Source organism: Cygnus atratus, chromosome 34, assembly GCF_013377495.2.
Source record: "Cygnus atratus isolate AKBS03 ecotype Queensland, Australia chromosome 34, CAtr_DNAZoo_HiC_assembly, whole genome shotgun sequence".
Lineage (NCBI taxonomy): Eukaryota > Metazoa > Chordata > Aves > Anseriformes > Anatidae > Cygnus > Cygnus atratus.
Window position 1 is genome coordinate 324,581 of NC_066395.1, and position 70,301 is coordinate 394,881.

General features: G+C 51.8%; 4 protein-coding genes and 2 pseudogenes across 4 annotated transcripts; 2 read left to right on the top strand and 4 right to left on the bottom strand.

Annotated features, from left to right (window-relative positions):
• Positions 1 to 8,077: 8,077 nt before the first annotated feature.
• LOC118261195 (olfactory receptor 14C36-like) lies at positions 8,078 to 9,037 on the top strand. Its single transcript, XM_035571922.1, has one exon. The coding sequence runs from the start codon at positions 8,078 to 8,080 to the stop codon at positions 9,035 to 9,037; it is 960 nt and encodes a 319-aa protein (XP_035427815.1).
• Positions 9,038 to 19,954: 10,917 nt separating this feature from the next.
• Positions 19,955 to 32,787, bottom strand: LOC118261197 (olfactory receptor 14I1-like; annotated as a pseudogene).
• A 2,368-nt stretch (positions 32,788 to 35,155) lies between these two features.
• On the top strand, positions 35,156 to 36,124 carry LOC126913630 (olfactory receptor 14A16-like). Its single transcript, XM_050716115.1, has one exon. It carries the CDS (start codon positions 35,165 to 35,167, stop codon positions 36,122 to 36,124), a length of 960 nt encoding a protein of 319 aa, XP_050572072.1. The 5' UTR covers positions 35,156 to 35,164.
• A 4,398-nt stretch (positions 36,125 to 40,522) lies between these two features.
• Positions 40,523 to 45,098, bottom strand: LOC126913631 (olfactory receptor 14C36-like). The gene is made up of 2 exons (XM_050716116.1): positions 45,081 to 45,098; positions 40,523 to 41,509 (listed from the first exon to the last, which is right to left on the bottom strand). Exons 1-2 carry the CDS (start codon positions 45,096 to 45,098, stop codon positions 40,523 to 40,525), a joined length of 1,005 nt encoding a protein of 334 aa, XP_050572073.1.
• Positions 45,099 to 47,179: 2,081 nt separating this feature from the next.
• Positions 47,180 to 48,103, bottom strand: LOC126913115 (olfactory receptor 14C36-like). Its single transcript, XM_050716117.1, has one exon. It carries the CDS (start codon positions 48,101 to 48,103, stop codon positions 47,180 to 47,182), a length of 924 nt encoding a protein of 307 aa, XP_050572074.1.
• Positions 48,104 to 55,220: 7,117 nt separating this feature from the next.
• Positions 55,221 to 56,134, bottom strand: LOC118261198 (olfactory receptor 14C36-like; annotated as a pseudogene).
• Positions 56,135 to 70,301: the final 14,167 nt, after the last annotated feature.

A 70,301-nucleotide genomic window follows, 5' to 3' on the forward strand; every position in this document is an offset into this window, starting at 1 on the left:
GTGCCTTGCTAGAGCTCTGGTAAGTGCTGCCAGAGAGTGCTACCAAGAGCAAGGGACTCCGGAAACCCATGGCATTTCTGCTGCACTGCAAATGATAGATAACTTGTATGTACTGAGGGGGAAGCACTCTGTCCCTTAGGGCAGAGTGAGGGCAGACATCCTGTCCCTCAGTCCTGGTCACAGCTGTCCTGGGTTGGCACCGCTTTGAGCTCGAAGATATCACATTCAAGTGTTCCCCTGAGAAGAGGCTGGATGCTGCTGAGAGCAAAGGAATCAAGGTTCAAAGTGAAAATCTCCAACATCCTCACCTTTGGTGGAGGATCTGAGGTATTCCCTCCAAGCCAAGGACATAGAGGGATCATTGCAGCTGTCTGCATAGATTTGTCCAGCAGCATTTCCAAGGTGTTAGCCCTCAGGTGTCTTCTCCACGGATAGCACAGAGCTGCTATGGTAGAGCAGTAACCTAGTGGAGGCCGGCCTGAAGCCTAGCAGAAAATCTGCAGGAAAAGAGTGGAATGCCCTAAACATGGGGTGACCTGTAGGCAGAGTCAGCCCATTCACAGTCCCAAAGAATTTTGAGAGCCCTCCATGTCAGGAGGGGACATGGATGCTTTTCCTCCATTAACGTATCTGCATGATATCTGCATCACTGTCTCAGCTGCACCTGAATTCTCATCTACTACACTATTGACTCAAAAGGCAACTCATGACCAAGTTCCAGTGACATGCTTGGAGGTCTATGCTATGGAGGAGAGGAGATCTAGAGCATTCTTCTGTGAAGGTGTCAGCAGTACAGGGATGGCAGGAAGGTGCCCAAATCCCCCCTCCCATGCTGCTTCTGGGAGCAGCTCCCTCTCACTCCCTGCCCATGGCTGTGCTGTCTGCAGCTGTCCCTGCCTGCAGCTGGGTCTCTGTCCCCACGCCTCCTGCCTGCAGGTCACAGCCCCCATCCCACCCGCTGGGTGCTCAGCTCTGCCCTGCAGACACCTCCTGGCAGCAGGGCTCTGCCCAGGGGCAGCTCGCTGGGGGCACGTCCTAGAGACCAGGTCACACAGACCCTGCTGACACTGCATGTGTGGTGGTGGAGCTTTCTAGGGGCTGAGGGGAAGGAAAGGGACTTTCTGGGGTCCTTGTAATGCTCCTTCTGAAGGCTTAGCAGTCAAAGCCACTACTCGGAAATAACAGCCTCTATTCCTATTTCCACTGAGCCAAAGATGAGAAAACGGAAACGATCTCTATAGAAAGTAGGTGCTCAGGAAAGCTGAGACTGAAGCATTAATTCCCTGCCTTGTCTCTGCTCTTGCAAAGTCCACTTGAATACAATCTGAGCATGCTGTGGAGCTGAGAGCAGGCTGCCCCAGGCAGCAGCCTCCCACCAGCAGCAGGATCCTACCCTGGCCTGCCGGGGGGGTGCTCCTTCCACCCGCAGCTTCTCCCCGCAGCGCCCTGGGCAGCTCCCCGGGAAGGCTGAGCGCTGAGCCTGGCAGGCGGCAGAGGCCCTGCCCCGGCACACAGCCCCTGGGGCACAGCAGGGACCCTGCTCTGCACCACAGCCCTGGGCACCCCTGCCTGCACCCCCGGCTTCTCCTTCCTCCAGGAGCTGCGGCTGCATTGCCCTCCAGCCAGACACTTACCGGGCTCAGGGCTGGCAAGTGTTCTCCCCCAGCGAGCTCTGTGCATCCTGCCACTTCTGCCTGCCTTTACCCACTCTGTCTGTGCAGGCAGTGCCCCCAGCCCTGCTGCGCTGGGCAGAGGAGCTGCTCCTGGGCAGAGCTGGCTCTCTGCAGCGCTGCCCGCTTGCCACGAGCTCCCCTTGGGCCCAGGAGCCCGGCTCAGCTCAGCAGCAGAGGCCCAGCCCAAGGCCTCCCTTGCTCTGCCCCCCACCAGGCTCCCTGTCCATGGCCCTGGGGCTGCAGGGGAACCTGCTGGGAAACAGCCTGAAGGAATCCCTGGGGCTCCCTCCCTCCTCTGGGCACACACACTTCTCACCAGCAGTGTATTTTCTCCTGTTGGAAACAAGTGTTCAGTATGGGAATCACCTCTCCTTGTCCCATCAGTATGCAGGACACCAAGAGATGGAAAGTGAGGGAATCTCCTCTATCCCTGCAGAGGGAAGGGATGCAGATGAGTCAATTGAAGCATCTCATCCTGCATTTCTAGTCTTGAGGTAGCTGGGTGCTCAGATCCCTCCTGCCATTTCGCATACCCACAGATGCTGGATTCCTCTTGTCTCCATTGAGGTGTCCATGATCGGGACTTGCAATCAGGAAAAATAAGGACAGGGATGTAGTGTATGGTGCTGCTTTTTTGATCTCTGAAGAATATAATATTGATAACACACACAGATCTTTAGGAAGGCAGATATGAACTACACCGTTGTGGCCCAATCAATGTGCATTAAAAGTTCTTCTGCACTGCATTGTGTCTTAATACTCCTCTTCCCAAATGCATGTTGTAGTCCAGCAGCTTTTCAGCACATGGAAAGAGATGAGATTTCAGAGACAGACCTATACCCAGCGCTGTACAGGCTCATTCTTGTCTTTCCCTGCAGCACACTTGACATGGTCCAGCTGACACAGGACCACGTGCATCTGTGTGCAGTACAATCAGGGGCATTAGTCCTGCCTTCAGCAGTTCACAAGTCTCCTGAAATGAGAGACTTTAGATCCTTAATCAAGATGGGTTCCTCCTTCATTGTGGACACAAAGACACAAGTGGTCTCCTGCAGGCAGATGTGGCAGCCCGGCTGCAAGGGGCAGGATGCCCCTCCACCTCAGCCTCTTCCATGGGCTCCACCTCCTCTGAAGGCCCAAAGCCATGGGCCACGGGAAGGCTGTGGCAGCCTAGAGGAGAGCACGGCATCCATCCTAGACCATTCTCCCCACACTCCTTTTGTCTGCAGTGCTGCCCTACTCCTCTCCCTCACCATGACGTGCTGAGGGTATGTTTGCTTTTCCCTCATGTACCACCTCTGCCTCCTGCATGGCAGACAGGGGGATGGTGCTGAGGCCCTGGCATGTACTCCAATTTACTCCATATAAAACATCCTTCTTTCACAAGTGAGTGACATGCAGTGAAGAGGAGTTCAGGCACACCGAGGGGCTGTTGTATCCCAGGTGTCTTCACTCCCGTCCTTTGAAAAATCCCAGCCCCAGGACAAGCCTCAAACCCCACCTTCCCAGGAGGGCCCCCAACAGCAGAAGAATGTTGGTAAAGGGGGGCAGCGGTGACTTCTCCAGCGCTCCACTTCCTATATTCCATGGCCTTTGCCACCATTTGGAGATGTCCTTGATCTGTTCCTGATCCTGAAAAGAACTGGGCAGAAGGGAGGTGACTGTTTCTCAGGACAAGAAGGGAAATCTCTCTTCACTCTCCCGAGCTGTGCCGTCTCCATGCTGCTGACCTCATAAGCCTTCAAATGACACGTGCTGATGTCACAGGGGGATGCACTGCATCACCAGGATATCTTCACTGGAGCAGCGGCAGTGCCGGCACTTCCCTGCAAGGCCTGGTCCCTGCTGGGCGCTGCTTGGGTGCTCCCCACCGCTGTCCTTCTGTGGCCAGGAGTGGGGTCAGCAGGCAGCAAGGTTGCACTGGGCGGCCCTCGCTGACGGGCGGAGGAGCAGGGGCACCTTGCAGAGGAGCTGTGGTTGAGGAGCCAGGGCGCGCATCCCTTGTCCTGAGCTGAGGGCCAGCAGCAAGCGAGTTGGAGGGCTGCTGGAGGGTGACCATCACCTCTGACCTGGCTTCCGCGTTCCCAGTGCTCCTGTAGCTCTCCCCCAAAGGTAAGCATATCAGGAGCCCCTTCCCAAGGGGTGTCCCAGGGGCTGTCAGCTGTCCAAAGCTGCAGGTCCTGGGCTTTGGGGCGAAGATGACCATGGCTGGTATCTGCTGTGAGAGCTCAGCCTGTGTCCCTCTGGGCTCAGGGGACAATGCGGCACTCAGGATTCCTGGGTCCTGGCTGTCCTGAGCCCCAGGAATCCTCTGGGCATGGCTCAGACTTCTCGTGATGGGGACAATCCAGGGCCAGGTTTCCCTGGGAGCTGGTGCCTCTTTGGGATCTGGCTCTGGCAGGAAAGACAATCATAGAATCATAGAATCATAGAATCATAGAATCATAGAATCATAGAATCATAGAATGGCCTGGGTTGAAAAGGACCTTAAAGGCCATCTAGTTTCAACACCCCTGCTCTGAGCAGGTTTGCCAAAAAGTAGAGCAGGCTGCTCAGAGCTGCATCCAGCCTGGCCTTGAATGCCTCCATGGATGGGGCATCCACAACCTCTCTGGGCAACCTGTTCCAGTGCCTCACCACCTTCTGAGTGAAAAACGTTCTCCTAATTTCTAATCTAAATCTCCCGTCTTAGTTTAAAACCATTCCCCCTTGTCCCATCACTTCCAACACATATTGTAAGGAATGGTCCAGCAATTCGTGTCACTAAGGGATTTGAAGGATTAACATTGAGGCCTGGGTTTAGGCGATAAGAGAACAAAGGGATTTTTTAGAGAAAAACTGCTGACTCTGCACGGGACGTGCAGTAGCTTCTGACATCCCGCCAAGAGACTACCAAATAAGGAGGAAGACCATGAGCCTTCAGCCCAAGCGACCCCCGAGAGACCACCAGAGACTGATGCGCAGGCGCCCCTGAGAGGACTTCAGATTTGGGAAACCAATTATAATAACCCTGCCTCTTCTAGAAGTAGTAATGAATATGTATTAGCCTAGGAGCATAAAAATCAGCCATCTTATGTAACGGGCGTGCGTCTTGGTGGAGCAGAGACTCCCAGCACTGTTTGCTTGCCTCTATTCATTTAATAAATTGTAAACTTTGATTGCAGTCCTATCTGGGACTCAGTCGTTTATAACACATATAAACTGGCATTCCCCCTCCTGTTTCTATGCTCCCTTCAAGTACTGGAAGGCCGCAATGAGGTCTCGTCAGAGCCTTCTCTTCTCCAAGCTAAACAAGCCAAGTTCCCTCAACCTTCCTGCATAGGAGAGGTGCTCCAGCCCTCTGATCAACTTAGTGGCCCTCCTCTGGACCCGTTCCAAGAGCTCCACATCATTCTTGTGCTGGGGGCCCCAGGCCTGCACGCAGTATTCCAGGTGGGGTCTCAAAGGAGCAGAGTAGAGGGGGACAATCACCTCCCTCTCCCTGCTAGCCACTTTTCTAACCCAGTCCGGTTTCTCATGCATTTGACATCACAAAGAAAATTTGGTGTCTTCTTCCTAGGGAGGAATAACACCAAGCACCTGTACAGGCTGAGTAGAGGGGCAGGATCACCTCCCTTGGCCTGCTGGCAACAACACTCTTCCGAATGCACCCCAGGATCCCGTCGGCCTTCTTGGCCACAAGGGCACACTGCTGACTCATGCTCAGCCTGCTGTCCACCAGGACACCCAGGTCTCTCTCTGCAGAGCTGCTCTCCAGCAAGTCATTCCCAGCCTGTACTGGTACTGGGGGTTATTCCGCCCTAGGAAGGAGACAGGACCCTGCACTTGCCCTTGCTGAACTTCATGGGGTTCCTCTCAGCCTATCTCTCCAGCCTGTTGAGGTCCCTCTGACTGGCAGCACAGCCCTCTGGGGTATCAGCCACTAATCCCAGCTATGTGTCATCAGTAAAGTTGCTGAGGGTGCACTCTGTTACATCATCCATTTCATTGATGAATAAGTCGAACAACAGAGAAAAACCTTGGCACATCCCGTAGCCCTGCACACCCTGGCAGGGCAATTCCTGCTGCAGGAATCAGTCAGCACGGTGCTTAGAGAGGGCCAGTGAGTGTTTGCTTTGTCTGCTTCCAAGTGTGTTCCCCAGGAGGGACCCTGCTGCCTTCCAGGAGCTGTGAGCCCTGGCACCCAAGGGCCATGTGCAGGGAGCCTGTTGGGGGGCAGAGCAAGGGAGGCCTTGGGCTGGGCCTCTGCTGCTGAGCTGGGCCGGGCTCCTGGGCCCCAGGGGAGCTCGTGGCAAGCGGGCAGCGCTGCAGAGAGCCAGCTCTGCCCAGGAGCAGCTCCTCTGCCCAGCGCAGCAGGGCTGGGGGCACTGCCTGCACAGACAGAGTGGGTAAAGGCAGGCAGAAGTGGCAGGATGCACAGAGCTCGCTGGGGGAGAACACTTGCCAGCCCTGAGCCCGGTAAGTGTCTGGCTGGAGGGCAATGCAGCCGCAGCTCCTGGAGGAAGGAGAAGCCGGGGGTGCAGGCAGGGGTGCCCAGGGCTGTGGTGCAGAGCAGGGTCCCTGCTGTGCCCCAGGGGCTGTGTGCCGGGGCAGGGCCTCTGCCGCCTGCCAGGCTCAGCACTCAGCCTGCCCGGGGAGCTGCCCAGGGCACTGCGGGGAGAAGCTGCGGGTGGAAGGAGCACCCCCCCAGCAGGGCAGGGTCCTGCTGCTGGCGGGAGGCTGCTACCTGGGGCAGTCTGCTCACAGATCTACAGCACACCCAAGATGTTTCCGAGGGGACTTTGCAAGAGGAGAGTCAGGGCAGAGGTTAGCTGCGTCAGGCTCATTTTTCCTGAGTTTCTGCTTTCAATTTTTTCTTCTTTGGCTCAGTGGGAATGGAAATAGATGTTGTTATTTCAAAGAGTATGCTGACACTCCTAAGCCTTCACAAGGAGCATTATAAGGACTATACCAAGTCCCTTTCCTTCCCCTCAGCCCCTAGAAAGCTCCACCACCACACATGCAGTGTCAGCAGGGTCTGTGTGACCTGGTCTCTAGGACATGCCCCCAGCGAGCTGCCCCTGGGCAGAGCCCTGCTGCCAGGAGGTGTCTGCAGGGCAGAGCTGAGCACCTAGCGGGTGGGATGGGGGCTGTGACCTGCAGGCAGGAGGTGTGGGGACAGAGACCCAGCTGCAGGCAGGGACAGCTGCAGGCAGCACAGCCATGGTCAGGGAGTGAGAGGGAGCTGCTCCAAGAAACACCATGGCAGGGGGAATTTGGGCACCTCTCTACCATCCCTGCACAGTCCGTGCCTTCCCCTGGGCAACCCCCTGGTCTCCTTTCTCATCCAGCATAGATCTCCAGCCATAAAGTCGTGGAAATTTTCTAAGCTTCTTTGTACTCACTGGAGTTTTGGGGATGAGAATTCAGGTGCAGCTCAAACACTGATGATGTTGTTCCTGTTGCTCAGATATGTCCATGAAGAAAAAATATCCATGTTTCTTCCTAAGTTTTGGGCCTCTGGGAAATGTTCGTGGGGCTTGGAATGAGCTGGCTCTCTGTTCAGGACACCACATCTAAGGACATTTGACTTTTACATGGGGCTTCTCCTTGGGTGTAGGCTGCCATGTACAAGGGCACAGCTCTTCCCTAGCAGCTCTGTGTTATCTAGCAGCCCCATGGAGAAGACGTCAGTCCTAAAGCCATGGAAATGCTGCTGGATGGCTGTATGTGGGCAGCTGCTCTGGTCCCTCTGTGTCCGTGGTGAAGAGCAGAGAGTTGAGATCCTCCTCAGGTACAATGAGATGGGTGAGGGGTTTGGAGATCTGCCCTTTGAACCTGGATTCCTCTGCTCTCAGCAGCGTCCATGTTCTTTTCAGGGGAACACTTGAGTGTGACCATCCTCCAGAGGTGCCTGCACAGGGCAGCTGAGACCAGGAGTGATGGACACACCAGCTGTCCTCACTCTGCCCTGAGGGATGGGTCTCTTTGCCTTGCAGGATCCCCAAGATTTCACTTGGAGGGCAGTACACCAAGGATTTCTACTTTCAAGGACTTCTCAGGTGTGTAGGACAAGTACAAAAAGAATACATAAAAATTAACCACCAAGCCCTGTTCTGCAGTTGGGTGAATTTCTAGCAACAATGATGAAAGACTCCTTGATATATCATGTGTAGTTTACCTAAGATCACCCCATGTTCCAATTTACCTCTTGTTGCAGGGCAGGACTGTCTCCTACTCCCAGTGGCACCCTCAGCTAGCACCAACCTGAGGTTAATCTGAGGACCTGGACGGGTCTTCCTGAAAGCGAAGATGCAGTTTGTAAGCATTATACAAGAAACGGACTAGTTTTTGTCTTATAGAGGTCTACACAAATGTTGTTTTTTTCTTCCTTATACACTGGCCTCAAGGCCAAGAGGCAGCACATGCCCAACAGCAGCTCCATCAGCGAGTTCCTCCTGCTGGCATTCGCAGACACACGGGAGCTGCAGCTCCTGCACTTCGCGCTCTTCCTGGGCATCTACCTGGCTGCCCTCCTGGGCAACGGCCTCATCCTCACCGCCGTAGCCTGTGACCACCGCCTCCACACCCCCATGTACTTCTTCCTCTTCAACCTCGCCCTCCTCGACATGGGCTGCATCTCCACCACTCTCCCCAAAGCCATGGCCAATTCCCTCTGGGACACCAGGGCTATTTCCTACTCGGGATGTGTTGCCCAGGTCTTTCTTCTCCTACTCTTCCTTGCAGCAGAGTATTCTCTTCTCACTGTCATGGCCTATGACCGCTATGTAGCCATCTGCAAGCCCCTGCACTACGGGAGCCTCGTGGGCAGCAGAGCTTGTGCCCAGATGGCAGCAGCTGCCTGGGGCAGTGGGGTTCTCAATGCTCTGCTGCACACTACCAATACATTTTCACTGCCCCTATGTAGAGGAAATACCCTGGACCAGTTCTTCTGTGAAATTCCCCAGATCCTCAAGCTCTCTTGCTCTGACTCCTACTTAAGGGAAATCGGGCTCCTCGCATTTAGTGTTTTTGTTTTTTTGGTGTGTTTTATACTAATCATGCTGTCCTATGTGCAGATCTTCAGGGTCGTGCTGAGGATGCCCTCTAAGCATGGCCAGCACAAAGCCTTTTCCATGTGCCTCCCTCACCTGGCCGTGGTGTCTCTGGTTATTAGCACGGGCATGTTTGCCTACCTGAAGCCCCCCTCCACCACTCTCTCATCCCTGGATCTTGTGGTAGCAGTTCTGTATTCTGTGGTGCCCCCAGCAGTGAACCCCCTTATCTACAGCATGAGGAACCAGGAGCTCAAGGGTGCTCTTAGGAAAGTGATTTCAAGGATATTTCTGAATAGTGATAAATTTCCCTTCATTCTCCACAAATGACTTCCCTTGCAGGCCTGCTCTGTGCTTCATTATCCTTATTGTTGTTATTATCTTCAGTATCAATTGCATATATCATGTTATTAAAAATATGGCTTATATTCATTGCTGCTCTCCCTTCAGGCTGTCTTTATAGTAAAAGTTCCTCCAGACCTTTGTTCATCGTTGTGGCCTTCCTCTGGACTCGTTCTAATATGTCCATACCCTTTTTGTGTTTTGGGGCCCGGAGCTGAATGCAGTACCCTAGGTGGGGTTTCCAAAAAGCAGAGTGGAGGAAGAGAGTCACCTCCCTTACCCTGATAGGCACACTTCTTTTCCTGCAGCCCAGGATAAAGGTGGCTTTCTGGGCTGAAATGTTCCCTAGGCATTCCAGGTATGTGCCACAGCCACTGACCCTAGTGAGGGGCATTAGCTGCAGGGATCCCAACCCAGCTGGGTTTGCTTCCCACCCTGTGCAGCACAGCCAGTGTGCAGTCACCTCTAGGGCACCACAGCCTGCTTGATCTGCTCATAGCACCACCAGCTCAGGGCCCTGTGGGCAGCACTGGGAGGTGGTCAGAAACATCTGGAGAGGTGAGAGGAGGGATGGGGAGAGATCAGATGGGAGCTGAGCTTGGCTGGAAGGTGCCTCAAATACTGGTGTTCACCTAATCCAAGACAAGGTCTGACTGTGGGTACCCTAACTTGTACTCATCATGCAGAGCCACATGTCCATGGTTTCCTGGTGCATCACCAGGCCTGGGCAGTGGCTGAAGACAGAAAAGTGCCCTGTATTGTTCCTGAAGCCCGGCATCCAAAGCAAGGCTGTGACCCTGTGTCAGGAGTACAGTACGGTGGTTCTCACCTGCTACACAGCTGAACTCTACCACAACCGCTCTGTCACTCCCCCTCTTCAAAGGAAAAAGGAGAAAATATGATGAAAAAGGCTCAAGGTTGAGATAAGGACATGGAAATCACCCAACAGTTACTGTCACAGGCAAAACAGACTCAGCATAGGGAAACTAATGTAATTTATTGCCTATCACCAGTAGAGTAGAACAGTGAGAAACTAAAAGCAAACTAAAACCACCTTTCCCCCATCCACCCTCTTCTACCTCCTCCCTCCCAAGTGACACAGGGGAATGGGGAGTGTGGGCTGCAGTCAATCCGTAATGCTTTGTCTTCACCGCTCCTTCATGGTCACTCTCTGCCCCTGCTCCAGCTCTCAGTCCTCTCTCCCAGCTGCTGATTTAATAAAGTGAAAGGTTTTTTTTTCACCTTAAATCTGCTCTCACAGAGGTGCAAACAACATCGCTCATTGGCTTGGCTCTGGCCAGCAGCAGGTCCCTTTTGGAGCCATCTGGAACTGGCTCTGATCTGACATGGGGCAGCTTCCTGACTCCTCTCACAGAGCCCACCCCTGCAGTCCCCCTGCTACCAAACCCTTGCCATGTAAATCCAGTACACAGTGATGGAAGCTTGACCCATGTCGGATTGCTAGTGTTCCTGAATCCATGTCTAGCACATGTCTGTGAGACAGTCTCCCCCAACATGTGTGCTGAACCTGAGCCCAAAAGTCCTCAGCAAGTCCACAGCTTGGGTCCACCTGGAGGACTGGAGTGAAGTCATAAACACTGGAAGGATGAGCCCTCTCCTGGGACTGCTGCATGGCTGGAAGCCTCTGCATGCGTCACAGGAGCTAGGAGGTTATAGAGGACATCATGATGCCCTGTTCACCATCTCCATGTCCATGGGGCCCTCAAAAATGTCCCTCAGTTCTAAAATCCAGCCTAGCTTCTTCTTACACCAGGAACCCGGAGAAATTGCCCCAGAAGTATCAACACTGGTGCACACAGGCAAATACGCACAAATACACACAAATACGCATGCCCAAACACACAAACCCACAATCTCATCCACACACAAAGATGTGCACACAAGGCATGGACACAGCCAACCACAGACAGACCAACTCCAACAGGGAACAGCACCTTCACAGCCACCACACCAGCACCAGCAGCACACAGAGCCATGAGCAACACACCTGGCTCCATCCGATTCTCCACCTCAGCCTGATCTGTTCTGAAGGTCACCAGTGCTCTGTGTGTCCCCTGCAGCACTTACCCATGGGCACAGATGAACCCACGGCTCCTTGAGTGTGGGCCTGGGCTTTGGGACCACCCCAATGCCCTGCCCAGGCTCCGGGCTGTTCCCCACTTGGCAGCTCCAACCCTGGCTCTCTCCAGTGCCTGCTCTCTTCCTCCAGCCAGCCCCACCTGAGCTTGGCCAGCAAAGCAGGTACATATATTCACCTCCAACACACCAGGAGTATTCAGCAAATAGCCAGCTGCAGAGTTGAATAAGAAGGCAGGACAGAGCCCAGTGATCGGGCACAGCGTCTGGACAGGCCAGCTCTGATCAGCACCCTGTCCACAGGCAGCTGGCCACGTGCATCCCACTCCTCTCCTCTTCCACAGCATTCTTCCTCCTCAATCCACTTGGATCCCTTCCTTTCTCAGCTATAGTCCCTTCCCCACTTATCAACAATTGCCAACTAGATTTCCTCTACTGATCCCTAGTTTGTTGTACCTGTCCCCTCATTTGGTAGTTCAGATACCATTGCCTATGTCATTTGGGCCTTCAGTGACATCACCAATAGGTTCCCTGGGCACTGCTGCCTTTGCTAGACTTGACTCCCCAGAGGGTCCCCACTGCTCCCCTCCAGCTCTCTGTGCCGTTTGCCCGTTGCTCACATCTCCGCCCACCAAGGGCACGTGAGATGCTGCTGTCCCTCACAGCCCTACCTGTACTCTCTCCCTTCTCACACTGTGCTCTGTCACATCCAGCACTTTCTCATGCCTTGTCCCACAGGCTCCCACCCCATGTCCAGGTGGCATCACTGCAGGGCAGCCCTCCCCAGGGGCCCAGGCATCTGCCTGCAGCTTCCACAGCTGCTGCTCTTGACGGCCTCCTGAGGCCTGCCTGCTCCTGGCCCATCGCAGTGTTGTGAGGAGGTGACCTCAGCAGCAGCAGCCCAGCCACGGTGGCTCGACAGAGCTGTCCCCTGCATGAGTTGCCCCCTGTGTCCCATGGGATTTGTGATGCACTCGATGACATCGCCGTGTCTGCCTGCCTGCCACCAGGCAGTCAGATCACTGCAGTAGGAATGGCATCACAACCCACCTCCCAGCCGTGTCACCGGAACCTTCCTCCCCCTCTCCCCTCTCCCCAGCTCCCAGCACTGCTGGCTTGGTTTCCTGATAGTTCAGGTGATGTAAAATCCTAGAATCCCAGCCACTTGCCTGCCTCTCTCCCAGTTATCCATGTGTACATGTGTAACTCTGTACATACATTTACCTTTACTTGCACATAAAGCTGTGGCTATACAAATTTATATATCACTATACAGACAGAAAGATGTGAATATAGCCACCAAGAAAGGCAGATAATACAGGTATGATTGGCACAAATTTAGGCATTCAAAATGGAGCATTTCAGGGATCCTTTTCACCATGGTTTCCTCTAACAGGCGGGAGAGGTCTACATGTCACAGATTTTCTCTGTGCCAGGAGTGAGGGGTGGCATGAACAGTCCAGGGAGGGTGGGTTTTGTGGCATCAGGGTTCCATGCATGACAGAAAATTGTCATTTTATTGCTGTAAGCCTGAGGATTGCCTACAGTTTTTTTAAGCATTTCAAAATTTTCACTTCAATCAGCATACTGCAATCAGCTGAAATGATTATACTTTTCTAATACAATATTTGAGGGGTCCCGTGAAATCAAAATGATCATATTTAAGGATGTTCATTACAGCAGGAAAAAAAATACTGATCTTCCCCTGTAGTTGCTTTGCCAGAACTCTTTCTCATGCACTGCACTTCATCTTTCCAGTCATAGAATCATCGAATAATTAAGGTTGGAAAAGACCTCCAAGATCATCTGGTTAAACCATCACCCTACTGCCAATGTCACCCACTAAACCATGTCCCTAAGAACCAGGTCCAACCTTTCCTTGAACACCCCAGGGACAGTGACTCCACCACTTCCCTGGGCAACCCATCCCAATGGATGACCACTCTTTCTGAGAAGAAATGTTTCCTAATTTCTAACCTAACTCTCAGCCCTCTGGCGAAACTTGAGGCCATTCCCTCTTGTCCTATCACTAGTTATCTGTGAGAAGAGGCCGACCCTCAGCTCCTCACAACTTCCTTGCAGGTAGCTGTAGAGAGCAACAAGGTCTCCCCTGAGCCTCATCTCAGGAGTAAACAACCCCAGTTCCGTCAGCCACTCTTCATAGGACTTGTGTTCCAGGCCCTTCACCAGCTCCGTGGCACTTCTCTGGACACACTCCAGGGCCTCGATGTCCTTCTTATACTGAGGGGCCCAAAACTGAACACAGTACTTGACGTGTGGCCTCACCAGAGCAGAGTACAGGGGGACAATCACTTCCCTGGTCCTGCTGGCTACACTACTCCTGATACAAGCCAGGATGCCACTGGCCTTTTTGGCCACCTGGGCACACTGCCGGCTCATGTTCAGGCAAGCTTCGACCAACACCCCCAGATTCCTTTCCTCTGCACAACTTTTCAGCCACTCTGCCCCAAGCCTGTAGCACTGCATGGGGTTGTTGTGGCCAAAGTTCGGGACCCAGCACTTAGCCATGGTGAACCTCATCCCACTGGCTTCTGCCCATCAATCCAACCTGTCCAGGTCCCCCTGCATGGCTTCCTTACACTCCAGCAGATCGAGACTTCTCCCCCAACTTGGGGTCATCTGAAGACTTACTGAGGGTGCACTCAATTCCTTCATCCAAATCATCAAAAAATATATTAAAGAGGATGGGCCCCAACACCAACCCCTGGAGAATACGACTGGTGACTGATCAGCAGCTGGATTTCACTCCGTTCACTACTACTCTCTGGGCCCAGCCGTCCAGCCAGCTTTTAACTCAGCATAGAGTGTACCTGTCCAAGCCATGGGCTGCCAGTTTCACCAGGAGAATACTATGGGAGACCATGTCAAAGGCCTTGCTGAAGGCTAGGTAGACTACGTCATCAGGCTTTCCCTCATCCACCAGGCAGGTCACCAGTCATAGAAGGAGATGAGGTTGGTCAGGCAGGACTAGCCGTTCAGGTATTTCCTGCTGGCCTGATTAAAGAGACCATATCAAAAGTCACCTTTCCAGCAGACTATTTGGACATGTGCAGTTTGGACACGTTCTGCAGAGTTCCCCTCCACTTGCTCTTGCTCTTTGGTCATTCAGATACTCCTCATGCATCCAGTTGCTTCTAGGGACTTCAGAGGGATTAAGCTTGCCTGTATTTCAGTAGTCTCTCTCATCATCCATGTAGACAACTCTGTAGCTGTATTCCTCTTTTATCATTGCCTATCTATTTGAGTCAAATGGTTTTTGTACAGTTATCCCTTGTGGATGGTGGACCTCAGTGGAAGCAACTTGGATATGGCTCACTGCCGCAGACTTTTTTTTTTATTATTATTATTTTTAACGTATGTATTTTTGCTGTATTTTTTGTTAAGTATGAATAACAAAGACACAAATAAATAACAAGAAAAAAATGTTTTCATCTGCTTTTCTCTGGTAAGGAGGCAGCAGCTGGTGCTGTAACATCCACCTGCAGACTTCAGTGGAGAAGTCTGATGTAATTAAAAGTGATGTAAGTCACGGTGGCTGATGAGAGAAGTGGTGGGGATGCGAAAGTGAGCAGCAAGGTTGTCCATACAGTCTAGGACTTCAAGGGAACTGCTTTTCCAACCCATCCAGACCTCCTTAGGAGACATTTTGGATCCATGTAAACAGGTGAATGCGGCTAAGTTAAATAAGCTTACATATGGAAAATGTTTTTTGTAAAGTGCTCATTGAAAACTTCCTCATTAACTGCACTCTTCAAACCTCACTAATTAACTGTACAAGTCTGGAAGACTGGATGAAAATGGCTGAATTGTAATGAGCCCCATGGTGCATTTGGTGCTGAGTCCATAAACCTCAGGTAGTGAGAGGAGAATGATGTAACTGCAGGAGAAGTTCAAGTCAGAAGGAAACCTTGAAGCGTCTAGGAGTATTAATGGGCCCCAGTGAGGGTCATTACTGACAAAGCCTCCCCATGGACTTGTTAGAGCAGACAATCGGAGGCCATGATTGCAGGTAGGCAAAGGCACTGGACAGGAGACTCTGATGCTGAGTAAAGGCCTTGGTTTGTTTGGTGAAGCGCAAAGGCCAAGCCTTGGCCTGCAGCCCCTGGGAAGGGAGGTCCTGACCCTCACCCATGGCTCAGGGCTCTTCCTGGGGCAGTGGGATGTGGGGTGTGTGATGCTGTGCGAAGGACAATGCTATGACACCTCCTGGCCTCCCCACTGGGTTGCAAGGAGGCAACAAGCCCCCAGTGTCATGAGCACAGCATGTCTCCTCATGAGCCTCAGTAGCAGAGACAATTGCCATAGCCAAGGGGACAAAGACCTTGGCTCTGTTGGTGCCTTCCAAACTTACCAGTGCTCTTGGTCTTCTCCACAACAGGCTGTCCTGCGCTGCCCTATCTCTGTCGCCTTTAACCTGCAGGCTGTAGGCACCCACCTTGCTTCTCCACCTCTCTCTCACCCTGGCATTTCTTGACTTTCATTGATGTCTGCCCAACCTTGCTGGCCTTTCCTTGAAACACAATGGCATGGGCTGACCACAGACTCCTTCTGGATGACCTCTGGCACCACAGCACTACCCTTTCAGTGACATTTCCTCCTCCTCATGTCCAGTCTTAAACTTCCAAGCAGCACTTTGTGGCAGTTTTGACTCTGCTGTTTCCCACCACCAGAAAAAGCTCCGTCATCCTCAAAGCACCCTTCAAGCAGGTGTCCCAAGCCATCAGCCTTATGGAGCCCTATGAGTTGACCAGACAAATGCAACCTCACCAGAATCTTCCAGGTCTGCTGCTGGCCTTCCAGCTTCTCAGGTAGATGTGACCAAGTTGGGTGCCTGTTGCTGGTCCACCACAAGCTCAGTCAGAAGGGACTTGAAAAACTACACCCAAGGCCTCTTCCTGCATGGGGCCTATCAGGCTCTCAGACAGAGGCACAATCAATGTGCCAAGCAGGTGCCTTCTGCTGCCTTATCAGGGATGCTGGCAGGTGTAAACTGAAAAGCACAGATGTCAGCCAGGAGGCAAGGGCTGACATATCAGCTGCTTCAGGAAGAAGCCACCTCATAAGCCCTGTCCCCAGCCATGTTACTGCTGCTGGCCTGTCAGCTCCAGAGACTGAGGTGACCAGAGGCTTCCTACTGGACTTTAAGTTTCTGAGGCACAACAGACCACATAAGAACACATTCACCCAGAACCCGCCTTGTGGGCCAGGACCTAAGGACACAAAAAGTAAGCTTTTTAAATGAAATGTATCTATCAAATTTTCTAACACTTCTTTAAATATGGAAACTTTCTTCACAGGATCTACTGTGTTCATAGTAACACACGATGTATCTCTACCTCTGCCTCTCTCTCTTTTCTTCTTCCTCTCCCTATTATGTCTTCAGAGAGCTCTTCAATGGAAAGAGTCATTGAATCACAAAATAACTCATGTTGGAAGAGACCCCTGAATGGCATCCTCTTCAACTGTCTTGCTCAAGGCAGACTAATCTAGAGGCGGTTGATCAAGGGCTCCTCTGTGCTTGGTACCATCCAGAAAGGATTTGAAAGTGTGCTCCATCCTGTAATTCCAAGAGTTAATTATGACATTCAACAGTGTTGGCCCAAGTGCTGATCACTGAGGGATGCTGCTAAGAACTGCCTGAGAGGAGAACTTTGCACCATGGATGACAGCTGGGCCTGATTGTCCAGCCAAATTCCCACCCACAGTCCCATCCATTTGTTAAGTCCACATGGCACCATTCCGGCTATAAGAATTCTCTAAGACAAAGCCAAAGGCCTTGCTCAAATGCAGGTAGGCAGTGTCCCTTTTCTTCCCTTCTCCTGTGGGTTCAGCAATCCCGTTTTTGTCCTTGAAGTGCCTGGAGGTGGCTGTGGAAAAGCTTGCCCCATCCCTTTTCCAGGGACTGAGGGGAGGCTGACCAGCCTTAATTCTCCCCACCCTCCTCTTTCCTCTTCCGGAAGACAGGTTTGATGTCATTCCAAGTCTCCAGAAAGCTCTCTGGTCCCCCTGGCACATTTGCTGACACAGTCCAGGAAGGCAGAGGAGGGTATTGCAGCAGAAAGGGGCATTTGCAATGAACCTCTCCAGGCAGGCGAGATGGATCTCATGGGGATAGTGGAGGGGTTGTTCCTGGTGTCACACATGGAAGTGTCAGGGCTCTGTGAGGTGTCCACATCTGAGCTGGCCTCATGCACTTCTTGTACACATAGTGGTGTTCAGAGACACGAGTCCTTCCCTTGCACACCCAAAGGCAGGGCACTGCAGTGGTCGTGCTTCCCTCTGGCTCCTGCTGCTTCTCCCAGAGGCTGGGAGGCATCTCAGCCCTGCGGTGCATTGCCTTGCTCTGCACTCCTCTGAGATACCCCATGGAATGAGGAATGGACGTAGGCTGAGGGCATTTGTGCTCGCTCAGGTTCGCCTCAGCACATGCACACAATGTGCACGCTGAAGCCTCATCTCTACCATGCACATCTGGACTTCTGACTGAGCCATTCAGTGTCCCTCTGTGGAAGAACAAACCACCTCTCTGAGCTGGGCTGAGAGTCCCAGTCCCAGGGCTCCTCACGTAGCTCTTGCTGCCCCGGAGCCCTGGCAGCCTGCCCCAAGCTGCATAAGTACCAAGGGGTTTTTCTTTCCAGGAATCCCCTGCACACACAGGGGGCCCCACTCTCCTCCCAGGACTTCCCACATCAACAAAGAGCCTTTCCCAGGAAGGAGTATGCCTGTTCTGGCCTGGCCAGCCATTCCTCCACCCTCTCCCCATGCTACCCACAGTCCCAGCTGGTGGTATTGCTTTTCAGAGCAAGGGGGCTGGCACTCTCTAGGGCTGTGCTGGGCAGGCTGGGAGGCAGAGACAGCTCATGGGACTCTTCCACTGACTGCCTCCTACACCAGGCCTTCTGTGGCTGCCGAGGGTGCTCAGAGGTAGCCTGCCTTCCTCCCAGTGCCACGAGAAGTGTTTGGGTGCTGCACTGCATATACCCTATGGCATTCCACTAGGGGTAAACCAAATCACTTGCCAGACTTCTTTCCCTGTCCCCGCTGTGTCCCCGGGGTCACGGGGCTCTTCTTTGCCTGCTCACATCTGGATTTAGCTCACCACCTGCTGACCAATGCGCAGCCCGCTCCAGGCCAGAGCAGCTGCTGTCCAGAGCCTAGTCAATGAGCAATATTTGTTGCACCTCTGTGAGAGCGGATTTAGAAAGGGATAAACCTGCTGGGCAACAGCAGCTGGGAGAGAGAGGAGTGAGAACCAGCCCTGCAGACACCAAGGTCAGTGCAGAAGGAGGGCAGGAGGGGCTCCAGGTGCTGGAGCAGAAGTTCTCTGCAGCCCACAGAGAGGCCCAATGTGGAGCAGGTGGATGTGGCCTGAAGGAGGCTGCGCCCCATGGAGAGCCCCCACAGGAGCAGGATCTGGGGGGAGCTGCCACCTGTGGGGAACCCGTGTTGGAGCAGTTTGCTCCTGACGGACGGATCCCATGGTATGGAGCCGTGTGGGAGCAGTTCTTGAAGAGCTGCTGCCTGTGGGAAGTCCAGGCAGGATCAGTTTGGGAAGGATGGCATCCTGTGGGAGGGACCCCATGCTGGAGTATGGGCAGAGAGTGACCGTGAAGGAGTGGCAGAGGCGAAGCATCATGGACTGACCACAGCCCTCATTCCTCATTCCCCTGTGCTGCTGGGGGGATAAGGAATAAGATGGTGGATAGGGAGGAAGGTGTTCTTAGTTTGCTTGCAGTTTTTAACTATTCTAGACTGTTAGTAACAGTCAATAAATTATCTCTCTCCCTACACTGAGCCTGCTTTGCCCAGGACTGTAGCTGAGTGCTCTGCCTGTCCCTTAATTCAACCCTGGAGCGTTTTCCCATTTTATTTTCTCCATTTGTTCCTCTGAGGAGAGGGAGTGAAAGAGCGGCATGGCAGATTTCAGCCGTCCATCAGTGTGAAACCACCACACCTTTCAGCTCTTTTATTGGCTCCAGCTATGAGAGGAGAGGAAAAAAAATCAGTCAGTGAATTGAGAAGATTCTGTTTTATTACAGAAAAGCAGAGAGAGGCAGTGCTGACATACAGGTAGAGAAAAAACGTGTAGAGCAGTATCATTCCTGAATGGACACTATGTAAATCAAAAACATTTTTCTAAGAAACTAATGAATGTAAATGACAGTGAAGATAAAAGTAATACGAATAATAATGAAACAGGTATTCAGGAAATCACTTCTGAAGAAAGGGAGGAAATTTATCAATATTTAGAAACATCCGTGAAGCTACTTTTCTAACAGCACCCCTGAGCTCCTTGTTCCTCATGATGTAGATGAGGGGGTTCAGTACTGGAGGCACCACTGAGTACAGAACTGCCACCACCAGGTCCAGGGATGGGGAAGAGATGAAGGGAGGCTTCAGGTAGCCAAATATGACAGTGCTGATAAACAGGGAGACCACAAAAAAGTGAGGGAGGCACGTGGAAAAGGCTTTGAGCTGGCCCCGCTCAGAAGGCATCCTTGGCACAGCCCTGAAGATCTGCACATCAGACACCACAATGAAAACAAAACATCCAAACCCCAATAATGAACTTAACATGAGAAGTCCAACTTCTCTGAGGTAGGAGTCTGAGCAGGAGAGATTGAGGATCTGTTGGGTTTCACAAAAGAACTGGTCCACAGCATTGCCTTGGCAGAGGGGCAGGGAAAATTTATTGGCAGTGTGCAGCAGAGCATAGAGAACCCCACTGCCCCAGGCAGCTGCTGCCATCTGGGCACAAGCTCTGCTGCCCAGGAGGCTCCTGTAGTGCAGGGGCTTGCAGATGGCAACGTAGCGGTCATAGGACATGATTGTAAGAACAGAATACTCTGCAGCGAAGAAGAATAGAAAAAGAAAAAGACCTGGGCAGCACATCCTGTGTAGGAAATGACCCTGGTGTCCCAAAGGGAATTGGCCATGGCTTTGGGGAGGGTGGTGGAGATGGATCCCAGGTCGAGGAGGGCGAGGTTGAGGAGGAAGAAGTACATGGGGGTGTGGAGGTGGTGGTCACAGGCTACGGCGGTGAGGATGAGGCCGTTGCCCAGGAGGGCAGCCAGGTAGACGCCCAGGAAGAGCGCGAAGTGCAGGAGCTGCAGCTCCCGCTTGTCTGCAAATGCCAGCAGGAGGAACTCGCTGATGGAGCTCCTGTCGGACATCTAATCCTCCTGGACAAAGGGAACTACAGAAGGAAGAAAAGACAGTGATAATTAGGAGAGACATCTCTGGGGAAAACCTACTCCAGTTCTCATCAAAGCCCCCCTACAGTTACTTTCCCCTTCCTGAGGCTTTGCTTGAGCTCTGGTTGGTGATGGCTGAGGGTGTCTCAGGGAGCAGGGGTCTCTGCTGTGGGCACTGAAGGAGTCAGGCCACCCTTACAGCTCTAGGTAAATAAGAACCAGTTGTAATCTCTGCTTAAATCTATCTCTGACCTATGTAGCACTACCACTGTCAATACACTTGACTGCTGAGAAGCATCTGTGTTTTTTTCCAGCTGCCTATGTCACGCTCAGAAGGATTTTTAAGGGAAGAAAACCCTGGCATTTGTAAGGTATTCCAGGTGAGATCTTGTGAGTCCCAGGAGGCAAAGGAACTGTCCTTAGTACAGTGAGGACAGCCAGGCAGTCCACCCATCCTGGTCTCAGCCAGAGGCCTCTATGGCTTGGTCTAGTTGCCCACAAGGAGCTGCCCAATTACTGTGGCCTCCAGAAATCCCTGGACAGAGATCCAGCTTGACTCATGTTCCTGAATCCTGTGGCCTTGAGGGCAGACAGGGAGGTTCCAGACTACTCTGTGAGCACTGTCCTGCATTTCCCTGCCCACAATTCTGCTGCCTGCAGCTGGGTCTCTGTCCCCACACCTCCTGCCTGCAGGTCACAGCCCCCATCCCACCCACTGGGTGCTCAGCTCTGCCCTGCAGACACCTCCTGGCAGCAGGGCTCTGCCCAGGGGCAGCTCGCCAGGGGCATGTCCTAGAGACCAGGTCACACAGACCCTGCTGACACTGCACGTAGCGGGTGGAGCTTTCTATTGGCTGAGGGGCAGGAAAACAACTTGCTAAGGGTGCTTGTAACCCTCCATGGGATGGCTTAGGAGTGTCAGTCTAATCTTGGAAATAATGGTAACAATTTCTATTTCCACTGAGCCAAATAAGACAAAATTGAAAGCCCAGGAGGCTCAGAAAAGCTGAGACTGAAGCTGGAATCCCTTGCCTTAACCCAGCTCTTGCAAAGTCCCCTTCGATACATGTCAGTTGTGCTGTGGAGCTGAGAGCAGACTGCCCCAGGCAGCAGCCTCCCGCCAGCAGCAGGACCCTGCCCTGTCCTGCTGGGGGGGCTCCTTCCACCCGCAGCTTCTCCCCGCAGTGCCCTGGGCAGCTCCCCAGGCAGGCTGAGTGCTGAGCCTGGCAGGCGGCAGAGGCCCTGCCCGGGCACACAGCCCCTGGGGCACAGCAGGGACCCTGCTCTGCACCACAGCCCTGGGCACCCGTGCTTACACCCCCAGCTTCACAGCCTGCAGCCAGCCCACGACGAGGAAGCCCTCGGGGCCTTCACACTGACCCTGCAGCTCAGAAACCCCTGCTCTGAAGCTTGTGCTTCTCCACACTGAAGAAACACTGAGTGCATCCAGCCTGATCTTCTGTGGGAAGTTCTGGGTCTGGGAAACCTCCATGATACTCCTGTGCATTGCACTGCAAAAAGAGACTTACTCTGTTATGTGCTGTGAAGATTTCTCCTCCTCTGAGCTCTCAGTGTTCTCATATTCCACTCAGCCCATAACCTCTCTCTCCCTTCTCTCCCCTCTCCATGCCAGCTGCAGGCAGTGCCCCCAGCCCTGCTGCGCTGGGCAGAGGAGCTGCTCCTGGGCAGAGCTGGCTCTCTGCAGCGCTGCCCGCTTGCCAGGAGCTCCCCTTGGGCCCAGGAGCCCGGCACACCTCAGCAGCAGAGGCCCAGCCCAAGGCCTCCCTTGCTCTGCCCCCCACCAGGCTCCCTGCCCATGGCCCTGGGGCTGCAGGGGAACCTGCTGGGAAACAGCCTGAATGAATCCCTGGGCTTCCCTCCCTCAGATGGGCACACACACTTCTTCACACCAGGCTCATTTCTCCTTGCAGAAAACCAGTTAAGTGCAACAATCGCATCTTCTTGTCCCAGTATCGGTTTGGACATGAAGTCATGGTCAGGGACTGATCTCCTTCATCCCCACTTAAGGAAGGGATTCAGCAGAGTCAGCTGAGGCATCTCATGCTGCTTGTTATTCCTGCGGCTGGAAGGTGCTCTCAGCTCCCTCCCATGCCTGCCACAGACCCACAGGACCTGGGATTCCTCTGGCCTCAGTTCACGTGTCCACAACATAGACACCTTAATGTGAATTACTGAGCTACAATAGCTCCTTAGTGGAGATGGAGGACAGGCAGGAGCTTTTCAGATGGAAATACCTGGTGAAATTTGTGGTTGATCCTCTACATTCCTTTGGGTAACTGAAATGGCAGCAGATGCCACATGTAGGACAGCTGTACCTGTCCCTACTCCTTATGTGCAGGGCAGCCTGCAGAGGCTGTCAGCAGAGCAAAAGGAGTCGTGTCACAGGGAGAGCTAAACCTATTCTGTTCTCTTTTAAATGTTCTGTTCTCTTTTAAATGTTCTCTTTTTCCTTTCTCTTCTACATGACCCTTGGCTGTAATGGCTGTTGTGTCTCAGACATCTCTACAGGGCCTCAGCTCTCACCAGCAAGGTCTCCCTGCCCTTTGTGCCTTGAGGCTGGACTCTGCCGGCCTACAACAGGTGGTGGGTGAGGATAAAATCAGTGGTTACTTTGCAAACTACACCCTTAACAGTCCATGGGACCTTAGGTCCTGCATCCAAGGGTACAGGGAGAGTGTTCTGGCCTGGAGGTACTGGTTCCTTATGATCCCAGGAAGGGATCAGACAGCAGCATTCAGATACTGTAAGGGATTGTTTAACTGCTCTTAGAGCTAAGAATATAAGGAGAGAAGACTATAGATGACCTATTGAATTTGGTGTGACTTCATTCTAGACACAGTTGTCCACTGTTAGTCTCAGCTCTCCATTAGATGTTTGCACTGACCATATGGGATTATTAAAGGGTGAGCGAGTTTTGCTGATCAGTCCTTGGCTCTCCAGTAATGAACCAGCATATATATGGTGATCAGGGAGTCTTGGATAGTACCATATTGCCACTGGTGCACCACTTGGGTAGCTACTGGCACTTCGACCCTGAGCAACCCCACGACTGAAGGATCCTGTAAGGGGCCAGGCAAGGTAGAAAACTGTTTAATGTGCATAAATCACCATAAATCACCTCCAGCATGGCCAATTCCATCAGATACGGGCTCCCTCTCTCCCTAGTGGTCCATTTGCCTGGGTGACATGCAACATCTTCCTTGAAGGGATACCTTTCCTTTACACCTGACAGGAGTTGCCTCAAGAGTGGGAGGAGTTACTGCCAGTGTGCTTATATTAACGGGATATACACATATTCATCTCCATTCCCTCTAACTTTCTTGCATATTCATTACGTCTCTGAAGAATCATTAACATAGGCTCCCACCCCTATTCGCATGCACACCAGAGTCCTCTGGTGGTCATCCAGCGTTCTCTGGTGGTCTTTTGATGAAAGCCAGAAGTCTTCCACACTGCTAAATTTCTGACCATTCCTTTCTTTTACAGACTTCAGTAGTCCCAGACAGTTCTTGCTGGTTCTATTATTTGTGTGTATGAAGTCTTTTCTTCCCTTATCTTTAGGGTCGTCCCATCCTCATACTCCCTGTTTCTGTCCTGTCCTTGTGGTTGATATACAACATACTTCCTGTGTTAGCTAAAACCTGCAAAATCAACATGCTTTACCTTGTTCCTTGTCTCAACAGGATAAACCTCTTCCTTCCTCTTCTATATGACCCTTGACTTTAATGACTGCTGTGTCATGGACATCTCCACAGGGCCTCAGCTCTCACCAGCAAGGTCTCCCTGCCCTTTGTGCCTAGAGGCTGGACTCTGCCGGCCTACAACAGGTGGTGGGTGAGGATAAAATCAGCGGTTACTTTGCAAACTACACCCTTAACAGTCCATGGGACCCTAGGGCCTGCATCCAAGGGTGCCGAGAGTGTTCTGGCCTGGAGGTACTGGTTCCTTATGATCCCCAGAAGAAAAGCAATGTCAGGTCCCTCTTTGGAGTCCATTTCTGGACTTCAATGTTCTTGACAGCAACTGAGAAGGAATACCTGAGCCCCCAGGCACTACCCTGAGCAGAATCACTTTATTGGATGGAAATGTTGTTCTGGAGACCAGCTGTGTCTACACAGGCTTACACCAACAGAAAAGGCTCAGAAGGAGAGCGTGGAAGTGGAACGAGAGCAGTTCTGGACAGACCAAACCCTGCTGCTTCCTGGCAGTGCTGCCGTGATGGCACTTTATTCCTCTCCACTTCTACCCATGGACCTTACCCTGGAATCCCCAGCAAATTTCTCAGAGGAAAGTTTCTTATGATCCCTGGAAGAAAAGCATTCAGACGCTGTAAGGGATCATTTAAATGCTCTTAGAGATAATAAAGACGATAAGGAGAGAAGAGTATCGATCATCTACTGAAGTTGGTGTGATGTCTTTCAAGACACAATAGTCCACTGTTAGTCTCCACTCTCCATCAGACTTTTGCAGTGGCCATATGGGACTATTAAAGGGTGAGCAAGTTTTGCTGATCACTCCTTGGCTTTCCAGTCAATCAGTCAGCTTATGGATGGGAATCAGGGAGTCTTGGTTAGTGTGATATTGCCACTGGTGCATGATTTTGGCAGAGATTGGCACTTCAACCCTCAGCAATCCCACAATAGAAGGGTCCTGTGAAAGACTCGGCAAGGTAGACAATTGTTTAAAGTCTTCCGTCTCTGAGAGAGCTATGATAAAAGCTCACTGGTACCTTTTTCATTCCTTGGAACACCTTCTCCTGTGGTAGTCCGTGCAAAGGCTGCCTGGAGTCCCAGTGGGGTGCTCTGCCAGTCATTCCCAGTTAATCTGACTTTGGCCTCCAACACAGTTAGCTCTTGGGATCCCCCTGTCACTCCAGAAATACAAATGGGTTCTGCCCCTTTCAGGCTTGATGACATCATGGTACACTGGGCACTGGTGTCCACTAGAGCTTTGTACTCCTGTGGTCTGACATACCAGGCCATCAAATCCACAGAGGCCAATAAAGCCAATTATCCCTTTCCTCCCCCTGGCTGAGGCAGGGCCCCTCTAGTCCTGGTCACAGCAATCATTACTCTGTCTGGGGAACTGCCCAGTGGAAATTAGAGCAGCAATTTTCCTGGAAGAACCCCTTTTTTCCATTGTTTTTCTTTGCATCTCATCTACTGGTGCCTCTAGGGTTAAGGTGGATTTCCCATCCCAATTGCTCATGTCCTCTGCACAGTAATACAGGTAAAACCACAGGGTGACACGTGGTGTCTACCCACTATATCCTCCTCTCTTGGGCAGGGGGACATTTACACCTAATCGCTGAGATATTGGTTCATACAGTTGAGGAGGAAGATTTTTCCTTTTTTTTTTTTCCTTTATTACTTTTCCTCTGATGGCCCTACTTTGGAGTAGTCTGTCTTTTCTTCTTCTTCCTTCCCTGTATGAGTAGGAGCTTCTTTCCTTCCTAAACAAGCTGATTTTATCTCTCTTGTTTCTTCTTGTGTATATGTATGACTGATACAGGCACAGGCTGGTTCTCTGGCCCAGTCACAGGGATTGGCGTTGTGTAGATTGCAACTCAGTAAGCAAAGGCCAAGCCCCAGCACATTGCAGTGATTTCTGTCTCTTTGGAATTGCCAAGGTGATGACACTCCTTTTTCAAGCATTCTGCCATTTTTTTAGGATTCTGCACTTCTTCAGGGGTGAAGTTCCAAGGGACTGCAGGTGCCTGCAGTTCTAGGTGCCTGCCCATATCCTCCCACACTCCCTGCCACTCATAGCTATCCTGCCTCAGAGCAGATCTCTGTGTGGCATTCTGAAATAGTTTTCCCTAACCTTAAACAAAACCTGAAACACATTCAGGAGAAATAAGAATAGGAAAAGGCTGGTTTGAACATCCTGGGCTTTTCAAAAAATGGGAGCAAAAGCACCTGGGATGCAGCAGCCCCTCAGTGTGTCTGAACTCCTCTTCACTGCATGTCACTGACTTGGAGAATTAGGATGTGTTATACGGAGGGAATTGCAGCACATGCCAGAGCCTTCCTCCCCAAACATCACACTGGGCTCTGTGCTTTGAGAAGGCGTCAGCACCGTCCCTTGGTCTTCCATACAGGAGGCAGAGTGGACAAAGAGGAAATGGCAAACGTAGCCTCAGCACGTCATGGTGAGGAAGAAGACTAGAGCAGCGCTGCAGGCAAAGAGGAGAGTGGGGAGAACAGACTAGGACAGACAGGCATGGTCCTCAAAGCTCCTGCAGACTCCCCACAAACCATGTGTGTGAGCCTTCAGAGGAGGAGGAGCCCATGGAAGAGGCTGAGGTGGAGGCGCAGCCTGCCCCTTGCAGCTGGGCTGCCAGATCTGCCTGCAGGAGACCACTTGTGTCTTTGTGTCCACAATGAAGGAGGAATCCATCCTGATTTAAGATCTACACTGGGCGCTCTCTCAGAACTTGACCAAGTCTCTCATTACAGGAGACCTGATGCATGCTGAAGGCAGGACTGCCACCCCTGACTGTACTGCACACAGATGCATGTGGTCATGTGTCAGCTGGACCATGTCAAGTGGGCTGCAGGGAAAGACAAGAGTGAGCCTGTGAAGTGCTGGGTGTCGGGCTGGGCCCCGAAACCTCATCTATTTCCATGTGCTGAAAAGCTGCTGGACTACAACATGCATTCTGCAAGAGGAGTGTCAAGAGACAATTCAGTGCAAAAGAACATTTAATGCAAAGGAAATGGGCCACAATGGTGTGGTTCATATCTACCTTCCTAATTAAAGACCTGTGTAGGTTATCAATATTATATTTATCACAGATCAAAACCACAGCACCATAGGAGCTACATCCCTGACCTTTTTTTTTCCTGTTTGTAAGTTCCAGATCCTGATGAACAAGGGCCTAGGTTGGCCCATCTGGCAGCTGTGCACAGACGCTGTCTCCAAGAACCCACAGAAAACACCAGGAATGTTTGCACCCAGCAGTATCCCATTTCCTGTGGCTCTCAGAGTGATTAAAGGCCCCCAGAGTGACACGGGGTCATTGAACTCAACTTAGTCCAATGGCTTCCATAAGACTTTGTCCATTTCTTCAGCCTGACTGCAGGTGTTTACCTCCAACCACGCGGTCACCCTGACTGGCTCTCCTCTGACCCTCACCCACAAGGGCTCCCCCAATCTGCTGCCCATCCTATAGAGGAGCCCCATGCACCTAGTGTCCTGGTTTCAGGTAGGACAGAGTTAATTTTCCTCCTAGTAGCTGGCAGGGTGCTATGTTTTGGATTAGAATGAGAAGAGCGCTGATAACATGCTGATGTTTTAATTGTTGTAGAGCAGTGCTTACACCAAGCCAAGGACTTTTCAGCTTCTCGCTCTGTCCTGCTAGCGAGCAGGCTAGGGATGCAGCAGGAGCTGGGAGGGGACAGACCCAGGACAGCTGACCCAAACTGGCCAAAGGGGTATTCCATACCATCTGACGTCATGCTGAACAATACATAGGGGTGGCTAGCCGGGGTGGGGGGGGCTGGCTGCTCGGGGATAGGCTGGGCATCGGTCAACGGGTGGTGAGCAATTGCATTGTGCATCACTTATTTCATACACATTATTACTATTAATACTATTATTATTATTATTATTATTATTATTATTATTATTGTTATTCTTTTCCCTGTCTTAATAAACTGTCTTTATCTCAACTCACAGACTTCACTTTCCCGTTTCTCTCCCCCATCCCGGAGAGGGAGGGGGGAGGGTGAGCGAACGGCTGTGTGGTGTTTGGCTGCCAGCCGGGCTAAACCAAAACACCTAGACAGCTCAATTACTGTATGGGCACCCCTCTGTTGATTGTATCATCCATATGGCATATGACTCCATTTGGTCTTTTGAATAGCCAAACCTCAGTACCTAAAGGCTTCCCTGAATGTAGGGACACATTTAGTGGTCCTAAATGTGTGCATTTGCTGTTATTTTAGTCAGCCAAAGGCCAAGACCTCAGAAGGTAAATGCATGGACTAGAAGAATGATGAACCACCCACTGTAGGAGAAGTTCAGGCTCAAGACCATCTAAGGAACCTGAAGGTGCACAAGTCAGTTGGACCTTATGATATATTTCCACAGGTCCTGATGGAATTAGCTGATGTAGTTGCTAAACCACTTTCTGTCATATTTGAGAAGTTGTGGCAGTCTGGTGAAATTCCCACTGACTGGAAGAAGGGAAACATAGCTCCCATTTTTAAAAAGGGATAAAAAGGAAGACGCAGGATACTACAGGCCACTTGGTCTCACCTCTGTGCCTGACAAGATCATGGAGCAGATCCTTTTGGAAATTATGCGAAGGCACGTGGAAAATAAGGAGGTGATTGGTGACTGCCAACATGGCTTCACTAGGGGCAAACTGTTCCACAAATCTGGTGGCCTTCTATGATGGAGTTAGAGCATTGGTGGATAGGAGAAGAGCAAGTTACATCATCTACCTGGACTTGTGTAAAGCATTTGACACTGTCCCCCATGATATCCTAGTCTCTAAATTGGAGAGACATGGATTTGATGAATGGGCCAATTTAGTGGGTAAAGAATTCGCTGGATGGTCACACGCAAAAAGTTGTGGTCAATGGCACAATGTCCAGGTGGAGATTAGTAATGAGTGGTGTTCCTCAGGGATCAGTAGTGGGACCAGCACTATTTAATGTCTTTGTCTGTGACATGGACAGTGAGATTGAGTGCACCCTCAGCAAGTTTGCCAATGACACCAAGCAGTGTGGTGCAGTTGACACACTAGAGGGAAGGGATGCCATCCAGAGGGACCTGGACGGGCTTGAGAGGTGGGCCTGTGCGAACATTATGAGGTTGAACAAGGCCAAGTGCAAGGTCCTGCATCTGGGCTGGGGAAATCCCAAGCACAAATAGAGGCTGGGCAGAGAATGGATTGAAAGCAGCTCTGATGAGAAGTACCTGGGGGTGTTGGTTGATGAGAAGCTCGACATGAGCCAGCGGTGTGTGCTTGAAGCCCTGGAAGCCAAGCATATCCTGGGCTGCATCAGAAGCAGTGTGGCCAGCAGGTGGAAGGAGGTGATTCTCCCCCTCTACTGTGTTTTCCTGAGACTCCACCTGGACCACTGTGTTCAGCTCTGGGACCCCCAGCACAATAAGAACATAGAAGTAGTAGAATGAGTCCAGAGGAGGACAACAAAGATGATCAGAGGGCTGACGGCCATCTCCTATGAAGACAGGCTGAGCAAGTTGGGGTTGTTCACTCTGGAGAAGAGACGGTTCTAGGGAGACCTTATACTGGCCTTCCAGTACCTAAAGAGGGCCTACAGGAAAGTTGGGGAGGGACTCTTTGTCAGGGAGTGTACTGATAGGACCAGGACTAATGGCTTTACACTAAAAGAGGGTAGGTTTGGATTAGATATAATGAAGAAATTCTTTCCTATGAGGGTCGTGAGGCACTGCAACAGGTAGCCCAGAGAAGTTGTGGATGCCCCATGCCTGGAAGTGTTCAAGGCCAGGCTGGATGGAGCTTTGAGCAACCTGATCTAGTGGATGGTGTCCCTGCCTGGGGCAGGGGTGGTGGTGGAACTAGATGATCTCTACGGTCCCTTCCAACCTAAGCCATTCTGTGATGCTCTGATTCCCCAACAACCTCCAAAGGCCTGCCCACAAGTGCTGCCCTTTCCCTCAAGATTCCTCCATTAGAGCCTCCAGATACCTGCACCTACCTTGGACCATCTCTGGCCGCTCACATGTCACCAGGTGGTTGCATCAAATTCCAGGCTTCCATCTCCATTAATCATGATAGGAAAGGACATGAAGAGCTGACAAGCAGGTACCCACGTTGTTGGGGGACAGTTGGACCAGATGATCTTGGAGGTCCTTAATGATTCTTTGATTCTCTGAATCTATGTTGTGCACACCTGAACTCAGGCAGAGGAATCCCAGCTCCTGTGGGTCAGGGGCAGGCATGGGAGGGAGCTGAATCATTTGCTAGGCCCAGGACTATAAACCTATAGTGTGAAGTTTTGATTGAGCCAGCTGAACCACTTTCCTAAGCACAGGTGTACAGATGATTAACTGCAGAGGGACCTGGACAGGTTGGATTGATGGGTGGAGGCCAATGGGATGAGGTTCACCATGGCTAAGTGCCGCGTCCTGCCCTTTGCTCACAATAACCACATGCAATGCTACAGGCTTGGGGCAGAGTAGCTCGAAAGTTGTGCAGAGGAAAGGAATCTGGGGGTGTTGGTCGAAGCTTGCCTGAACATGAGCCGGCAGTGTGCCCAGGTGGCCAAGAAGGCCAGTGGCATCCTGGCTTGTATCAGGAGTAGTGTAGCCAGCAGGACCAGGGAGAGGATCATCCCCCTGTATCTGCGGCTCTGGTGAGGCCGCACCTCGAGTACCGTGTTCAGTTTTGGGCCCCTCAATACAAAAAGGACATTGAGGCCCTGGAGCATGTCCAGAGAAGGGCCATGAACGCTGGTGAAGGGTCTGGAACACAAATCTTTTGAGGAGAGGATGAGGAAATTTGGGTTGTTTCATCTGGGGTTGAGGAAGCTCTGGGGAGACCTTATTGCTCTCCACAACTACTTGAAAGGAAGGTGTGGGGAGTTGGGGGTCAGCCTCTTCTCGCAGGTAATTAGTGATAGGACTAGAGGGAATGGCCTCATGTTGCACCAGGGGAGGATTAGGTTGGAAATAAGGAGACTTTTCTTCTCAGAAAGAGTGGTCAGGAAAGGTTGGACATGGTGCTTAGGGGCATGGCTTAGTGCATGACGTTGGTAGTAGGGTTACCAGATGATCTTGGAGGTCTTTTCGAAACATAATAAACCCTCAGCAAGTTTTCCAATGACACCAAGCAGTGTGGTACAGTTGCCACACTGGAGGGAAGAAGATACTTGTGGTAGGGGTATGGTTGGACCAAGATGGAGGTCTTTTTCAATCATAACGTTTCTATAATTCTATGACATCCCTGTCCCTGTCTTTGTGTCCTCTCTGAAAATGGGACAAAGCAAGGAGATTCTCAGGAGATTCTGAAAACTTTATTTATTTATTTATTTCTAGTAGGAGAAATGACCCTGGTGTGAAGAAGTGTGTGTGCCTAGGGGAGGGAGGGAAGCCCAGGGATTCCTTCAGGCTGTTTCCCAGCAGGTTCCCCTGCAGCCCTAGGGCCATGGGCAGGGAGCCTGGTGGGGGGCAGAGCAAGGGAGGCCTTGGGCTGGGCCTCTGCTGCTGAGCTGGGCCGGGCTTCTGGGCCCAAGGGGAGCTCCTGGCAAGCGGGCAGCGCTGCAGAGAGCCAGCTCTGCAGAAGGAAGACCATGAGCCTTCAGCCCAAGCGACCCCCGAGAGACCACCAGAGACTGATGCGCAGGCGCCCCTGAGAGGACTTCAGATTTGGGAAACCAATTATAATAACCCTGCCTCTTCTAGAAGTAGTAATGAATATGTATTAGCCTAGGAGCATAAAAATCAGCCATCTTATGTAACGGGCGTGCGTCTTGGTGGAGCAGAGACTCCCAGCACTGTTTGCTTGCCTCTATTCATTTAATAAATTGTAAACTTTGATTGCAGTCCTATCTGGGACTCAGTCGTTTATAACACATATAAACTGGCATTCCCCCTCCTGTTTCTATGCTCCCTTCAAGTACTGGAAGGCCGCAATGAGGTCTCGTCAGAGCCTTCTCTTCTCCAAGCTAAACAAGCCAAGTTCCCTCAACCTTCCTGCATAGGAGAGGTGCTCCAGCCCTCTGATCAACTTAGTGGCCCTCCTCTGGACCCGTTCCAAGAGCTCCACATCATTCTTGTGCTGGGGGCCCCAGGCCTGCACGCAGTATTCCAGGTGGGGTCTCAAAGGAGCAGAGTAGAGGGGGACAATCACCTCCCTCTCCCTGCTAGCCACTTTTCTAACCCAGTCCGGTTTCTCATGCATTTGACATCACAAAGAAAATTTGGTGTCTTCTTCCTAGGGAGGAATAACACCAAGCACCTGTACAGGCTGAGTAGAGGGGCAGGATCACCTCCCTTGGCCTGCTGGCAACAACACTCTTCCGAATGCACCCCAGGATCCCATCGGCTTTCTTGGCCACAAGGGCACACTGCTGACTCATGCTCAGCCTGCTGTCCACCAGGACACCCAGGTCTCTCTCTGCAGAGCTGCTCTCCAGCAAGTCATTCCCAGTCTGTACTGGTACTGGGGGTTATTCCGCCCTAGGAAGGAGACAGGACCCTGCACTTGCCCTTGCTGAACTTCATGGGGTTCCTCTCAGCCTATCTCTCCAGCCTGTTGAGGTCCCTCTGACTGGCAGCACAGCCCTCTGGGGTATCAGCCACTAATCCCAGCTATGTGTCATCAGTAAAGTTGCTGAGGGTGCACTCTGTTACATCATCCATTTCATTGATGAATAAGTCGAACAACAGAGAAAAACCTTGGCACATCCCGTAGCCCTGCACACCCTGGCAGGGCAATTCCTGCTGCAGGAATCAGTCAGCACGGTGCTTAGAGAGGGCCAGTGAGTGTTTGCTTTGTCTGCTTCCAAGTGTGTTCCCCAGGAGGGACCCTGCTGCCTTCCAGGAGCTGTGAGCCCTGGCACCCAAGGGCCATGTGCAGGGAGCCTGTTGGGGGGCAGAGCAAGGGAGGCCTTGGGCTGGGCCTCTGCTGCTGAGCTGGGCCGGGCTCCTGGGCCCCAGGGGAGCTCGTGGCAAGCGGGCAGCGCTGCAGAGAGCCAGCTCTGCCCAGGAGCAGCTCCTCTGCCCAGCGCAGCAGGGCTGGGGGCACTGCCTGCACAGACAGAGTGGGTAAAGGCAGGCAGAAGTGGCAGGATGCACAGAGCTCGCTGGGGGAGAACACTTGCCAGCCCTGAGCCCGGTAAGTGTCTGGCTGGAGGGCAATGCAGCCGCAGCTCCTGGAGGAAGGAGAAGCCGGGGGTGCAGGCAGGGGTGCCCAGGGCTGTGGTGCAGAGCAGGGTCCCTGCTGTGCCCCAGGGGCTGTGTGCCGGGGCAGGGCCTCTGCTGCCTGCCAGGCTCAGCACTCAGCCTGCCCGGGGAGCTGCCCAGGGCACTGCGGGGAGAAGCTGCGGGTGGAAGGAGCCCCCCCGGCAGGGCAGGGTCCTGCTGCTGTCGGGAGGCTGCTTCCTGGGGCAGCCTGCTCTCAGCTCCTCGGGACAACAAGGATTTGTCCAAGGTGAATTTGCAAGATGAGACACAATGAAGGGGCTAGCTGCCTCAGCTTTCCTGAGCCTCTGCTTTCATTTTTCTCCAGCTCAGTGGGAATGGAAATAGAGGCTATTATTTCCAAAAAGAGCCTGAGATACCGAATCCATCCAACTGAGGTGAGGATTGCAAGGATCCCAGCAAGTTCCTTTCCTGCCCCTCAGCCCATAGAAAGCCCTACCATCACACATGCAGCGTCAGCAGGGTCTGTGTGACCTGGTCTCTAGGACGTGCCCCCAGCGAGCTGCCCCTGGGCATAGCGCTGCTACCAGGAGGTGTCTGCAGGGCAGAGCTGAGCACCCAGCGGGTGGGATGGGGGCTGTGACCTGCAGGCAGGAGGCGTGGGGACAGAGACCCAGCTGCAGGCAGGGACAGCTGCAGACAGCACAGCCATGGTCAGGGAGTGAGAGGGAGCTGCTCCCAGAAGCAGCATGGGAGGGGGGATTTGAGCATCTCTCTACCATCCCTGCAGCACCAACGCCTTCTTACAAACCTCTTGGCTACTTTTCTCATCCAGCCATGTGATGGAAATTTTAACATTAGTTTCTTTGGACTGCCCTAGAGTTTGGGGGATGAAAATTCATCTGCAGCTCAAGAACCGATTATGATGTTCCTAACTCTTTGTTCTGTCCATGAATAAAAAGCATCCATGTTTTCTCCTAAGTGTTGGGTCTTGGGGAAATGCTATGCATGGGGAAGGAGCTAACTCTTCCTTCATGACACCACATCTAAGGATATTTGACTTTTACATGGGGCTTCTCCTTGGGTGTAGGCTGCCATGGACAAGGGCACAGCTCTTCCCTAGCAGCTCTGTGTTATCTAGCAGCCCCATGGAGAAGACATGTCAGTCCTAAAGCCATGGAAATGCTGCTGGATAGCTGTATGTGGGCAGCTGCTGTGATCCCTCTGTGTCTGTGGTGAAGAGAAAGCTGAGATCCTGCTCAGGTACGATGAGATGGGTGAGGGGTTTGGAGATCTGCCCTTTGAACCTGGATTCCTCTGCTCTCAGCAGCATTAAGGTTCTTTTCAGAGGATCACCTAAGTGCAACCATCCTCCAGAAGTGTCCACAAAGGGCAGTTGAGATCAGGACTGATGGACACACCAGCTGTGCTTCCTCTGCGCTGAGGGACAGTCCCTTTGCCTCGCAGGACCCCCAAACTGATCTTAGTGGGCAGTACAGATGCCAAGGTTGTATGCATAAAAGCACCCCGCAGATGAGGTGCAGAAACTAGAAAATACCCACAGAGTCTAGACAATGGGTTTTCACAAAAATGTGGAGTTTTTTTGAATTTTCAGCAAGCATGCTGAAAATAGTTTGATATCTCATCTGTATTTAATACAAGAAGAGCCCATGTCCTCATTTACCTAACTGTGTGGGTCAGTTCTGTTGCCTCCAGAGCCCTTCTGATCCCAGTGGCACTGGGATCAGCATCAACCAGCACCAACCAGAGCTTGTGAAAGGAACCTGCAAAGATCTTCCTGAAAGGGGAGAGGCAGTCTGGGAGGATTATATAAGAAACTGAGTAGGTTTGATCACGGAGTTCTGTCCTAATGTTTTCCTGATTTTCCCTCCTCAGACATCCCTCTACCCAGAGGCATCAAATGTCCAACAGTAGCTCCATCAGCGAGTTCCTCCTCCTGCCATTCACAGACACGCGGCAGCTGCAGCTCCTGCACTTCGCGCTCTTCCTGGGCATCTACCTGGCTGCCCTCCTGGGCAACGGCCTCATCCTCACAGCCATAGCCTGCGACCACCGCCTCCACACCCCCATGTACTTCTTCCTCCTCAACCTCGCCCTCCTCGACCTGGGCTGCATCTCCACCACTCTGCCCAAAGCCATGGCCAATGCCCTCTGGGACACCAGGGCCATTTCCTATTCAGGATGTGCTGCACAGGTCTTTTCATTCGTCTTCCTGATATCAGCAGAGTTTTATCTTCTCACTGTCATGTCCTATGACCGCTACATTGCCATCTGCAAGCCCCTGCACTACGGGAGCCTCCTGGGCAACAGAGCTTGTGTCCAGATGGCAGCAGCTGCCTGGGGCAGTGGCTTTCTCAATGCTGTCCTGCACATGGCCAATGCATTTTCCCTGCCCCTCTGCCAAGGCAATGTTGTGGACCAGTTCTTCTGTGAAATCCCCCAGATCCTCAAAATCTCTTGCTCACACTCCTACTTCAGGGAAGTTTGGCTTCTTCTGGTTGGTTTCTGTTTAGCATCCGGCTGTTTTTTTTTCATCATGCTGTCCTATGTGCAGATCTTCAGGGCTGTGCTGAGGATGCCCTCTGAGCAAGGACGGCACAAAGCCTTTTCCATGTGCCTCCCTCACCTGTTCGTTGTCTCCCTGTTTCTCAGCACTGCCATGTTTGCCTACATGAAACCTCCCTCCATCTCCTCCCCATCCTTGGATGTGTTGATGGCAGTTCTGTACTCAGTGATTCCTCCAACATTGAACCCTCTCATCTACAGCATGAGGAAACAGGAGCTCAAGGTTGCTGTTAGGAGAGTGATTTCACCGATGTTTCTTAAGAATGATTATTTTCGCTTCTTTCTCCAGAAATGACTTTCTGAGTATCCTCTTGGAGGCTTGATCCTTGTATTATTATCATTATAGCTATTGTTATCTTCACTGCCACTTGCATTTATAATGTTCTAAAAAAAATAAGTCATTTGTTCATCATCCTTTTACTGAGGAATGACACTGTTCTGTTTACTCTTGAGGCTCTGTAAATATGTATCTAAAAGTACATCAGCTCTGACTCTCTTAGCAACTGTGTAATAAAATTGGGTGTCCCTAGTGCACTGCCTGAAGACTTGGCTAGTCTTTCAAAGCTGGTGCCAAGATCAGGGCTGTACAGCTCCTCTCTGGAAGGCCTGTTGCTGCATGGATCTGGGAGAGAAATAGGTCATTGCCTGGTGTGAGCTGTGAGAGACCACAAGTAGGATTTAGGAGCAGCCTGTTGGTGTCTGATGACAGCGGAGATGGTGAAGGGTCACTGAGGTACATAGCCATGACTACCACAAATGTGTCAGGGCAGAGGACAGCCTCCAGGACATGAATGTGGACCTGTGTTTAGAGCCCAGGTGTTCTCCATGGGCAGCATGTGCCCAGGGCAGGCAGTGACTGGAGGCCTACAAAGAGAGAAAATGCCCAAGATCTTGTCACCGAAGAAGAATGTCATAATTCCTGTGAGATTCTGTGGAGTACCAGCATGCACAGGGAAGGGAGGTTGGAGAGAGATTAATGTCACCCTTACAAAGTATCACCAGCTGGATCTAGAAAGACACCGGGAACCCCCTAGTGTCCTTGGCAATGTTCCCTGCTCTTTCTGAGCACCTTCCAGAACTACACACCATAATGAGTGGGATTAGCAGCAGTGATCCCAACCCAGCTGGGTTTACTTCCCACCCTGTGCAGCTCAGCCAGTGTGCAGTCACCTCTGGGGCACCACAGCCTGCTTGGTCTGCTCATAGTGCCCCCAGCCCAGGGACCTGTGGGGAGCATGGGGAGGTGGCCAGAGACATCTGGAGAGGTGAGAGGAGGGATGGGGAGAGATCAGATGGGAGCTGACCTTGTCTGGAAGTTGTCTAAAATACTAATGTTCACCTAATCCAAGACTAGGTCTGGACTGTGGGTACCCTAATGCATGCTCATGAATTAGGGTAGAAGATGAGCCAGAAGTTCACAGTTTCCTGGTGCTGCACTAGGCTGGGAAGTGGCTGAAGAAGGACTGGTGTCCTCTATTCTGCATCTCATAACTCCATAATCTTTCCTGAAGGGTGGCATCAAAAGCAAGTCTGGGGCCCTGTGCCAGGGCTTCCACTGATGGAAGCACGACACAGCAGCCATACCAGTTTGCTTCTGTTCCTCAGTCCAAGTCCATCACACGTCCATGTGAGAGTCTCCCCCAGCCTGTGTGCTGAACCTGAGCCCAAAAGTCATCAGCAAGTCTTCAGCTTGGGTCCACCCCAGGAACTGGAGTGCAGCTGCGACCACAGGAAGGACGAGCCCTCTCCTTGGGCCTGTCCAGGGCTGGATGCCTCTGCATGCTGCCCAGGAAAAGGGAGCATATTAATAATATGTTAAGGCCCCTTTCACCTTCACTGTGTCTGTGGGGCCCTCAAGAAATGTCCCTCAATCCTGAAATCAGGCCCAGCTTTTTCTTGCATCAGGAGCCTGGAGCAATTGCCCCAGAAGTCTCAGCCCTGTTCTGCACACAGGCAAATACACACAAGTGTATGCACAAGCACACAAACACCATCTCATACACACACACACAGATGTGTGCACAAGGCATGGACATGGCCAAAACACACTTCTGTGCGTTCTTTACCTTCTCATCTGTTCCTCTAGGTGATCCTGTGAATCACATCAGGCAGACCACGTGGTTCAAATGGCACAAGCTACCTTCTTACTGCCTTTTCTCTTTTCTAGTTATAATTAGGAATGTACGGCTCCCAGGCTGCAATGGTTGGACCTGCTACTTCAAAACAGCCCATCCTGCAAGGGCATTTCCCTTGTTTAAGGACGAGCTGCCCCAGTTCAGATCAGAGCCAGTTCCTCCGGCTTGAAAAGGAACCTGCCGGCTGCTGGCCAAAAGCTGAGCCAATGAGCAATCCTGGTTGTGCCTCTGTGATAAAATTTTTTGAAAGGGTAAAAATACTCTGTACAGCAGCAGCTGGCAGAGGAGTGAGAAAATGTGAGAGAAGCAGCCCTGCAGACACCAAGGTCAGTGCAGAAGGAGGGCAGGAGGTGCTCCAGGCGCCAGAGCAGAAGTTCCCCTGCAGCCCGTGGAGGAGCCCATGTGGAGCAGATGGATGTGGCCTGAAGGAGGCTGCAGCCATTGGAGAGGAGACCACACGGGACTCCTCACGGGAAGATTTCTGGCGGGAGCTGCAGCCCATATGAAGGAGCTGACACTGGAGCGGACCACTTCCGAAGGACTTTCCCCAACTCTGTACGGATCCATGTTGGATAACATCTTAAGAACTGCAGTCTGTGGAAAATTCATCTTGGATCAGTTTGGGAAGAACTGCATCCCATGGGAGGGAGGGACCCCACCCTGCCCTACCCTGGAGCAGCGGAAGAGGGTGAGGATGGAGATGAAATGTTACGGACTGACCACAGCCCTCATTCCTCATCCCCATGCATTACTCAGCGGGGAGGAGGTTAAGGAAGTGCACTGGGGGGTGAAGTTGGTTTTGTTGGCTCTTAGTTGTCACTGCTCTAGACTCTTATTAATTCACATTAAATGACATTAATTCTCCCCAAGCCAAGTCTATCTTACTGTGACAGTAATTGTGAATGATTTCCTGCCCCTTACCTCAACCCATGAGTCAATTGTATTCTCTCACCCTGTCCATAAGGAAATGTTCCCCCAGCACAGCCCCCTGCCAGCCCTCACTGCCCCAGACCCCCCACTGCCCTTCTGCTTTAGCAGCCTCCCCCTCTTCACCCAGCCTTGTCCCAGCCCCAGCATGTCCCACACAGGGGTTCACAGACAGCCCTGTCCTGGGGCTGGCTGGGCTCTGGGCCCGGAGAGGGACCAGGCTGGGCTGGCCATTCCCCCGGTACAGGCCCTGAGCCCAGCAGGACGATGGAGGTGCTCACATTTCAGCAACCGGCCCTCCCCAAACCGTGGTGGAAGGCTGGTGCTGGGAACCATGAGGGGCGGGGGCTGGTGGTAGCTTTCTTGGGCAGTTTCTCCTTTTTGTTCATGCTTCAAGTGGGGCTGAATCTGTGCCCTGAGACACCCCACTCGAGGGCCCTGTGGGTGTGGGGATAGTCTTTACTGGCTGACCACCCTCATGGTAAGGAAATTTTTCCTAATGTCCAGTCTGAACCTCCCCTGGTGCAGCTTTGTGCCATGCCTTTGTGCCTGAGGATGACATAGATCCTTTTCCAGACCCACCTTTCCTGTGCCTGCTGGGTCCACATTTCCTCCGTGGAGACTGCAGGCATCTCATTTGCCTGCAGAAGCCGAGATATCAAAAAGACACTATGAGAGAGTCAGCTCAGTCCCAGTGGCACATATATTTTATAGGGGCTACAGAGAAAGAGAGCAGGTTGATGTTTCAGATGAAATGAGATGAAGCCAAATGTGTGTAGGAACATCACAATGGTACTTAATAACAACAAAAACAAAAATAATATAATAATAACAATAACAATATTATATTATTATATATTAATATATTGGTTGGAAAGCTGCCTGGCCGAGAAGGACCTGGGAATACTGGTTGATAGGCAGCTGAATATGAGCCAGCAGTGTGCTCAGGTGGCCAGGAAGGACAACAACATCCTGGCTTGTATAAGAAGCAGCGTGGCCAGTAGGGCTAGGGAAGTGATTGTGCCCCTGTACTCGGCTCTGGTGAGGCCGCACCTCGAGTACTGTGTTCAGTTTTGGGACCCTCGCTACAGGAAGGACATGGACGTGCTCGAGCGAGTCCAGAGAAGGGCGACCAAGCTGGTGAGGGGTCTGGAGAACAAGTCTTACGAAGAGCGGCTGAGGGAGCTGGGCTTGTTCAGCCTGGAGAAGAGGAGGCTCAGGGGCGACCTTATCGCTCTCTACAGTTACCTTAAAGGAGGCTGTAGTGAGGTGGGGGTTGGTCTGTTCTCCCACGTGCCTGGTGACAGGACGAGGGGGAATGGGCGAAAGTTGCGACAGGGGAGGTTTAGGTTGGATGTTAGGAAGTACTTCTTTACTGAAAGGGTTATTAAGCATTGGAATGGGCTGCCCAGGGAAGTGGTTGAGTCGCCATCCCTGGAGGTCTTTAAAAGACGTTTAGATGTAGAGCTTAGCGATATGGTTTAGTGGAGGTCTTGTTAGTGTTAGGACAGAGGTTGGACTAGATGATCTTGGAGGTCTCTTCCAACCTAGATGATTCTGTGATTCTGTGATTCTGTAATAATAATACAACACACAGGAATGTACTGAATATACAATGAATATACTGTGAGTCATTTGTGGAGACAGATGAGAAGTTTACCAACAGTGAAAAATGTCAACGAAACCATTTTGTTCAGTGCAACTTTCAGCTCCTGGTTTCTCATGCTGTAGATGAAGGGGTTCACTGCTGGAGGCACCACAGAGTACAGAACTGCCACAACCAGGTCTAGGGATGGGGAGGAGATGGAGAGGGGCTTCAGGTAGGTAAACATGACAGTGCTGATAAAGAGAGAGACCACAGCCAGGTGAGGGAGGCACATGGAAAAGGCTTTGTGCCGCTCCTGCTCAGAGGGCATCCTCAGCACGGCCCTGATGATCTGAGCATAGGAGAGCACAATGAATACAAAACACCCACAGTCGATGAAAACATTACCCACAAGAACCCAAACTTCACTGAGGAAGGACTGTGAACAGGAGAGCTTGAGGATCTGGGGGATTTCACAGAAGAACTGGTCCACAGCATTGCCTTGGCAGAGAGGCAGGGAAAATGTACTGGCCGTGTGTAGGACAGCATTGAGAAAGCCACTGCCCCAGGCAGCTGCTGCCATCTGGGCACAAGCTCTGCTGCCCACGAGGCTCCCATAGTGCAGGGGCTTGCAGATGGCAATGTAGCGGTCGTAGGCCATGACAGTGAGAAGAGAATACTCTGCTGAAAACAAGAAGACAGTCAGAAAGACCTGGGCAGCACATCCTGTGTAGGAAATGGCCCTGGATCCCCAGAGGGAATTGGCAATGGCTTTGGGGAGAGTGGTGGAGATGCAGCCCAGGTCGAGGAGGGCGAGGTTGAGGAGGAAGAAGTACATGGGGGTGTGGAGGCGGTGGTCGCAGGCTATGGCTGTGAGGATGAGGCCGTTGCCCAGGAGGGCAGCCAGGTAGATGCCCAGGAAGAGCGCGAAGTGCAGGAGCTGCAGCTGCCGCTTGTCTGTGAATGCCAGGAGGAGGAACTCGCTGATGGAGCTGCTGTTGGGCATTTGATTCCTCTGGGCATGGGGACCTGTCTGAGCAAATACAGCAAAATGTTAGGCTTAACCCTGTGAGCAAAACCTACTTTATTTCTTGTTAAACCTCAAAACTTCTGCTCCCCTTTCAGGAAAACCTCTGCTGCAGGTGCCTTGCTAGAGCTCTGGTTGATGCTACCAGAGGGTTCTGCTGGGAGCAGGGGATTCTGGAATTCCTTGGCATTTCTGCTGCACTCCAAGTGAAATCTTGTGGGTGTTGAGAAGCAAGGGCTCTGTCCCTTAGAGCAGAGTGAGGGCAGCCATCCTGTCCCTCAGTCCTGGTCACAGCTGCTCTGGGCTAGCACCACTTTGAGCTCAAAGTTATCAGACTCAGGTGTTCCCCGTGAGGAGAATCAAAACACTGCTGAGAGCAAAGGAATCAAGGTTCAAAGTGCAAATCTCCGGTCTCCTCACCTCTTGAGGACAATCTCAGTTCTCCACACCTAGCAAGGAATACAGAGGGATCACAGCAGCTACCACACAGAGATTTCTAGCAGTGTTTCCATGCCCTTAGCCCTCAGGTGTCTTCTCCATGGACAGCACAGAGCTGCTATGGCAGAGCTGTACCCTAGAGGGGGGCAGCCTATAACCCAGCAGAACCCTTGCAGGAAAAGTTTTGAATACCCTAAAAACAGGGAGACCTGAGGGCAGAGTGAGCTCATTCTCAGCCCCACACACAGTATTTCCACAACCCTACGTGTCATGAGGGGACCTGGAGCCTTTTCCTCCTTTAATGTATCTGCATGACAGAACGTGCAGCATCTGTATCTGAGCTGCACCTGAATTATCCCCTACATTGCTGACACCAAAGGCGACTCATGAAAAAATTCCCATGCAAATATCTCTGGTGGTCTATACCGGGGGAGAGGAAGAGACCAGGGGCTGTACTGTGGAAGGCATCAGCAGTGCAAGCATGAACGGGAGGTGCCCAAATCACCCCTGCCACTGACTTTCTGGGAGCAGCTCCCGCTCACTCCCTGACCAGGGCTCTGCTGCCTGCAGCTGTCCCTGCCTGCAGCTGGGTCTCTGTCCCCACACCTCCTGCCTGCAGGTCACAGCCCCCATCCCACCCGCTGGGTGCTCAGCTCTGCCCTGCAGACACCTCCTGGCAGCAGGGCTCTGCCCAGGGGCAGCTCGCTGGGGGCATGTCCTAGAGACCAGGTCACACAGACCCTGCTGACACTGCATGTGTGGTGGTGGAGCTTCCTATGGGCTGAAGGGCAGGAAAGGGACTTCCAGGGGTCCTAGTAACCCTCCTTTTAAAGGCTTGCATGTCGCAGCATATACTCTTAAAAAACAGCCTCTATTTCAATTCCGCCTGAATCAAAACAGAGAAAACTGAAAACAAAGGCACATGAAAACAGAGATTCAAGGAGCTAACCCCTGCATTTCTCTACTCTTGTAAGGTCTCCTTTGGTACATCCCAGTGGTGCTGTGGAGCTGAGAGCAGGCTTCCCCAGGCTGTAGCCTCCTGCCAGCAGCAGGATCCTGCCCTGCCGGGGGGGCTCCTTCCACCCGCAGTTTCTCCCCACAGCACCCTGAGCAGCTCCCCGGGCAGGCTGAGCGCTGAGCCTGGCAGGCGGCAGAGGCCCTGCCCCAGCACACAGCCCCTGGGGCACAGCAGGGACCCTGCTCTGCACCACAGCCCTGGGCACCCCTGCCTGCACCCCCGGCTTCTCCTTCCTCCAGGAGCTGCGGCTGCATTGCCCTCCAGCCAGACACTTACCGGGCTCAGGGCTGGCAAGTGTTCTCCCCCAGCGAGCTCTGTGCATCCTGCCACTTCTGCCTGCCTTTACCCACTCTGTCTGTGCAGGCAGTGCCCCCAGCCCTGCTGCGCTGGGCAGAGGAGCTGCTCCTGGGCAGAGCTGGCTCTCTGCAGCGCTGCCCGCTTGCCACGAGCTCCCCTTGGGCCCAGGAGCCCGGCCCAGCTCAGCAGCAGAGGCCCAGCCCAAGGCCTCCCTTGCTCTGCCCCAAAACAGGCTCCCTGCACATGGCCCTGGGGCTGCAGGGGAACCTGCTGGAAAACAGCCTGAAGGGATCCCTGGGCTTCCCTCCCTCACCTGGGCACACACTTCTGCACAGCAGGGTCATTTCTCCTAGCAGAAAATGAATTAGCTGTAACAATAACTTCTTTATGTCCCAGTATCACTTTGGACATGAAGTCATGGCGGGGGACATTTCTTCCTCCTCGTGGCCAGTTCCAACCTTCCAAGATGCATTTTTTTTTCTCCTGCTCTTCCCTACTACCAAAGAAAGTTCCATCAAGGTTGAAACCACTCCTAAAGTAGGCATCCATACCTATCTGCATACTTGCCGCCTGTCAGCCAACCAGGCAGAAGTCACCTCACCAACATGTTCCAAGAAATGGGGCTGTTGTTGGCCTTGCAGCTTCTTGGCTGGACGCAACCAAGCCTTGTGCCTCCTGCTGTCCAGTCATGCACTCAAGCACAAGGGACATGAAAACCCATATTCGGGCCTTCTTTCTGTCTGGGTCCTCCTGGGTATGTAGGCAGAGGGGATCCCACAGTCAGCATGCCAACCAGGTGCCTTCTGCTGGCCTACCAGGGCCACTGTCAGATGTCAGCCAAAAAGTACAGATCCCAGGTAGAAGTCAAGGGTGACCTGTCAGCTACCTCAGACAGAAATGACCTCACAGTCCCTTTCCGTGATGCTTTCCTGCTGCTGCCCTATCAACTGCAGAGACAGAAGTGACCTCACAGTCACTGCCACAGTCACATTCCTCCTGCTGGGGCAGGAGATCCTGAGGCAGAGCTGAGCTCATCAGAGCATTTCCACTCATCTCCTCCTTGTGTTTGACGAGCTGATCAGATCCATGGCCCCTCACATTCATCTTTGAATGCCATGTGTCTGCACAGCAACCTCAAGGCTCCTGCCCTGCCCCAAGGGGCCAAGTGCCTAAAGTTAAGGTTTAGGAGAGGGGTTGAAGGTGAGGAGGTTAATGCACAGGAATGGGGACTTTGGGTGTTAGTTGTTCATTTATGGCATTAGGGACTAGAGCTCACGTTTCTGGGTTAGAGATTAAGCAAAGGTTTAGTGGGATGGTTTGATGTTCTGCTTGGGGTGTCAGGTCTGTGGTTAGGGTATGGTCAAGCTTTGTGGTTTAGGGTTTTGTTTAGGTCTGCAAGAAGACTAGGGTTAAATAGAGCATTTTAGTGCTAGTGTTAAGGGCAGGGATCAGGGCGAGCAAGAGTGTAAGGGTAATGGAAAGGGGATATGGACTAAGTTTTGCTTCAAGGGCTATTGTGGTCAAACATTATAGTAGTGGATTCCTCTCAGGGTGTGGAGTAGCATTTAGGTTTAGGGATTAATGTTACAGATTAAAATATGTTAAGGACCTCACATGACTGCTTTAAGTCAGTTTTACGGTGGGATCAACATTACCTGAACATTCCTACCTCTTCAAAATGATTATCCTCTGCTATCCAAGCTCCTCTTCCCTCCCCCAAATCTCTCATCTCTGCTGGCCAGGCTTTCCTGACTTCCCCATATCAGCCATCTTCTTAGGGGCACCTTTCTGATGGCTTTCATGAACTCAGAGTATCTGTCTCACCTCTGCTGGCTCCTCCATTCCTGAGAAACAGCTCCTAAGCCAGCACAGAGAAAGACACCAAAGTCTGTAGGAGCACCCTGCACAATGTGCCCAGCAGCTCTGCAACACCACAAAAGTGTGCTTCCTGCCTACAAGTTTTGGTTCCAGAATGGTTCCTGTGGACCCAGGGTAACTTCTTCCAGGCTCTCATGCAGGCTTTATGTTCCCCCGGGCATCTGGGAGGCAGTGGCCCCCTTTGTGTAGAAAACTGAAAGCAGCCCTGAAGGATGAATTAGGCAAAGCTGAAACCTCTGACATGACAACAGCTATCCAAGACCTCTTCCTCTACGGGGCCTGCCAGGTACTTAGGAAGAGAGGATCTTACAACCTATGTGCAAAGCAGGTGCATCTGCTGGCCTATCATGGACACCAGCAGATGTGAGCCTAAAGGCACAGATCCCAGCCGGAAGTCAAGGGATGACCTGTTGGCTACTTCAGAAAGAAGTCAACTCACAGGCCATTTAACAGCCGTTTGTGTCCTACTGGACTTAGAGCTTCTGAGGCACCACTGCCCTCATAATACCATACCTACAAAACATCCCCTTCTTGGGCAAGGATCTGCCCAGGTAGAAGTGAGCTGGCTGTGATTCTTCAAGCCCATGGCACTGCTGCCGGACTCCCAGCCTCTCTGATGCATGGGAGCCAGTTCTGTGCCGGTCCTGGGAGGTGCTAGAGCAGGAGGGACCTTGCAGGCAATGTTCAAGCCCCGTGCCTGTTGGCAGTTTCTCAATTCCTTCTGCACAGTGAAGATCACGCTGATGTCCAGAAGCCATGTGCCCGAAGCTGGCCTAGAAGACACTCAGGGGAGGCGCCCTCCCAGCCCCAGCCCCTGCCCCAGCCGCAGCTGGCGGTGCTGCTCTGCAGAGCGAGGGGGCTGTGGTGCACGGGGCATGGGGGCACTCTGCAGGGCCGTGCTGGGCAGGCTGGGAGGCAGACCCAGCTCATGGGGTCACTGCCATTGCCCCAGGGCTGCAAGGAATCACTCGCCAGACTGCTTTGCTGGGGCTGCTGCATGCCCTGGGGCTGCAGAGCTCTCCTCAGCCTGCTCACACCAGATTGAGCATTTGAGCTCTGGTTAGTCCACCTTGTACAGGCTCACGCTCTGCGGGCTCCATTCACTGCTGTCTCCTGGACTCCCGCTGCCCCAGCCGATCCCCTGGACTCTGCTGGCAGCTGCTAATTCCCTCTGCAAAAAACATTAACCTGCCATCAGCCCCATTTTGTGCTGCAGAATGCCAGGAACTGGGGCTCTGGGAATTGGGGACCATTCACTGTCTCCGTGGGTGCTGGCCACCAGCAGAGAACCTCCGAACCAGCCACAGATCACTAAAAGTCCATGCTGGGACTCTGCTCTCACCACACCAAGACCCTGTGGAAAAAGCAAAGCACAGATCCTCTTTGGAGCCTCTTCCTGGGGCTTCTTCTTGACAGCAGCTTTGCAGGAAGGCCTCAGCCTTCAGGCAGTGCCCGGAGGAGATCCCCTCTTAGGAGGGAAGTGCTGCAGAGGAGGCCAGCTGTGCCACTGCTGTGCCCACTGCCTGTCCCTGCCTGCAGTCCCAGCACAGCCCCACAGCAGCACTGGCACCAAGCTACAGGAGCAGCCGGGCCTGACCCCACCAGCAGGGCTCAGCAGGAGAGGGTGGCAGTGGCAAGAGAGCAGCTCTGCATGCCCCAAGCGCTGGTGCTCCCTGGCTGTGCTGTTGGGATGGGACTCTTTTCCTCTGCACCCCTGCACACGGGCACTGCCCCTGCAGAGGCAGACCAGGTCTCAGAGGAAGGACGTCAGACAAAGAAGGCAGTGCTGGCTCCTCTACTTTATGTTCACAGAGAGACAGGCTCCTCGTGTACAGAATCTCTGAGCTGTAAACACAACACAAACAGACAGAAATATAAAAGTGACAAATGAAGATATTTTACTGGGCAACATGGGCTAAATTATAACTAAGAACATCCCGTAATATTAGTTAACAACAACAGCAACAAAAATTTACAGATTTGTTTTTCTGTTATAATTGATATTATGTGTTACATGCAAAAGGAGAGGGGCAATTCATTGATTCTTAAACACACCTAGGCATAAGTTTCATCAAGGCATCCTTGACTTCCTTGCTCCTCATGCTGTAGATGAGGAGGTTAAGTGCTGGAGGCACCACCAAGTACAGAACTGCCATCACTACGTCCAGGGCTGGGGAAGAGATGTAGGGGGGTTTCAGGTATGCAAACATAGCAGTGCTGAGAAAGAGGGAGACGACAGCCAGGTGAGGGAGGCACATGGAAAAGGCTTTGTGCCGTCCTTGCTCAGAGGGCATCCTCAGCACAGCCCTGAAGATCTTCACATAGGACAGCACAATGAAAACGAAACAACCAAAGGCCAAAAAAATGGTAAAGACAAGTGACCCAACTTCCCTAATGTAGGCAGCTGAACAGGAGAGCTTGAGGATCCGGGGGATTTCACAGAAGAACTGGTCCACAGCATTGCCTTGGCAGAGGGGCAGGGAAAATGTATTGGCCATGTGCAGGACAGCATTGAGAAAGCCACTGCCCCAGGCAGCTGCTGCCATCTGGGCACAAGCTCTGCTGCCCAGGAGGCTCCCGTAGTGCAGGGGCTTGCAGATGGCAACGTAGCGGTCATAGGACATGATAGTGAGAATATAAAAGTCTGCTGTAATCCAGATGACAAATATAAAGACCTGTGAAGCACGTCCTTCATAGGAGATGACCGTGGTGTCCCAGAGGGAATTGGCCATGGCTTTGGGCAGAGTGGTGGAGATGCAGCCCAGGTCGAGGAGGGCGAGGTTGAGGAGGAAGAAGTACATGGGGGTGTGGAGGCGGTGGTCGCAGGCTATGGCTGTGAGGATGAGGCCGTTGCCCAGGAGGGTAGCCAGGTAGATGCCCAGGAAGAGCGCGAAGTGCAGGAGCTGCAGCTCCCATGTGTCTGCGAATGCCAGCAGGAGGAACTCGCTCACAGAGCTGCTGCTGGACATTTGCTGGTTCTGGCCATGGGGTCTTGCCCAAGGAGGAAAAAAACAGTAAGAAAATACAGCAGAATTATCTGACAAGGACTAATTCAAGCACACGTTTGGCAAGTCCCTTTCATGAGTTCTGCCCAATTCTGCTTGAGGGTGTCCCGAGGAGCAGAGGACTCTGCTTCGGTAATGCAGGAGGTAATCCTGCTCTACAGCAACAGATAAAGAGGAATATAGGGTACTCCCAGATTCAATTCACTCCTGATATCATGTGATTATCCACATTTTGGCCCCCAATTCACCTGAGAGAAAGCAGGGATGCGGGGTTTTCTTTTTGGTATATTTTCCTTCTTGCTGCACTCCAGGTGAAACCTTATGGATCCTCAGAGAGAAAGGGATATTCCCCTTAGTGCAGAATGTCCTTCAGAGGGGACATCTAGTCTGTCCATCAAGGCTGGTCTCTTCTGCTGGCATGTCTTTCAGCTGCAGGACAACTACACGTACATGTTCACCTGAAAATAACCAGGGTACTGCCGAGGGCAGAATAATCATGCTCAAGGTGCCCCTCTCCAGACCCCTCACCCTGTCCCCATATTCCCCTTCCCCCAAGCACAACGAGGGCTCACTCCACAGGCACCTGAAATCCCCATCACCTGCCAGCCTGGGAACAAGAACAGCAGCAGCACGGCCAGGTGGAGAAGCCAGGAGGAATGCCAGCGTGCTGCTGCCAGGGGAGGCAAGGCCAGGGAGGGACAGACGGACACTCAGCAGACCCTCCTCTGCTGCAGCTCTGCCTGCAGAGGAGGCAGCTCATGCTCATTGCAAATGATCTGTGCTCACCACAAGCCAGCAGAGACCTCCCAAAGACAGGGCACTGGGCAGGGTTTGCACTTGGAGGGTTTGCAGCTCCTAAAGATCAGCTAGTATAAAACCTGAGAGGACCACTATGATGATGTTGATGCAGTCTGTGGGCTGAGATGTGGGAAGGGACTTTATGAAGTTCATTAATGACATATTGATCCCTCACTACAATGCTCTAGGAGTCTCAGTCTCCTGTACAATCCTGACAACTCATTACCATGAAACCTGCTTCCACTTCACTGCAGGATTCTTTAAGCGCAGGCTACAGACAAAGTCTTGCCTTTCAGGTAGCCCCTACCTTGGTCTTTCTCTTGAAAAATCCAATCATAAATGCCATTCTCTAAAGAATCATAGAATCATAGAATATCCCGAGTTGGAAGGGACCCATAAGGATCATCTAGTCCAACTCTTGGCACCGCACAGGTCTGCTCAAATGTTTAGACCATGTGACTAAGTGCACAGTCCAATCGCTTCTTAAATTCAGACAGGCTTGGTGCAGTGACTACGTCCCTGGGGAGCCTGTTCCAGTGTGCGACCACCCTCTCGGTGAAGAACCTCTTCCTGATGTCCAGCCTAAACTTCCCCTGCCTCAGCTTCACACCATTCCCGCGGGTCCTATCACCGGTGTTTACAGGTCACCTGCCTCTCCACTCCCCTTCACGAGGAAGTTGTAGACCGCGATGAGGTCCCCCCTCAGCCTCCTCTTCTCCAGGCTGAACAGGCCCAGTGACCTCAGCCACTCCTCATTCGTCTTCCCTTCTAGGCCCTTCACCATCTTCATCGCCCTCCTCTGGACACTAGAGCATCTAGCATCTAAAGCATCTTCTCGCTGGAGAAACAGAGAGAACCGTCCTGAGAGATGCTATCACCCATCGGATGTGCCACCTGTAGAAGACCCCTCTGGCAACTGCACCTGCATTGCCCTCCAGCCAGAGACTCATGGTGTCAAGATTCTGCAGATCTGTCCTGCCACACGCTGCCCTCTGTTATTGTGCTCCTCACTGCCTCCAAGCCCTCTCTCCTTCTCTCCTCTCTGTGTCTCTGCTGCGGTCAGAGCCCCCAGCCCTGCTGCGCTGTGCAGAGGAGCTGCTCCTGGGCAGAGCTGTCTCCCTGCACCAGGGCCCTCTTGCCAGGAGCTCTCTCTGTCCCAGGAGCCCGGCCCAGCTCAGCAGCAGAGGCCCAGCCCAAGGCATTGGAATCACCCCTCTGGGGGCTTTGGTGATGAGCCCACGAACCCCAGGCACTGAGAGACAAATGAAGAAATCTCTCAAGAAGTCCAAGTCAGATGCAAGTTTCCTGGAGTGTCCCCCTGAGGGCCAGGACTGACATAGCCTCCCTTGGATCTCGTTAGAGCAGGGCATTGGAGGCAGTGAGGACAAGGAGACAAAGGCAATGTGAAGGTGACACTGATATGTAGGAAAACTGGATGTGTTTCACCAAGCACAAGGCCCAAGCCTTGACCCTTGGCCCCTGGGAAAGGAGATGCTCTGCTCAGGGCTCTTCCTGGGGCAGTAGGAGATGGGGATCTGCATTGCCAAGTGCAGGAGATGGGTACGACCCCTGCCTTGTTCGTGGGTGGGGGCAAGGTGGCAATGAGACACTGGTGCTTTAACGATAAGCTGTGTCCTCATAGGCCTCAGTGGCAGAGACCACAGCCATAGCCATGGATATAAAGACCTTGGTCCTGTTGGGACTTTCAGCCTTGTCGCAGTCCTTAATCCTGTCCACACCAGCCTGTCCTAGGCGCTCTCAGACCTGCACCTCTTTCCCTGCTGGCTGTAGACCCTTGTCCATCTGGTGTCTTACCAGATCTCAGCTGAGTCTGATAACTCAGATCTTCTTGGTGGCCATGCTCCTCGTAAGGCAGCTCTGTAGGAAGCTGGCCTGGTTCCTGGTGAGCAGGCACCACTGCTCTTATGGCATCCCTCGTGGTGCCCAGGCCCTCCTCCCCCCGTGCACTACTCACTCAGCAGGGTCCCACTCTGCCCTGATGTATGGGGTTATTCTTCCTCCAATGCAGGACTGGGCTCTTCTCCTTGTAAATGCCAAGATGTTTCTGTAGTCAAAATCCTGCAGTTTCTCAAGATTCCCCCACACTGACGCTCCGTTCTGTCAGCAGTTAATGTCTGCAGGCGGACGGTTCAACCTTCATGTGACTGTGCTATCTCTCACAAGATAGCAGCATCAGGAATTGCAGGAAAGTTTGGATAATACAGGAGTAACCAGTTGAATGGAATTGCAGCACAGAATCACTGAAGGGTAAGGGATGGAAGGCTTCCAGGTTCCACCTCTTCTGTGCTTCTTTCTCATGCATGCTGTCAGTTTGTCTGGAGCTGTGTCCTGAATGTTATGGGGCTGTGCAGGTCAAAATTAGAAGGGCCAAAGCCCAGCTGGAGGTCAATCTGTTTATTACTCTCAAAGAAAATAAAAACTGTTTATATAAATACTTTAATAAAAGAAGATTAAGGAGAATGATCATTTTTAATGTGTGTGGGGGAAAACCTGGTGACAAGAAAGGAGGTAAAGGCTGAGGCACTTAATGACTTCTTTTTCTTAGGCTCTAGCAGCAAGACCAGTTGTTCCCCTGGACAATTCTTCCACCTCATGGCCAGTGCAAAAGTTCTAATGAGCACTTTGTGGCAGTTTTTTCTCTCCTGCTCTTTCCTACTACCAAAGAAAGCTCCATCAGGGTGGAAACCACTCCTGAAGTAGGAATCCCAACCCATCAGCCTTCTTGCGGCCTGTCAGCCAACCAGACAGAAGTCACCTCACCAGCAACTTCCAAGCCATGCGCCTGCTGCTGGCCTTGCAGCTTCTTGGCTAGACACACCCAAGCCAAATGTCTCCTGCTGTCCAGCCATGGACTCAAGCAGAAGGGACATGGCAACCCATATTCAGGCCTTCTTTCTGTCTGGGTCCTCCTGGGTATGTAGGCAGAGGGGATCCCACAGTCAGCATGCCAACCAGGTGCCTTCTGCTGGCCTACCAGGGCCACTGTCAGATGTCAGCCAAAAAGTACAGATCCCAGGTAGAAGTCAAGGGTGACCTGTCACCTACAGACAGAAATGACCTCACAGTCCCTTTCCGTGATGCTTTCCTGCTGCTGCCCTATCAACTGCGGAGACAGAAGTGACCTCACAGTCACTGCCACAGTCACATTCCTCCTGCTCGTGCAGGAGATCCCGAGTCCGAGGTGACATCTCTCTAGTCCTCTAGGGACTGGGGCTCAACTTTCTGGGTTAGAGATTAATAGAGCATTTTAATGTTAGTCTTAAGGGCAGGGATTATGTTGAACAAGAGAGTAAAGGTAATTGAAAGAGGCTATGGGCTGAGTTTTTCTTCAGGTGATGCTTCAAGTTCTGCATTACAATTGTGGATTCCTGTCAGGGTGTTTGACTAATGTTTAGGTTGAGGGATTATTGTTACTGTTGAAAATAGGGTAAGGACCATACATGACATGTTTGAAGTCAGTGTTACAGCAGCATCAACATTGCATGAACCCTCTTACCTCTTTAAAGGTAAGCTTCCAAGCTCCTCTTGCCTTTCTCTTCCCTCCCCTAAATCTCACATCTCTCTTTGCCAGGCTACTCCTGACCTCCCCATATCAGTCATCTAACTGGGATCAGCTTTCTGATGGTTTTCATTATATCAGAGTATCTGTCTCACCTCTGTTGGCTACTCTATTCCATAGTATTAGACTGCTCTATACTCTATACTCTACACTCTGTTGGCTATTCTAGTCTGTTGCTATGAAAGCCTCCCGTGGGAATTGTTAGGGCAGATAATTGGAGGCCATGATTACAGACAGGCAAAGGCACTGTGCTGAGAAAAGTCTCGGTTTGTTTTGGTGAAGCAGAAGGGCCAAGACCTGACCCCAGCCAGTGGGAGGGGAGATCCTGCACCCCCAGCACCCCCATGTCTCACTCAGGGCTTTTCCTGGAGTCTGTGGGATAGGGGACGACGCCCATAATATCATGTGAAGGACAATGGTATGACACCTTCCAGCGTTTGCACATGGTTGAAAGGAGAATACATGGTCCCAATGCCATGAGTATATCACATCTCCTCATAAGCCGTGGCTGTGGGGACGAAGATTTCAGTGCTGCTGAAGCCTTCCATTCTTGTCAGAGCCCTCTGCCTTCTCCTCTGCAGGCTTTCCTATGCTGTCCCACACTTCTCTGAAGGCTGCAGACAACCACTTCTCTTCCCCACCTTGCTCGCACTCTGGTATTCCTATGAATTCACTGATGCCTCTCCACTCTCGCCAGCTGTTCCTTCAAACACAAGGGCATGGGCTGATCCAAACTCCATCTGGGTGACCTCTGGACCCACAGCACCAGTTCCAGCACCTCATCTCTGAGCCAAGAATTTTGTCTGACTATCTAATCTAAATCTGCCCTCTTTAAGTTTAAAACCATTCCCCTTGTCCTATCACTGCACATCCTGAGAAAAAGTCTCTCCCTAGCTTTTCTGTTGGTCCCCTTTAAGTACTGGATGCACGCTATAAGGTTTCCTCAGAGCCTTGTCTTCTTCAGGCTGAAAAACCCCAACTCCCTCAGCCTGTTTCAATAGGAGAAGTGCTCCAGCCCCTTCATCATCCTTGTGGTCCTTGTCTGGACTCACTCTAATAGCTTCATGTCGTTCTTATATTGGGAGCCCCAGAGCTGAACGCAGTACTCCAGGTGGGGTCTCATGAGAGCAGGTGGGGTCTCATGAAGTTCCCGTAAGCAACCTATCAAGCCTGTGCAGTTCCTTACCCCCAGGAAGGAACATGACAACCTATAGCCAGGCCTTCTTCCTGTAAGGGTCCTACTGGGTATGTAGGCAGAGGGGATCTCACAGTCAGCATGCCAACCAGGTGTCTGCTTGTTCTGGGTTTGGCTGGGAAAGAGTTAACTTTCCCTGCAGTGGCCCACATAGTGTTGTACTCTGCACAAGGTGAAGTTGCTCAAGGACTCCTCCTAGCTTGGCATCACCCACAAATGAGCTGAAAATATATATACCATCATAAAGGGAGAAAACAAAGATGTTCAACGGTGTTGACCCAAGTGCCCATCACTGAGGGATGCTGCTGGTATCTGTCTGGCAGGAGGACTTTGTACCACTAATGTCCAGCCACCTTCCCCCCCACATCATCATCCCTTTCTTCAGTCCAAATATCACCAATCTGGCTAAAGGGAGACTCCAGAAGACCATGCCAAAGGCTTTGCTAGTGTCCAGGTTCACCACGTTCCCTTCTTTCTCCTCCCCTACTGCTTCAGCAATCCCTTTGTTTTCCTCCAAGTGCGTGAAGATGGCTGTGGCAGGACTTCCCCCATCATGTTACCAGGAGTAGAGTTGGCAATTGCACTTCTTCCAATCATTCTTGTTTCCCTTCCTGAAGATGGGTTTGATGCCTGCCTTTTCCAAGTCCCCAGAAATCTCTCCGATGCAAACTTTTGACAGCCCAGTCTAGAAAGGCAGGGTAGTGTGACATAGAGGAGAGGGGCATCTGCAATGAACCTGTGCAAGAGGGGGTGACAGAAATCTCACAGGAACACTGGGGGTTGTTTCTGGAGTCACACAGGGCAACGTCTGTGCTCTGTGAGGTGTTCACGTCTGAGCTGGCCTCCTGCGCTCCTCATACACACAGGGCTGTTGAGAGACACAAGTCCCTGCCTTGCACACCCACGGGCAGTGCAGTGCAGTGCTTGCAGTGTCCCTCTGGATCCTGCAGCCACTGCCAGAGGCTGGGAGGCACTCCCAGGGGATGCCCTCCTCTGAGATGCCACAAGGCATGAAAAGTGGGCACAGGGACCTCAGTTCAAGGAAGCACATCCCAGAGCTGCATTCAGGTGGCTTCCCAGGGGACGTTACTTGGCCTCATGACACTGTCTGCCCCACTGGCCTTCATAAGACTTGTAGGAATACCTGATGGCCTTTGTGCTCCTTTGTGTTCAACTGTCTATGTGCATATGATGTGTCTTCTGGCACCAAAAGCAAAGGGTTTCTCTTTCCATATATACCCTGCATACACAGGGGGCCCCGCTCGTTTGGGACATCCCATATCCCAGGGAGCATTTCCCAGATGAGCATGTCTGTGGTGGCCTAGATTGCCACTTCTGCACCTTTTCCTCAGGCAACCCACAATCCCCACAGCCCCGAGCTGGTGGAGCTTCCCTGTAGAGTATTAAGAAAGAGCATGAAACCAACCAAATGACCCTAGTGCCTGTAATGTTTTACATTGTCAGTCATATACAGAAGATGAAGTGTAATTTCTTGATTTTGAAAAACATCAAGACATCAACTTCCTCAAGGCATGCTTGAGCTCCTTGTTCCTCATGCTGTAGATGAGGGGGTTCACTGCTGGAGGCACAACCAAGTACAGAAATGCCACCACAAGGGACAGAGGTGGGGCAGAGAATAAGGGGGGTTCAGGTAGGCAGACATGGCAGTAATGACAAAGAGGGAGACCACAGCCAGGTGAGGGAGGCACGTAGAAAAGGCTTTGTGCCGGCCCTGAGAAGAGGGCATCCTTAGCACTGTCCTGAAGATCTGCACGTAGGAGAGCACAATGAAAACAAAACATGCAACGGTTAAACAGGCACTAAACACAAGCACCCCAACTTCCCTGAGGTAGGCATCTGAGCAGGAGAGCTTGAGGATGTGGGGGATCTCACAGAAGAACTGGTCCACAGCATTGCCTTGGCAGAGGGGCAGGGAAAATGTGCTGGCCGTGTGCAGGACAGCATTGAGAAAGCCACTGCCCCACGCAGCTGCTGCCATCTGGGCACAAGCTCTGCTGCCCACGAGGCTCCCGTAGTGCAAGGGCTTGCAGATGGCAATGTAGCGGTCGTAGGCCATGATGGTGAGAAAAGAATACTCTGCTGTTGCAGTGAAAAAGAGACAAAAGACTTCTGTAACACATCCCCAGAAGGAGATGGCCCTGGTGTCCCAAAGGGAATTGGCCATGGCTTTGGGGAGAGTGGTGGAGATGGATCCCAGGTCGAGGAGGGCGAGGTTGAGGAGGAAGAAGTACATGGGGGTGTGGAGGTGGTGGTCGCAGGCTATGGCTGTGAGGACGAGTCCATTGCCCAGGAGGGCAGCCAGGTAGATGCCCAGGAAGAGCGCGAAGTGCAGGAGCTGCAGCTCCTGCGTGTCTGCGAATGCCAGCAGGAGGAACTCGCTCACAGAGCTGCTGTTGGTCATTTGCCTGTTTGGTTCACGGGGTCCTGCCCAAGGAACAGAAATACAGTGATAATTTACCACAGAGTTATCTGAGAAAAACAAGTTCCACTTCCCATTTTAAGCCCCTCAAAGCTCTTGGATACTTCCAGGCAACCATTTAGCAGGTGCCTTTCATGTGCTCTGCTTGATGCTGCCTGAGGCTGTCCCTTCGAGCACAGGACTCTGCTGCGGGTAAGGAAGGTGTCAGTCCCATCCTACAGCAAGAGCATAGGTGGATCCAGATGCCTCACACTGTCCCTGTACTCCCCTTCCATCCAAGCACACCGAGGCCTCACTCCATGTACATGTGAAACCCCCATCCCCAGCCAGCCTGGAAACAACAACAGCAGCAGCACGGCCAGGTGCAGAAGCCAGGAGGAATGGCAGCGTGCTGCTGCCAGGGGATGAAAAGCCAGGGAGGGACAGACGGACACTCAGCAGACCCTCCTCTGCTGCAGCTCTGCCTGCAGAGGAGGCAGATCCTGCTGGAGACAGCAGGGGCTTGAGGGCAGAGGCTGTGATGGTGGGAGAGGAGAGCAGGGGGTGTCCCAGGGAAGGCGCCTGCCCTGCAGGGGATGGCAGGGAGGTGCCTGAGCCCTCCCTCACACAGCATTTCTGGCAGCTGCTCCCTCTCACCGCCTGCCCATGTCCCTGCTGCCTGCCAATGTCCCTGCTGGGAGCTGGTTCTGTGTCCACCAGTCTCCTCCCTGTCCATGCTCACTGACCCCATCCCACAAGCTGTGTGCTCAAATTCACTTAGATTCCCCTCCACTGCAGGAATCTGAAAGAACAGAATCCAAAAAAGATTTTCCCTTCAGACAAACCAAACCTCAGTCTTCTTCTTGAAATGTCCCCTTATAAATGCCATTCCCTAAGCATCTTCTACTCCTCGCTGGAGAAACAGAGTGAACCGAGAGATGCTATCACCCATCGGATGTGCCAGCTGTAGAAGACCCCTTTGGCAACCCCATCTGCATCACCCTGCTGCCAGAGACTCACTGTGTCAAGAGCCTGCAGATCTGTCCTGCCACACGCTGCCCTCTGTTGTTGTGCTCCTCACTGCCTCCAAGCCCTCTCTCCTTCTCTCCTCTCCCTGTGCCACCTGCGGTCAGAGCCCCCAGCCCTGCTGTGCTGTGCAGAGGAGCTGCTCCTGGGCAGAGCTGTCTATCTGCAGCGCTGCCTGCTTGCCAGGAGCTCCCCTTGGGCCCAGGAGCCCGGCCCAGCTCAGCAGCACAGCACCCAACCATGGCATCGCTTGCTCTGTGCCATTGGGCTCCCTCGAGGTGTCCCCAAGGCCTCAGGGCTGACAGCTCCTGAAGGCAGCAGGGTCTCTGCTGGGGTGTGGTGTTTGAAGCACACTGAAGTCATCACCGACTGCTCCTCTCTGAACAAAGGGGAGATGGATTTTGGAAGTGTAATTTCTGCTATTAGAGTGAGGATGTCTACCAGAAGTACAAATGACACCCTCCCTTAAAACCCTATTCCTTTTCCACAGTGTGGAAAGACACCTCAGCCATGACAGGCAGAGATAATTTCACCTCTCTGAGCTTTGTTCACCATTTCACTCTCTCGGTGAAGAATCTCTTCCTGATATCCAGCCTGAACCTCCCCTGTTGCAGCTTGAATCGTATGATGTTTTTGTCTAGCTGTATGCTGGACATTTTGTCCAGTAGGATTCTATGGGAAACTGTGTCAAAAGCTTTACTGAAATCCCAAAAGATCACATCAGCTGGTTTCCCCTGATTGACTAGATAGGTGATCTTATCATAAAAGTTAAAGAGGACCTACTCCTCATGACCCCATGTTGGCTGGGACCTATGACCGCATTGACCCTCAAATGCACTTCAGTAACTCCCAGGATGATCTCCATAATTTTACCAGGCACTGACATGAGACAGACAGGTCTGTAGTTACCAGGGTCTTCTTTCTTGCCCTTCTTGAAAATTGACAACATTTGCCAGCTTCCAGACACATTTCCAGCTTCTACTCTTTATCTAAAAAGTTTTTATTTTCTTTTACAGTAATAGATGGATTGAGCTCCAGCTGCACTTTGACCATTCTATATCCATCGCTGCACAGCCGCATAATACTTAGGATTTAGCTCCAGACAAATTTTCAGCAGGCATGAGAAGGAAGCACAGAAAATATGGAACCTGGCAGCCTTCCATCACTTATCCTGTGATTCTATGCTGCAATTCCATTCAGCTGGTTACTCCTGAATTGTCCAAATTGTCCTGCAGCTCCTGATGCTGCTATCTTGTGAGAGATAGCACAGTCACATGAAGGTTGAACCATCTGCCTTTACATTAACAGCTGACAGAATGGAGTGTCAGTGTGGGGGAACCTTGAGAAACTGCAGGATTTTGCCTACAGAAACCTCTTGACATTTACAAGGAGAAGAGCTTAGTCCTGCAGCAGAGGAACAGGAACCCCACGCGTCAGGGCAGAGTGGGACCCTGCTGAGTGAGCAGTGCCCAGGAGGAGGAGGGCCTGGGCACCACAAGGGATGCCATACGAGCAGGGCCATACAGGCCATCAAGCGTTTGGATCAGTGAGATTTCTGGGACTTGGAAAAGGCGGGCATCTTCAGGAAGGCCAAGAAGAAGGACTGGCAGAATTGCCAACTGCAATTGCCTACCCCTGGGAATGTGGTGGGGAAAGTCCTGCCACAGACATCTTCAGGCACATGGAGGAAACAAAGGAACTGCAGAAACAGAAGGGGAGGGGAAAGAAGGGAACATGGTGAACCTGGACTTTAGCAAGGCCTTTGCCATGGTCTTCTGGAGTCTCCCTTTAGCCAGATTGGTGATATTTGGACTGAAGAAAGGGATGATGATGTGGGGGGGAAGGTGGCTGGACATTAGTGGTACAAAGTCCTCCTGCCAGCCAGTTACCAGCAGCACCCTTCAGTCATGGGCACTTGGGCCTACACTGTTGACCCTCTTTGTTATCTCCCTTTATGATGGCATAGAGAACATTTCTCAGTCTTGATCTCTTCAATGAGAGTTATTCTCTAATTCAATGACTTCTTCCCTTGGAGTTCTCTTTGAAGACAGAGGAGGCAGAGGAAGAAGAAAAAAAAAAAAGTTGGGAAACATATTTTGGTAAATGTTTGCATAAGACTATTCACAGAAAAAGCTTAATTTGGTTGATTGTACTTGTCCACAGTGTTGTCAATAAAAAAAAAAAAAAAAAAAAAGAGAGAATGAATCAAGAAAATTAAAAAAAAAAAAAGCTGTTGGTGTTGCCAAAAAAGACACTTTCAGCTATTACTTGGAGTTCTTTTATGCACAGGTTTCCATTGTTTCCTAGATCTACTTACATGGCTGGTTTCGGTTATCTGTTCAGAGGTGGGCACTGCCTGGATGCCCTGGGGTAGCCGAGGCACTCAGGTAGGAGAAGTGACGTAAGGGAGCACTTTTGGAGCACAAGCTGGGGGGCATGAACTGAGGCTGGGCCCCGCAGGGGCTGTACAGGGCTGCTAAGCACAGAATCATAGAACGGCTTGAGTTGGAAGGGACATTAAAGATCCTGTGGTTCCATTAGGTTTACATGCGCCCAAATCTCAAGCTTGTGCCACACTGGTGCTGGCCTAGGCCTTTTATTTCAGGTGCAGGCCTTTTCCTGCAGCATATACTGCATTGGTCATGGCACAAAAATGCTGTTTCTACACCAGCAATCCGGAGCCTCCTCATGAGGCGTAGGCGGAGCCAGCAGCATCAGCAGCGGGACATTTAAATTGGGTGCCACCGCCATTTCGCAGCCACTTGCCGAGGCGATCGGCTCCGGGGCAGACGCGTTCTGCAGCGGAGCGGCGGATCGGGACAGGCAGGGCTTTTTTTTCTGGCATCGAGGCCACTCGAGGGAGCCGCCATAACCCAGCAGCCCTCGCGAGGGAGGCTGACGAGGCGTAGGTGGAGCCAGCAGCACCCCCTCCCCGGCCGTTCAAAAGCAGCCCCTAGGGAGCGCGAGCTACCAGGAGCGTGGTGAACAGGGCAGGCAAACAGGGCGTGGCGCGTCAGAAGGGAGTGGCGTGGCAGTTTGCGCAGCAGTTTGCGCAGGCAGGGTGAGCAGGGAGGGCCCCTCGCCGGTCTTTTGCAGCGGTCTTTCCCTTCGGTACCTGTAACCTCCCTGCGAGGAACCTGGCCATGGTATCAACCAGGCAGAAAACCATGGCCTCCGCATCTCTTGTGGCTTCTCCAGCTGCTGTCACCGATGTGGCTACTCAGACGGAGGTCTCGGGGAAACACACAGCCGTCCAGATCTTGGGCTGCAGGGTGTGCCCGAGTCTTCTGTCAGTATCCGACAGCAGCGGTGAGGGGTATGCCTGTGGCAGGTGTGGCCAGGTTGAAGAGCTGCTCAGCCAGGTAGCGGAGCTTCGGGGTGAGATGAGCAGGCTCAGAAGCATCAGGGAGTCAGAGAGGGAAATTGACTGGTGGAAGTGTACTCTGCCCTCTCTGAGACAGACTCACAAGCCTGCCATAGCACAAATGTCTCCTGCTATGCAGAAGACAAAAGTTCCCTCATCCCGCCAGGCAGCAGGAGGGGACCTAAGCCAAGGGGGGGAATGGAGGCAGGTTCCTGTTTTGGGGGTAGGCGAGCCCTATCCCTGCCTACCTCACCTTCCCATCTACCCTTATATAACAGGTATGAAGCTCTAGAACATGACAACCAGAACAACGAAACAGGCGAAAGCCCATCCCAGTTGGTGAGGATGCCTAAGGCAAGGTCCCCTACCCCCCACATTGCTACATCAGCTCTCAAAAAAGAAAGAAGGGTTATTGTCATGGGGGACTCCCTTTTGAAAGGGACAGAGGGCCCAATATGCCGACCGGACCCTTCCCACAGGGAAGTCTGTTGCCTCCCTGGGGCTCGGGTGAGAGACTTTGCTAGGAAAGTCGAGCGCCTGGTATGGCCCACCAACTACTACCCGCTACTGGTCTTTCAGGCTGGTAATGACGAGGTAGCAACGAGAAGTCCGAGAGCGATCAAAAGGGACTTTAGGGCTTTGGGGCGACTACTTAAAGGATCAGGGGCACAGGTTTGTGTTTGCCTCTGTCCTTCCGACAGGAGGGATTGAAGCTGACAAGCAGACTCGTCACATTAACACATGGCTTCGGGACTGGTGCAACCGGCAGAATTTTGGGTTTTTCGATCATGGGAAGGTCTACGCGACCCCGGGCCTGCTGGCACCAGATGGGATGCACCTCTCTCAGAGAGGGGTGAGGATTTTTGCTCAGGAGTTGGCTGGGCTGATAGATAGGGCTTTAAACTAGAGTCAAAGGGGGAAGGGGATAGAACCAGGCACGCCGGTGACAAGCTAAGGGATGGTGTGCTAGAATCAGAGGGACTGTGTCCTAGTGAGGCCCTTCGGTCGGATACACAAGGTGCTGCATGTAGGGAGGTGCATTTGAAGTGCTTCTACACAAACGCACACAGCATGAGGAATAAAATGGATGAGCTGGAAGTCTTGGCCCAGTCCCACAGCTACGACATCATTGGCATAAGTGAAACCTGGTGGGATGAGTCCTGTGGCTGGTGTGTTGCAATAGATGGTTACAGGCTCTTCAGGAGAGACAGGCAGGGTAGGCGAGGTGGTGGGGTGGCAATGTATGTGAAGAATGGGCTGGACTGTGTGGAACTTCAAGTCGGCGATGGCAAAGTTGAGAGCCTCTGGGTAAGGATTAAGGGACGAATAAATAAAGGGGATGTCGTTGTGGGAGTCTATTACAGACCACCTGGCCAGGATGACAACACTGATGAATTATTCTTTGCAGAACTAAGAGATGCCTCGAGATCGACTCCCCTCGTCCTAATGGGGGATTTTAACTTGCCAGACGTCAACTGGGATCACCACACGGCTGACACGAGCAAGTCCAGGAGGTTCATAATGCACCTAGATGATAACTTCTTGGTGCAGGTGCTAAGTGAGCCAACTAGGAAAGGCGCCCTCCTAGATCTGTTGCTGGAGAACAGAGAGGGTCTTGTGGGAGACATGGCAATTGGCGGCCGTCTCGGTCATAGTGACCACGAAGTGGTTGAGTTTAGAATTTATGGTGACAGAAGGAAAACTGCCACCAAAACTTCAGCCCTGGATGTGGGGAAAGCAGACTTCAGGCTGCTCAGGGAATTAGTCAGCAAGGTCCCCTGGGAAACTGCTTTGAAGGCATGGTGTCCATCAGTGCTGGTCCATCTTTAAGCACTGCCTCCTAAAAGCTCAAGATCAGGCAATTCCAAAATATCGGAAGTCAGGCAAGCGGGGCAGAAGGCCGGCCTGGCTGACGATGGATCTTCTACTGGAGCTAAGGTGAAAAAAGAAAGTGTACGGCTGCTAGAAGGAGGGTCAGGCGACGATGAAGGAATATAGGGATGCTGTTCATGTTTGTAGGGAGAAAATTCATGTGGCCAAAGCCCAACTAGAGTTGAAGCTGGCCGTGTCTGTGGGAGACAATAAAAAAGTTTTTTTAGATATGTGAACAGAAAAAGGAGAACCAAAGAAAACATAGGTCCGCTACTAGATGGGGAGGGTCTCCTCACAGACAATGACATAGGCAAAGCAGAGATGTTTAATGCCTTCTTCGCCTCTGTCTTCAACGCTGATGATGGGCTTCGGGACCCAGGGTACCCTGAGCTGGAGGACCATGACGGTGGGAATGACAAACTCCCAACCGACCCTGAACGTGTGCGGGATTGCTGCTCCACCTGGATCCATACAAGTCCATGGGTCCGGATGGATTCATCCCAGGGTGCTTAAAGAGCTGGCAGACGTCATCGCGGGACCTCTCTCAATTATTTTTCAATGATCTTGGGAATCTGGGAGGTCCCCTTGGACTGGAAGCTGGCAAATGTTGTGCCAATTTTCAAGAAGGGTAAGAAAGAAGACCCTAGGCAATTACAGGCCGTCAGTCTCACGTCAGTGCCTGGTAAAATTATGGAGAAGATGATCCTTGAAGTTATTGAAGCGCACTTGGGGGACAACGCAGTCATTGGTCCCAGCCACATGGGGTCATGAGGGGTAGGTCCTCCTAACAAATTTGATTTCCTTTAATGATAAGATCACCCATCTAGTCGATCAAGGGAAACCAGCTGATGTGATCCTTTTGGACTTCAGCAAAGCTTTTTGACACAGTTTCCCATAGGATCCTACTGGACAAACTGTCCAGCATACAGCTAAACAAAACACATCATCCGATGGTGAGCAATTGGCTGACAGGCAGGGCTCAAAGGGTTGCGGTAAATGGGGCCACATCTGCTGGCGGATGGTCACTAGTGGGGTCCCTCAAGGCTCCATTTTAGAGCCAGTCCTCTTCAATGTTTTTATAAACGATTTGGGTGTAGGACTAGAAGGTGTTCTGAGCAAATTTGCCAACGACACTAAACTTGGAGGAGTTGTGGACTCTGTGAGGGTGGAAAGGCCTTGCAGAGAGATCTGGACAGATTGGAGAGCTGGGCGACCACCAACCACATGAAGTTTAACAAAAGCATAGTGCCGGGTCCTGCACCTGGGACGGGCAACCCAGGCTATATGTACAGACTAGGTGATGAGATGCTGGAGAGCAGCCCTGCAGAGAGGGATCTGGGGGTTGTGGTTGACAGCAAGTTGAATATGAGCCAGTCAGTGTGCCCTGGCAGCCAGGAGGGCCAACCGTATCCTGGGGTGCATCAAGCACGGCGTTGCTAGTCGGTCGAGGGAAGTGATTGTCCCACTCTACTCTGCGCTGGTGCGGCCTCACCTCGAGTACTGTGTACAGTTCCTGGGCACCACAGTACAAAAAGGACATTAACTGTAGGAGAAGTGTCCAGAGGAAGGCGACGAAGATGGTGAAAGGGCCTAGAGGGGAAGACATATGAGGAGCAGCTGAGGTCACTTGGCCTGTTCAGCCTGAGAAGAGGAGGCTGAGGGGGGACCTCATCGCAGTCTACAACTTCCTCGCGAGAAGGGAGTGAGAGGCAGATGACTTATTCTCTGTTATCACCAGTGACAGGACCCGCGGGGAACAGTGTGAAGCTGAGGCAGGGGGGAAGTTTAGGCTGGACATCAGGAAGAGGTTCTTCACCGAGAGGGGTGGTCGCACACTGGAACAGGCTCCCCAGGGAAGTAGTCACTGCACCAAGCCTGTCCTGAATTTAAGAAGCGATTGGACTGTGCACTTAGTCACATGTCTAAACTTTTGGGCCGACCTGTGCGGTGCCAGGAGTTGGACTAGATGATCCTTATGGGTCCCTTCCAACTCGAGATATTCTATGATTCTATGTTAGGCCACTATTTCAATGTCCTTCCTGCTGCTTGCAGGGTTTATCTCACGGATGAACTGGATCACAGAATCACAGAATCATCTAGGTGGAAGAGACTCCTCCAGATCACCGAGTCCAACCTCTGACCTAACACTAGCAAGTCCTCCACTAAACCGTGTCACAAAGGATCATTGAGTATTCTGAAGCCCAATACCATGCTTTATTATTTTTATTATTATTATTACTATTACTATTACTACTATTATTATTATTTTGCCTCTGAAGCACAATCACAGAATCATAAGATCATAGAATCAGAATATCCTGAGTTGGAAGGGACCCATAAGGATCATCAAGTCAACTCCTGGCACAGAACAGGGTCTGCCAAAAAGTTTAGACCATGTGACTAAGTGCACAGTCCCAAAGTTGTGGACCGCAATGAGATCTCCCCTCAGCCTCCTCTATCTCCAGGCTGAACCATGGACCACACAGTGACCTCAGCCGCTGCTCTTATCTCTTCCCTCTAGGCCCTTCACCATCTTCATCGCCCTCCTCTGGACACTCTCCTACAGTTTAATGTCCTTTTTGTACTGTGGTGCCAGAAATCATAGAATCAGACAATGGCTCAACTTGGAACAGACCTTGAAGAATCGTCTAGTTTCAACCCCTGGCCATAGGCAGGGATGCCACCCGCTAGATCAGGTTACTCAGGACTCATCTAACGTGGTCTTGAATACCCCCAAGGACGGAACATCACACAACCTCTCTGGGCAACCTATTCCAGTGGCCTCACCTCCCTCTGAGTGAAGAATTTCCTCCTAACCTCTAAATAGAAATCTCCCCTTTTTCAGTTTAAAACTTATTCCCCTGTTGTGGTTTAGCCCGGCTGGCAGCTAAACACCACACAGCCGTTCGCTCACCCTCCCCCTCTCCCTCTCTGGGATGGGGGAGAGAAACAGGAAAGTGAAGCCTGTGGGTTGAGATAAGACAGTTTATTAGACAGGGAAAATAATAACATAACATAATAATAATAATAATAATAATAGTACTACTACTAATAATGTGTACGAACAAGTGATGCACAACGCAATTGCTCACCACCCGCTGACCAATGCCCAGCCTATCCCCGAGCAGCCGGTCCCCCCACCCCGGCTAGCCACCCCTATATATTGTTCAGCATGACGTCAGATGGTATGGAATACCCCTTTGGCCAGTTTGGGTCAGCTGTCCTGGGGCTGTCCCCTCCCAGCTCCTGCTGCACCCCCAGCCTGCCCGCTGGCAGGACAGAGCGAGAAGCTGAAAAGTCCTTGGCTTGGTGTAAGCACTGCTCTACAACAATTAAAACATCAGTGTGTTATCAACATTATTCTCATCCTAAATCCCAAACACAGCACTATAGCAGCAACTAGGAGATAAAATTAACTCTATCCTAGCTGAAACCAGGACAAATATCCACCCCTTATTCCATACCATTTATGTCATGCTCAGGTTACACTCTTTCCAATACATTCTAATTAATCACCATTTTCATCTATGATATATAGCAATCATAGTAGTGATGACATACAGTGTTATATAATAAATTAACATACTACAATTCAACTCATGGGCTATTCTCACCCAGTATTACGTCCCTTGAGGTACACACCGGACCTCCCATTCTTTGCATTACCCACCAAGTGCATCCAGGTCCCTGGGCAAAAGCAATCCCACAAATGGGTTTGCCTTTCTGAGGCAGGAGTAGCCCAGACTGTCTTACCCAGCATGTTTCTTACGTGCACTACAGGAACTTTATCCTTCTACAGTGCGTAACAGGTTTGATTGGGCAGGTCCAGCTCAGGTTGGCAGATCCGCTAGTATTGACTAACCAGGTGCCTTTGCCAAATGTGTATTCCCAATTTTTTGAATGTCCCAGCACCCATTGCTTTCAGTGTAGTCTTTTAATAGTCCATTGTATTGTTCAACTTTCCCGGAGGCTGGTGCATGATAGGGGATGTGATACACCCACTCAATACCGGATGTTCTTTGGCCCAAGTGTCTATAAGGTTGTTTGGAAATGAGTTCCCATTGTCTGACTCAATTCTTTCTGGGGTGCCATGTCACCATAGGACTTGCTTTTCAAGGCCCAGGATAGTGTTTCCGGGCGGTGGCATGGGGCACAGGATATGTTTCCAGCCATCCGGTGGTTGCTTCCACCATTGTAAGTACGTGGCGCTTGCCGTTGCGGGTTTGGGGGAGTGTGATGTAATCAATCTGCCAGGCCTCTCCATATTTGTATTTCAGCCATTGTCCTCCATACCAGAGAGGCTTTGACCGTTTGGCTTGTTTAATTGCAGCACATGTTTCACAATCAGTGAATAACCTGTGCTATAGTGTCCATGGTCAGGTCCACCCCTCGGTCACGAGCCCATCTGTATGTTGCATCTCTACCTTGATGGCCTGAGGTGTCATGGGCCCATCGGGCTATAAATAATTCACCTTTATGTTGCCAGTCCAGGTCCACCTGAGCCACTTCAATCTTAGCAGCCTGATCCACCTGCTAGTTGTTTTGATGTTCTTCAGTAGCCCGATTCTTGGGCACATGAGCATCTACATGGCGTACCTTTACAACCAGGTTCTCTACCCGGGCAGCAATATCTTGCCACAATGCAGCAGCCCAGATGGGTTTTGCCCCGGCGTTCCCAGTTGTTCTGCTTCCATTGCTGTAGCCACCCCCACAGGGCATTTGCTACCATCCATGAATCAGTGTAGAGATAGAGAACTGGCCACTTTTCTCGTTCAGCAATATCTAAGGCCAGCTGAACGGCTTTCACTTCTGCAAACTGGCTCGATTCACCTTCTCCCTCAGCAGCTTCTGCAACTCGTCGTGTAGGACTCCATACAGCAGCTTTCCATCTCCGATGCTTTCCCACCATACGACAGGACCCATCAGTGAACAGGGCGTATTTCTTCTCATTTTCTGGTAGCTTGTTGTACAGTGGGGCTTCTTCAGCACGGACCACCTCCTCCTCTGCTGATATCCCAAAGTACTTGCCTTCTGGCCAGTCCATAATCACTTCCAGGATTCCTGGGCGACTGGGGTTTCCTATTCGAGCCCGCTGAGTAATCAGTGCAACCCACTTGCTCCATGTAGCATCAGTTGCATGATGTGTAGAGGGGACCCTTCCTTTGAACATCCAACCCAGTACCGGCAGTCGGGGTGCCAGAAGGAGCTGCGCTTCAGTACCGATCACTTCCGAAGCAGATCGAACTCCCTCATATGCTGCCAATATCTCCTTTTCGGTTGGAGTATAGCGGGCCTCAGATCCTCTGTATCCCCGACTCCAAAACCCCAGGGGTCGACCTCGAGTTTCCCCAGGTTCTTTCTGCCAGAGGCTCCAGGTGGGACCATTCTCCCCGGCTGCGGTGTAGAGCACATTCTTTACGTCTGGTCCTGTTCGGACTGGCCCAAGGGCTACTGCATGAACTATTTCCTGCTTAATTTGTTCAAAGGCTTGTCGTTGCTCAGGGCCCCATTCAAAAGCATTCTTCTTACGAGTTACTTGGTAGAGCGGGTTTACAATCAGACTGTAATTTGGAATATGCATTCTCCAAAACCCCACGACACCTAGGAAAGTTTGTGTTTCCTTTTTGCTAGTTGGTGGAGACATAGCTGTTATTTTGTTGATCACATCCATTGGGATTTGACGACGTCCATCTTGCCATTTTATTCCTAAAAACTGGATCTCCTGTGCAGGTCCCTTGACCTTAGTTTGTTTTGGGGTAAAAACAGCTTTCAGAAGGATTTGAATTATTTTCGTCCTCTTCTCAAATGCTTCTTCTGCTGTGTTGCCCCACATGATGATGCCATCAATGTATTGCAGGTGTTCAGGAGCTTCCCCCGGTTCCAGGGCAGTCTGGATCAGTCCATGGCAAATGGTAGGGCTGTTTCCAGCCCTGGGCCAGTCAATTCCAGGTGGACTGGACACCCCTCCAACTGAAAGCAAACTGCAGCCTTCACTCTGCTGCCAAAGGGATGGAGTTAAAATACATTAGTGATATCAAGTGTGGCATAGCACTTGCCTGCCTTTGACTCCCAGTTCATATTGAAGTTCTAGCATGTCCGGCACTGCAGCACTCAGCAGTGGTGTGACTTCATTCACATCATGATATTCCACTTAGTCTCCAGTCTCCGTTAGACCTTCACACTGGCCATATGGGACTATTAAAAGGTGAATGGGTCTTGCTGATCACTCCTTGGCTCTCCAGTTGACGAATTAGCTCGTGGATGGGAATCAGGGAGTCTCGGTTGGTGCGATATTGCCGCCGGTGCACAGTTGTGGTAGCGATTGGCACTTGCTGTTCTTCAACCCTCAGCAGCCCCACAACAGAAGGGTCCTCTGAGAGACCGGGCAAGGTAGACAACTGTTTAATGTCCTCTGTCTCTAAGGCAGCTATGCCAAAAGCCCAGCGGAACCCTTTTGGGTCCTTGAAATATCCTCTTCTAAGATAGTCTATGCCAAGGATGCACGGAGCATCCGGGCCAGTCACAATACGGTGCTTTTGCCACTCATTTCCGGTTAGACTCACTTCAGCTTCCAATACAGTTAACTGCTGGGATCCCCCTGTCACGCCATAAATACAGATGGGCTTCTGGCCCTTTATAGCTTGATGGCATTAGAGTACATTGTGCACCGGTGTCTACTAAAGCCTTATACTTCTGTGCGTCAGACGTGCCAGGCCATCGAATCCACACAGTCCAATAAACCCGATGTCCCTTTCCTCCCCCTGGCTGGAGGCAGGGCCCCTCTAGTCCTGGTCAGAATCTTCGTTCTGGGTGTTTAAAGGACGGCCGTGCCTAGAAGTTGGAGCAAGCAAACTTTTCAGAGAACCCCTTTCTCCGATGTTTTCCTTTTGCTAACTCATGTACCCGTGGTTTGGGTTGGCCTCTAGGTCTCAGTAGATTTCCATCCCATTTTCTCATGTCCTCTCCACTGGTCACGTAGGTACGAACCACAGGGTGGGCACGGGGTGTGTACCCACCATATTGTCTTTCTTTGGCACGGATGAACGTTTTACCTATAACCGAGACACTGATTGGTACAGGTGGGGAGCAATACACTCTCTTTAAGTTGGTGGACCTCTTCAAAAAGTTTTCTTCTCCAAGTATTCTCTTTTAGTTGGTGGCCACGTTCGTTTCCGGTGCAGGGGAAGAATAAATTCTCTTTAATGTTGGTGGAACTCTTCAGAGAGTTTCTCCACAGCCGAGACGCAGGCCTGTAGGGAAGAGGAGAGATTTCTTCGTACTGCCGGAGTTGTTTAGCCATTCACCACTGTGGGTCTCACCATCTTTCCAGGTTATTATTGCAATGAGCTGGCCCATGATGATGGTGCACTCCGTACAAACTTCCGCCACATGGGTCGAGTACACTGGACTTCATCTGGATCTGTGGATATTTGTGCGTCGTCTAGGTCCTTATAAATTACTTCCCGTACGGCTAATTCCCTCAGGTACTGAATTCCCTTCTCCATGGTGGTCCACTTGACTGGTAGACATACAAGTTCTTCCTTGAAGGGATACCTTTCCTTCACAGCTAACAGGAGACGCCTCCAGAGGCTGTGAGATCGTGCTCCATCTCCAATTGCTTTGTCAATGCTTGCATCTCTAGCAAGGGATCCCAGCCGCCTGGCTTCCCTGCCCTCTAATTCCACACCATTGGCTCCAGTGTCCCAGCACCGGAGCAGCCAGGTGACAAGCTGCTCACCTATACAGTGACCAAAATCTTTTCACACATCTCATAGCTCACACTGGTATAGGTTTCGGCTAGATACTGTTTTTTTGCAACATCTTCATCTTCAACCTCCTGTTTCTCTGATGGCCCGGCCTTGTCTTGTCCATACTTAGTCTTAACAGGAGTTTCTCTGCATGCTAAAT

Coding starts and splice junctions, on each gene's coding strand:
- LOC118261195 (XM_035571922.1), top strand. CDS start 8,078: ATGCCCAACAGCAGCTCCATCAGCGAGTTCCTCCTGCTGGCATTCGCA.
- LOC126913630 (XM_050716115.1), top strand. CDS start 35,165: ATGTCCAACAGTAGCTCCATCAGCGAGTTCCTCCTCCTGCCATTCACA.
- LOC126913115 (XM_050716117.1), bottom strand. CDS start 48,103: ATGTCCAGCAGCAGCTCTGTGAGCGAGTTCCTCCTGCTGGCATTCGCA.